At 42.9% G+C, this 72,089-nt stretch overlaps 2 protein-coding genes across 2 annotated transcripts; one reads left to right on the top strand and one right to left on the bottom strand.

Annotated features, from left to right (window-relative positions):
- Positions 1–8,840: 8,840 nt before the first annotated feature.
- On the top strand, positions 8,841–14,690 carry LOC308693812 (olfactory receptor 51M1-like; the record flags this gene model as incomplete). The annotated part of the gene is made up of 2 exons (XM_081370907.1): positions 8,841–9,111; positions 14,047–14,690. The coding sequence occupies 2 exons, from the start codon at positions 8,841–8,843 to the stop codon at positions 14,688–14,690; spliced, it is 915 nt and encodes a 304-aa protein (XP_081227033.1).
- Positions 14,691–50,674: 35,984 nt separating this feature from the next.
- On the bottom strand, positions 50,675–51,592 carry LOC308693813 (olfactory receptor 51I2-like; the record flags this gene model as incomplete). The annotated part of the gene is made up of 1 exon (XM_081370908.1): positions 50,675–51,592. One exon carries the CDS (start codon positions 51,590–51,592, stop codon positions 50,675–50,677), a length of 918 nt encoding a protein of 305 aa, XP_081227034.1.
- Positions 51,593–72,089: the final 20,497 nt, after the last annotated feature.

Raw genomic sequence — 72,089 nt, forward strand, 5'->3', positions numbered from 1 at the left:
GCATTCAAATAAATGTAATCTTATTGTGCTACTTTATTTGTACATGATTAGAATGAACAGAAATCTAAGAATATTTTTCTTCTTTTGTTAAAGCCATTTCAGACTCCAAGTAAGCATTATATTACTAATCATCTATTTTAAAGGTGCCATACAATTGAAAACTGTATTTATCTTGGCATAGTTGAATGATAAGAGTTCTGGACATGGAACTGACATACCGTGAGCCTCAAACACCATTGTTTCCTCCTTCATGTGTAAATCTCTTGTTTGCAAAAGACCGCTGAAAAATGAGTGAATCCCACCATAACACCGACTGTGACGTTGGAGTCAGGATCATTAATATTTATACCCCCCAAATTTGCATTTTCCAGTCCATGTTCTAGGCCAGGCAGTGTTAATGTGGACCTGCACAGCCGAATCATCAGAAGATCTGCAGGTATTGTGAAGAAGCAAGCAAGGACAATAGTGAAAATGGCAGATCATGGATATAAATGTTATGTCTGAGGCTGTGCTGCGGATTTGAGAACTTTTCATTCCCTTCCCACAAAAGAGAACTGTCAACAGGCATGGTTGATGTTTACAACAGGATACCTCACCATTTTAATTCAAAGCTGTTAGTTTACTCTTAACGGAGGCCGATCAGAACGAAACTCGGTGGGCATGTTCGATTCGTGGCCCTAGAGGTCTGTAAGAATTTTGAAAAATCAGCCACTAGTTGACGCTAACAGGTTTTACGGCTATGTAATCACGTGATGCATATCATTTGATAGATCTCCTCATACTGAACAACTTTGCCTCAAGAACTACTACTGTCAATCAATTTGTTCATTAAATACTTGCGATTATGTTAAAAACCTACTTTTGCAAACTAGTCCTAGGTTTTCGCCCGATCGGAAATATACCAGTGCAGTACAATTCTCTGGAAGCTCTAGATTATTAATTATATAAAAAACTTTAACTTTACCCATTGGGTAGCCATAACAGGATCATTTAGAAAATGGGTATGGCAAAAAACACTCAAAAGCCTGTAAATCCTAAACAAAAACTCAGACAACTCACTAAACTGCCTTATGTGCTTAAAGACCCTAAATGCTTGAACCCCGCTAAATGCTGCTTGCAGCTTTAATTATTATTTGTATTATTATTATTATTATTTAAAAGAAGAAGAATGCCATTTTTATTATTTTGTCAGTCTGAATAATTTTTTTGGTCATTGAAAGCCTTTCATTTCTAAACCCAGTCCGTGCACATCTGCCGGGCCTAACCCTGGCCTAACCATCCTTTCAAAGAATAGTACAACGGCGAGCGCGTCGAGTATAAACGCCTCGTCCGTTTGGGGAGGTGCGCACGCAGTCTACGGAGACTCGCGCTGCGGAGCCAGGCGAAAGTATAAACAAGGCTTGAAACGTCAAGTAAAGCGCACATGCTCGCAACTTAAGGAATACATATGCCTACAAATCAAATGCTTTGGTAAAATCACACAAATTAAACATTGAAGTCCATGTTGCACAAAAATAAACACTGAAGTTTATAATTACTATGTTGTTGTTTTTTTACAGTGGGTCATAATACATCATATCTTTTAGTTTGTCAGTGTGTTTTGTGGTGTTAGAAATTGTTTTTCTGCGCATTCCCGCACTCAAAACGTGCGTACACCACCTCCTGAGCTGGCATAGGATTTGAGCGTGCCGTACGCCAACGTCATTATTGATAAATCTCAAAGTCACCGTGGTTTTGGGTGTACGCCAGGTGTACGCTGGAAATTTGGTGTACGCACTTTTGATAAATGAGGGCCATTGTCTCTAGTGGCAATGTCCAGATGAATCCTGGCAAGATTCAGGCAGTTCTGAACTGGCAAAGAGGTCCAAAGTTTTCTGGGATTTGCCCATTTTTATAGGAAGTTCATTAGGAACTTCAGTGCTATTGCAGTACTCCTGACTGCTCTTACCAAGAAGGTATCAAGCTCATTTAAGTGGACTGGAAGGGCTTATCACGCATTTGACCGACTCAAGCAGCTCTTCACTACCGCACCCATTCTGACTTTTCCAGATCCCAAGTTGCCCTTTTTAGTGGAGGTGGATGCTTCAGACGAGGTAGGAACGCTCTTGTCGCAGAGAGCAAGGAATGATCACAAACTTCATCACTCACGTCGACTTTCCCCAGCTGAGAGGAATTATGACATTGGTAACCGGGAGCTGTTGGCGGTGAAGTTGGCACTTGAAGAGTGGAGACAGTGGCTGGAGGGTGCCAAACACCCATTCCCTCTCTGGACGGATCACAGGAACCTCACCTACATCCGGTGGTTCACTTCCTGGAGGAGGGGCTCCTGTAAGGCTGCAGCTTGTAATGACTCTCCCAGCCTCTAGTTGACGCTGACCTGTAATGATTCTCCCAGCCACTAGGTGGCCCCAGCTTCTGTAGAATTAATTGTGTTGCTACTCATTAGTATTCGATTTCTCCCAGCTGTGGGGCTCATTAGCTTATTTGTGTTGGCCAATATAAGCATGTCTCTTTCTTTCAGTTGTGTTTAGTCTTGAGCCCTACTATGCTTGTATTTTTCTTGCCAAGAAAGCCAAGTCTGTTGCATTTTTGGATTTAACCCTCTGGGCGCCACGGTCGAGTTTACTCGACAAGATGCGGCACTGAATAAAACGGCCGATTTTGTCAAATAGGGTGTCAAATTTCGTTCAAACTCCCCTCCACTAGTTGGCAGACATGTCATACTTTATCCCCGACTCAAAAAAAAGTCATGCTTCTATACAAAATCTTCGAGCTAAAGCGCATTGAATCAGTGCGAACAAAAGCGGAGCTAGTATGCGAGTGAGCCATTTTATCAGAGCAATATTGTCAACATCAGCGAGTATTTGCATTAGAATATTATTATTATTATTATCTAATGGCATCAATAAAGCTTACCCGGAATAAAGTGTTGTGTCTTCTATTCGCGGACCCTGATTCTGAAGGGGAATAACGTTATCTACCTTCAGAAAATGACGGTGATTCTGAAAGTGAAAGTATAGCCCTACATCAAGCACAAACGGTGAATCCTTTGCCCAATATAACGGTAGATGGTCCTTTGCCCAGTGTCAGTGGTGGGAACAATGTTTCCCGGGGTCGGAGTGTTCATCGCGAAGTTAGCAGGCGTGTTAGTGTTGTGGGGAACGAGGCGGCCGCGGGAGATTTTTACCGCGCTAGCCGTGCCCGTGACCGTGTGCCCCTCCGCAATCGCGGCGACAGTATTGTGGCGGAGACTTTGTCTAATGCCACTGGGTATGTTAGACGAGGTTGAAGTATTCATAGGGCAGTTAGGGGTCAACGTGGAGGCAGGGTGGGGAGTCGCAATGACAGTAGTCCGAGCTGTGCACATTCGGCGCGCGCGCGAGACAGATCTGGCCTCGCCCGCGCGCGCTGCTGCTCGTAGCAGGAGAAGAGGCGATGTGACACGGGGCAGAGGGGCTATTATGCATAGTCTATCGCAAGACCACACCATGAAACACTACAAGAAATATCACCTGGATGAATAGGGAGTCATTATCTCTACAGCAAAAGCCCTGCAACAATTGTTTTTGTCTGCCATTTATTACACTGTTGATTTACTATCTATTTCCCTGGCCATTTAGTAGTGTACAATATGTGTTCTTTTTTTGTGTGTTCATGTCCTTGTGATGTGTGCGTCTTTGTTAGTTAAAAAAAAAAAATAATAAAAAAATAAACATCAACAAAAAACATAGAAATTCTATAATCCGAGATGGCCGCCACCATATGACGTCATAATATGCAAATTAGATGGGAAAATGTAATCCCTACATAAACTTTGGGTCATCCTTAATATTTCTCTAATTTACAGAAAGTCTCTATCTTTTATCACTTTTAAGATATAGCCTTTTGAAATTAAGATGTCAAAATCGAACATTTTAGGAAAAAACCTCTGGCGCCTAAAGGGTTAACTTTTGCTCATCTTTTGTTTCTTGTATTTACCTTTTGCTCATCTTTTGTTTCTTGTATCTTTTCTGTGGAAACTCGGTTTCCCTTTCGTGGTCACTCCGAGTTACGTCGGATGACGACGATTGGGGTTTAGCTTAGAAGCCTATCACCTTCGAGTATATAAAACGAGCCAATGGCAATGAAATGCCATGGGTCTGCAGAATTTGCATAGCGTATCTCCGCCCACCGCAGGGGGTATAAAGGAAGTACGCTGGCAGCATGCAGATATGTTTTCGCTTCGGAGCCAAGAGTTTTCTTCACTCCTACAAGCCATTTTATATCATCTTAACTCTACGAGACGAGCGGCTCTTCAGTGTGTTTGTGTGACGGCGTGTCCAAGCGAGATCGCATTGCCTGCTGCTGATCTGTGCAGTGATCTGCCGACAGTGAGTGTGTTTCTCCCTGGACGCTTCAGCACATTGATCAGCTTTTCCTCTCTCTAAAAGAGCTGCACGCGGCGCGTCTTTTTCAAGACGGGTCGCCCGTGCATTTACTGGACGCTCCCTTCACAGGCTGCCGTTCAAGATGCTAACGGCCAAACACATCCTCCAGGGTGTGCGGCCGCAGGATTGGTTTGCAGCGATCGACCTGAAGGACGCCTACTTCCATGTCTTCATTTTACCTCGACACAGACCGTTTCTACGGTTTGCGAACACAGGGACCTAGTTCTCCGGCACCTAGCTCGTCTAGGCCTTCGGGTCAACTGGGAGAAGAGCAAACTCTGCCCCATGCAGAGGATCTCTTTCCTCGGTATGGAGATCGACTCGGTCGCCATGTGCGCGCAGCTTACGAGCGAGCGGGCGCAGTCACTGCTGACTTGTCTTTGTCAGTTCGAGGGCAAGAGTCCGGTTCCACTGAAACCTTTTCAGAGGCTCCTGGGACATATGGCATCCGCAGCCGCAGTAACGCCGCTGGGATTGCTTCATATGAGACCGCTTCAGCTTTGGCTTCGCGATCGAGTCCCGAGGTTGGCATGGCAACACGGCACGCTCCAAGTCCCAGTGACTCCAGCCTGCCGTCAGACCTTCACCCCGTGGACAAACCTCAATTTTCTACGGGCCGTAGTGCCCTTAGAACGAGTTTCCCGGCATGTTGTTGTATCAACAGATGCCTCCACCTCGGGCTGGGGCGCCATGTGCAATGGTCATGCTGCCGCGGGCTCCTGGACAGGACCCTAGCGCCTTTGGCATGTCAATTGCCTCGAGTTGCTGGCTGTACGTCTCGCCCTGCACCGCTTCCATGCGCTGCTCAGGGGTCAGCACGTACTAGTCCGATCAGACAATACCGCAACAGTAGCGTACATCAACCATCAGGGTGGTCTACGCTCCCGCCGTATGTCGCAACTCGCTCGCCACCTCCTCATATGGAGTCAGAAGCATCTGAGGTCGCTTCGAGCCATTTATATCCCGGGACACCTGAACCAGGCGGCCGACGAGCTGTCTCGAGTTCGGCCTCTCGCTGGAGAATGGCGAACTCCATCCACAGACGGTCCAGCTGATTTGGGATCAGTTCGGCGACGCACAGGTAGATCTGTTTGCCTCCCACGACTCGTCCCACTGCGACCTGTATTATTCCCTGACCGAGGGCACGCTCGGCACGGATGCACTGGCGCACAGCTGGCCGCGGGGCCTACGCAAGTATGCGTTTCCCCCAGTGAGCCTTCTTGCACAGACCTTGCACAAGATCAGGGAGGATGAGGAGCAGGTCATTTTGGTTGCCCCGTATTGGCACAACCGGACCTGGCTCTCCGAACTAGTAGTCCTCGCGACAGCACCTCCCTGGCCAATTCCTCTGAGGAAGGACCTCCTTTCTCAGGGACGGGGCACCCTTTGGCACCCTCGTCCCGATCTTTGGAACCTCCACGTGTGGCTCCTGGACGGGACCAGGCAGGTTTGAGTACCCTACCACCTTCCGCTAGGGCATCGTCCACGAGACATGCCTACACGTTGAAGTGGAACCTCTTCGTCAACTGGTGTTCTTCTAAACATCAAGAACCCACGAATTGCCCCATCAGAGTCGTGCTTTCCTTCCTGCAAGAAGGGTTGGAGCGAAGGCTGTCTCCCCCCACCCTGAAAGTGTATGTTACCGCCATTGCCGCACATCACGAAGCAGTTGATGGTAAGTCTCTGGGGAAGCACGACCTGATCGTCAGGTTCCTGAGGGGAGCGAGAAGACTGAATCCTCCTCGTCCTCCCCTCGTACCCTCTTGGGACCTCTCAGTGGTTTTAACTGCCCTGCAGAGTGCTCCCTTTGAGCCTCTGCAATCAGTGGAGCTTAAGTTCCTGTCAATGAAGACAGCGCTCCTGGTTGCATTGGCCTCCATGTAGCGAGAGGGTAGGGGACCTGCAGGCATTTTCGGTTGACGAAGCGTACCTGGAATTCGGGCCGGCTAACTCTCACGTGATCCTGAGACCCTGGCCTGGATATGTGCCCAAGGTTCCTACCACACCCTTTCGAGACCAGGTAGTGAACCTGCAAGCGCTGCCCTTGGAGGAGGCAGACCCAGCCTTGGCACTGCTCTGCCCAGTACGCGCCCTTCGTGCTTACGTAGACAGAACGCGGTGTTTCAGGACCTCAGACCAGCTCTTTGTCTGTTATGGTGGGAAGCTGAAGGGAAAGGCTCTCTCAAAGCAAAGGTTATCCCACTGGATAGTGGATACCATTGCTTTGGCTTACCAGCAGCAAGGTCGTCAATGCCCCCTTGGTGTGAAAGCCCACTCCACTCGTAGTGTGGCTTCCTCTTGGGCTCTAGCGCATGGCGCCTCGCTAACAGACATTTGTAGAGCTGCAGGCTGGGCGACACCCAACACATTCGCGAGATTCTATAATCTCCGAGTAGAGCCAGTTTCTTCCCATGTACTCGCTTCAACCAGCCGGTACTAGATTCTGCTCAGGTGTCTTCGCTTGCTCGCCATTCCTCTCCACGGACGGGATACGTGCGATTATCTTCTCAGGTGAGTCTGATAAGCTCTGAGTTTCCTCCAGCACTGGTTATGTCAACGCCTGAGTTATGCCAATCTGCCATAACACAGCTTTTGCGCTTGACTAGGTGCCTCCATGTGCATGGTCCCCCCTCTGGGCGACCCCCACATGTGTATTCCACTGTAAGTCTCTTTTGAGCGTGTGTCTTTCCCTTGGCAAGCCACCTTGCCACCCCTGGGGTTTAAATATTCCACCTGCGGCTGGACACCTCAGTGATAATCCATATGCATCCCTCTGGATCATATATGTCTCTCAAGTCCCCCCCTTAGTGGCTGGGCATAATTGCATATTTCTCCTGAGATATGCTTCCCAGTGTACCTTGGTATTCCTGTGTTAGGTAGGACTCGTTCGTTCGTGCTAGTCTCACAACGGGGAGCTCAGACTTACGCAGGGCACTGGATGACAGCCGAGGTGGCGTGATTAGACTGGAACCCCAATCGTCGTCATTCGACGTAACTCGGAGTGACCACGAAAGGGAACGTCTCGGTTACGGATGTAACCCTCGTTCCCTGAGTAGGGAACGGAGACGTTACGTCTTCCTGCCACTTCCGCTGTACCGCTGGGAACGCCTGAGTTCAGTCTCGACTCCTCAGCGAAGACATATCTGCATGCTGCCTGTGTACTTCCTTTATACCCCCTGCGGTGGGCGGAAATACGCTATGCAAATTCCGCAGACCCATGGCATTTCATTGCCATTGGCTCGTTTTATATACTCGAAGGTGATAGGCTTCTAAGCGAAACCCCAATCGTCGTCATCCGACGTAACGTCTCCGTTCCCTACTCAGGGAACGAGGGTTACATCCGTAACCGAGACGTTCCCTTTGTTGTACTTTTAAACTTGGACTTTTCAGTAAAAGCACCTTTTGTTCAGACATCTAAGCCTGCAAGTTATTCTTCTGCCCTTGGGTTCATCTGCTGTTTGTCATCCACAAGAGATAGAAAGATAAAATAAGGTGAACATCAAACATTAAACAGTGTATAAGTCAAAATTGCCTAACGTTACCGAATGAAATGTTGACCTTAGAAGGGTTATAGGACTGTGAAGCTTTAGGGGTGTTTATGGACTCGATCTACTCCATCTATGTTTTGATAATCGTTCTGAATCCAATATGTCATGAAGCTCCATCTCATTTTTTTTTAAGCAGAAGCTCTGTTCTTTCTTTTGATATATTGCATGTTCAAACATTCATACCACAAAATAATCTGGGGGCCATGAATGTTTTTTTATAATGATAAAAAAAAAAAAGATAGAGAGGAAAGAGTTAATGATTATTGCAGAAAAATTATTAAAAAATATTTGCAGTGGAACATTTGGAAAGCAGAATTATGCTAAATGTATATACCCTATTTATTTAGAGTTTTACATATATGCTATGAATTTATGTTTTTAGTGAAATAAAACTTCAGAGTACTTGAGAGGCCACAACAGGCCCCTGAGATGTGTTAGATACTATAAAAACAGTAGCATACACTGATGACTCCACAGTCCAACTAAATCAGAACACAAATAGAGTTCCTTACCTGCAATTTTAATGGAGATGCAATGATGGGCATTTCAGAGTATATAAAAGAAGGTATTTCTAATAATGTTTGTAGTGTTTAAAAACAACAACAACAGTTTTTCTTAGATGGTGTTGAATTATTGCTGTGCTAACCATTAATTTAATTGAAAGATTATTATATTACTAATCAAACTTAAGACGTTAGGGTCACAGTACATGGTATAAGACACTGTGGCAACATTCTAAGTTGAATGTTTGTGTGTGTGTTTATTAATTAATTAATTAATTAATTTATTATTTATTATCTAAAAACATATGAACTTTGTTTGCTCTCTTCCTCAGGTCAATGAAAGTTTTCCTTGTGTAAGGAAAATGGAAAATGGAACATATTTTTACTTCATGTTGTTTGAAAATCTTGGGTGCATTAGATATGCTTTCTTCGCTTTGGGGTTTATTTTTTACTGTGCTGTCATATTCTTTAATTTTCTTATTATTCTTGTAATAATTCTGGAGAAGACATTGCACAAGCCCATGTACATTTTGATGTCATGCTTGTCCATCAACTCTGCATATGGTACAGCTGGCTTTTTCCCAAGGTTATTGACAGACCTGCTCTATGATGCACATAAAATCTCCTTTAAAGGTCCCGTATTATGCCCCTTTTCACAAGATGTAAAATAAGTCTCTGATGTCCCCAGAGTGTGTATGTGAAGTTTGAGCTCAAAATACCCAACAGATCATTTTTTACAGCATGTTTAAATTGACATTTTTTGGGGCTCAGAAAAACGAGCTGTTCCAGTGAGTGCCCTTTAAATGCAAATGAGGTGCTGCTGGACGACACAGGGGGCGGAGCTTCACGAGCTCGCGCTCAGTCTGTCAGGAAAAATTCATCTCACGGAATGATGATAATATCAGAAACTCTCAGTAACGGCGTTCATTTCGAGTCGGACAATAATGCCTACAGAGTCAGAGTGCTGTATAGAGATGAAACAGGTATGGTTAAGTAGTTTAATTACGGTTATTATAACGTATTTGTCATCTGCTTGTAGGCTATGTATCCATTATTTATTAATAGCCTACAAGTCTGCTGTCTGAATGATGATCAAACATGTACTGATGAGTTTAATAAAGTTTATTGTACATCACACAAAAGATGAAGCGTCAGTTTTACTTCAGAAAATCACCGTAAGAGCTGAGTAAACACAGTAAGTTATAAGAAGTGTGCAAGTAGCCAGTAGAGTTGAGGGAGCATTCCTGTGGGCCAGGGATTAAAGTTCTCCGTCGCTACGACGGATTTCCGTTAATTGCAGCAAGTCCATGACGGATTTCCGTCATTGCGGGTTCCAGTCTGTCCTTAAAGTCTTAAATTCACTTTTCATAATTTTAAGGCCGTAAATAGGCTTTCATTTCTCAAATAGTGTAATAAATATCTTAATTTTAGTTTGAATAGGTCTTAAATTAAGGAAAGACGAGGTGTATTCACCCTGCTGAGGGGGATGTGATCAAAGCCTGGAGTGGAGCAAAAGCACGTTCCTCTCTCCACTCTAAGCACTCTGTAATCACTTCGCTTATAGTCCACTCCGGGTTTTCAATTACCGCTCACGGAAAGTGCATGTCAGGCTACAGCTGAGCGCTGAGGTAGAACTATATTTCAGTGACACACTTATAATGCAGGTAGGGCTGGGCGATATCGATATAAAAAATATATCGATATATTTTTTAAATGCGATATGGAATTAGACCATATCACATCGATATAGTTCAAATTTGCGCTGTGATCCTTGCTCCCCGCGCCTCCGCTCCTCCTTTTCCACACTGCGTGCGTGTTTAGAGCATGTTATGTTATGAGAGGCGAATCATGACTACTTCAGAAAACCCAGCACAATAGGAACTACCAGGCAGGCAGTGACATAAGTGTACGCTGAAATAAAGTTTTTCACCTCAGAAAAACGGACTTTCTTGTCCTGTCAGTCGTTATCCTGTTCTCGTAGCGCACACTCAATTGCACGCGCAAATTCAGCGGCGCGCGCTGTATTGCTTCACTGATCAAGTGCAAAAGAAACTACGAGCATGCAACGCCGTTACGTTGTAAATTACACGAAATAAAAGTAATGCAGGTATGATTCTCATTCTATTCACCAGTTTCCATGTTTCATTAACAGTTATTGTTAATATTGTGTATTCACCATGGCAACTGTCGTTTCCATATAACCCCAAAATGCCACTATTTTTCTTTGTGTTATTTTTTATATTTTTAAATGACTGTAGTGGCTCATACCAACATTGTATCAACAAAAACTAGTTTGGGACTGCTATTTAATAGCTTTAGCCTAGGCCTAATGTTTACAGTGCTATGCATAAGTTTAGACACCCATACTAAAGTTGACTAAAAAGAGGAATAAAAAAATCATCTTTTGGAAACTGAACTTAATGCCTTAATTTGAAAAATTAGGAAAAATCCAACCTTAAAGGACACCAATTTTCTTTGTGAATAAATAATGTATCGTAAATAAATAAATGTTCTTCCTTAAAATACAGGGTGCATAAGTTTGGACACACCTATGTTAAATTCCCATAGAGGCAGGCAGATTTTTATTTTTAAAGGCCAGTTACTTCATGGATCCAGGATACTATGCATCCTGATAAAGTTCCCTTGGCCTTTGGAATTAAAATAGCCCCACATCATCACATAGCCTTCACCATACCTAGACATTGGCATGGTTGTATTTCAGTTAGCCTAATAGCTGGTTTGATTTGCATTGAGAGATGATCTTATGGAAAGTATCTCTAGGTATGGTGAAGGCTATGTGATGATGTGGGGCTATTTTAATTCCAAAGGCCAAGGGAACTTTATCAGGATGCATAGTATCCTAAAAAATAAATTAAAAAAACTACTTAAAAATAAAAATCTGCCTGCCTCTATGGGAATTTAACATAGGGGTGTCCAAACTTATGCACCCTGTATTTTAAGGAAGAACATTTATTTATTTACGATACATTATTCATTCACAAAGAAAATTGGTGTCCTTAAAGGTTGGATTTTTCCTAATTTTTTAAATTAAGGCATTAAAGGTATAGCGGAGGATCTTTTTACTTCCGGGTGGATACCCTATACTATTGGTCCTCCTAATTGTCAATCATTCTGGTGAATCAATCAAACTTTTCAAAAAGTGGAGAGGGCGGGACTTATCTAAAATTCGGAAAGATCCTCCGCTATACCTTTAAGTTCAATTTCCAAAAGATGATTTTTTATTCCTCTTTTTAGTCAACTTTAGCATGGGTGTCTAAACTTATGCATAGCACTGTATTTATTAGTACTAGTCTTTACTATTAGTCATATTCTTACAATTTATGTAAAGTAAAGGGGAAAAGTAACTTACTTGTGTGTTAACAAATTTTGTGTAAACGTGTTATAATTTGCATATATATATATATATATATATGCAAATTATTAATTATATTAGTATGTTCCATGCCTGGTTTTCATAGATTAAAATATAGCTTTTAAAATACGCCTACTGGCAATATTAAAGCGGTTTAAAACGTCTCCCCTTAAAACGCTATTGGTCTCGACTATTTAAAAAGTTAAAGGAATATGACTTGGCCTAAAAAAAAAATTTCAGTCAGAAGAATTTTTTTCACTTTAATCCCTGTGTGGGCGGAGGTTAGTCAAGAAACGGTTCTAGTGACATCACTAAAGCAGGATGTAGAGGGGTGTAGTCCAATCGAGCCGTTTTTTGTAGTCAACTTCTGTTAAATAAAATATCTCGCTTGGCATTGAACTTTGAGCTTTATAATTAGTGGTGCTTGCTGAAAGCAAGGCATCACTATTGTTATTGCTCATACTTATTATTCTTATTATTATTCTGGACAAAGTTTGGCGCGTAACTCGTCCCGCACCGTTTGTCTCAGACCCATGAATGAGGTGTCAAATCGACCGGCTCATTGAGGAGAGGTGTGCTATGACTTTTATAAGCGATCGGGGGTGCGGTGTTCGCCCCAGGGGCGAAAAAGCGGCCAAAAAAGTCCCATTGACTTAACATTGAGACAAATTTTGACCACACGTAGCTCTAAGCGAGGATTTCGCAGAAACGTGTGATTTGCCACATTTGAAGAGGCTGACAGGCTCTGTAAGAACATACCTCACAATGGGGTAAAAGTTGCACCCATGGGGGGCAGGAGCGTCCCAAAGTTGCCCCATTGACTTACTATGGGGAAGGAACGTCCCGTGAAACACACATGCTTTTCCTACTATGGTAAATTGCATAGAGATTTTGTATTGAACGTAGCTCTGGATCAAAGTGTCATAGAGACAAGGGGGAGGGCTCATTTTACTCAGACGACCAATCAGTCTCTCAGGATCATTGTGAAGCTATCAAACCACGCCCTAGCAACCATTTAGAGCCCCTTAGCAACAAGTTCCATAGACTTCCATTGAAAGAGTTCAAAGAGATATCTCCAGACTAAATTGTCATAGAAACATGGGGGTGGTCTCATTTGACTCGGGGCAGCAAACAGCCAATCATGAATCACCTCAACACTTCCAAGCCACTCCCTAGCAACCATTGTCGAGCACCTTAGCAACCAAAATCCAAAGAGGGATATCTTCCATTCTGAATGTCCCAGAGGCATGGGAGTTGGTTTATATCATTCATAGTGACAAGAAGCCTTTGCAGTTTCATCATTGGCATCTGCCAAGCCACTCCATAGCAACCAAACAGAGTACCCTAGCAACCAAAATCCAAAGAGGGATATCTGCCATTCTGAATGTCACAGAGAAATGAGAGTTGGTTTATATCATTCATACTGACACGAAGCCTTTGCAGTTTCATCATTGGCAGCAGCCAAGCCACTCCCTAGCAACCAAACAGAGTACCCTAGCAACCGTTTAGCAAGACCTATATCTCTGCATCAGAACATCGTATAGAGATGGGAGTTGGTTTATATCATTCATACTGACAAGAAGCCTTTGCAGTTTCATCATTAGCAGCTGCCAAGCAACTCCCTAGCAACCAAACAGAGTACCCTAGCAACCAAAATCCAAAGAGGGATATCTTCCAGTCTGAATGTCACAGAGGCATGGGAGTTGGTTTATATCATTCATAGTGACAAGAAGCCTTTGCAGTTTCACCATTGGCAGCTGACAAGCAACTCCATAGCAACCAAACAGAGTACCCTAGCAACCGTTTATCAAGACCCATGTCTCTGCATCAGAACATCGTATAGAGATGGGGGTTGGCTCTTTTGTTTCGGTTGGGAAACAGTCTGTAAATATCACCATGGTAACTGTGTATTCACACCCTAGCAACCATTTAGAACCACCTAGCAACCATATTGCAACATATAGAAGCCATATTTCAGCTCCACAACATCGTACAGACATGGTTGTTGGCTCGAATGCAATCATGTACAACACCCTAGCAACCGAGTGGAGAGTTTTGCCACTGCAAGCACCACTTCACATTTTCTTCAGGAAATGTACATTCTAGTTTTACAGATATTATTTATGCTCTAACAGCAACATTACACACTAACTAAAGTTTGACACATGGGATCACGCAGAACGGGACCTTTAAAGCATGTATCATACAGAGTTTTGTCATTTACTCATATGCATCTTTTGAACTTACAATATTGATGCTGATGGCATTTGATAGGTTTGTTGCAATCAGTAAACCTTTGCATTACAACATAATTACCACACGGTTTCTAACTTTTCTAATAGTTATAGCATGGGTTTATCCAATTACTTTTGTTGGTATTAGTGCTCTTTTGACTGCAAGGTTGACAATCTGTGGTAACAGATTACTAAAGGTGTACTGCCACAACTATGAAATTGTCAAACTTTCATGTGTGAACATTACTATTAATAATATGTATGGCCTGATTGTAACAATCACAACAATTTTTATCCCTTTGAGTTTTATATTGTATACCTATGTCAGAATTATTATAATTTGTCAAAGAAGCACACGAGAGTTCAGGAGCAAAGCATATCAAACTTGTATTCCACACATGATGATCCTTTTAAATTTCTCAGTTGCTATTTTTTGTGGGCTCACTTTGAGTCGATTTATTAATGGGGAACTTCCTATAGCGCTGAGTGTTGTCATTTCACTTGAATTTATTGTCATACCACCCTTTGTAAACCCTATTGTTTATGGTCTAAACTTTCCTGATATTCGTAAAAAAATTTGGCATCTTATAAAAGCCTCCAAATAGCCTGCTTTGTTTCTGTTGTAATACTGTAACACAGAAAACCAAATTTGAAGAAGTTTAAAGATAATTGTTCAATCAAGCAGTCACTCACCTTCTAGTTGTGAGTGATTGCTAAATGTGATAGTTTTCACCTTTCTGAATTCTATACAGATTTCCTTTAAATTACCTCCTAAGTAAGTACTTTTTTTTGAAAAATTGTATAAGGGTTTTAGAAACACAATCAGAGAGTATCTTCCTTAATTGACTGAATAAAGGGGCCATCCATATCATATGAGCTCAGATTAATAACTTTATATATAGAATATAAGCTTCCATGAAATATTGTAAAACTGATAGACTATTAGTGTCAGTAATTCTTTATAAGTGTATTGTTTAAAAATAATAAAAATAAAATAATTGTCTTTTTTTAAACTGGTGTAAAAATTTTACATTTTGTTATTCTGCATGCAAAGCATTACATTGTCAGACTGAACCTGGCTTATTTTTATAAATAATGATTTAGTTTTGAGAGGTTCAAACAATAGCTGTCAAGATACAGTTGAAACTCGAAAAATTAGAATATCATGCAAAAGTTCATTTATTTCAGTAATTCAACTTAAAAGGTGAAACTAATATATTATATAAACTCATTTCATGCAAAGTGAGATATTTCAAGCCTTTATTTGTTATAATTTTGATGATTATGGCTTACAGCTATATATAAAGGTGACTTGACTTGATTACAATTGCAACTTTCTTGTACTCATGTTACACTATGTAACATTTTTTACCTTAAAATAATGTTTCCAAAATTATGCCAGTGGTTCATCAAGTCGTAACAAAGTGAAAGGCACTTTAATGCCTCCACTCTGCATCATACTCTACCTTGTCTGTGGACATCGTTCATTCCGTTGCAATATTTTTTAGGATTTTCTATGTAATTTCTATGTAATAATAATAAAAAAAAAACATTTACAAAATCTTTTGCTTAGGCACACACAATAATTATCTTCAATAAGTGGTCAATCATCACTCAATTGATCACGTAATTATCTCTTTAACTTTAACACTGCTTCAGTGTTCATTTAACACTCATATTTTAACACCTTAACACTCTTGAGTGTGGAGCCAAATAAACTCCCAGAAGAGTTTATTTAAAGGAGTCATGACCTAGCCTGGCTCCGCCCTCCTACGTACTTCCGCTCAATTTCATTTTCCTTCAGTACTACGTCTGGGACTGCTGTATATTCTTAGGTTTCCAGAACCAAATTTTTTGTAGGACCAATCAGCGAACAGAGGGAGTGGCTGAGAACGATGACGTTGATGTAGTGCGTCAGTTTGAGTTGGAGTAATGGCAGCGGAGAAAGACGTGAGAAAAGCTATTCGGTCCTTTGTTGCAAAACGGCCGATTATACAGAAGTTAAAGCCGGAGCAAGAATAACGTTTGCTAAGTGTTGTTGGTGGCAATGATGTTGTGGCCCTCGTCCCCACCGGGTTCGGGAAAAGTTTGATTTCCAGCTCACTCCGTTAGCACTAGAATTCGTGCCATAATTCCATAACTACTAAACTGCCGCAAGCAGTCATTTTGATCGCTATTCAAAGCTCTGGGCTATCTTTAATGATAAATCCCCAATTGAGAGATTAATACATTTATTGTACTAGGATGTCTTTTAAAAACAAAACAACACCATACTGTACATTTAAACAAGTTTAATTATAATTTATAAATAAATAATATTCGTAGATGCCCTGAACAAAATAGCCTATAGCCTATGTTTTCATGTTTCCACTGTTTGATCGCGCCCGCCGACACACACACACCATATTCCAGCATTGCAGCCTGTTCATTATAGCCATAATAAAATATAATAATAAAATAGTCAACCTAACATATAAATTCAACTGCTTCTCAGTACTAGTAGGCTACAATTCGTACCATTTTATGCGTGTGATGATTTTTTCCGTCGATATTGGACCGTGAGTGAAGTTCAAAATCCTATGATAAAGAATAGTTTAGCGTTTAAATACATCGCAAATGTTGAAACATTTTGATTCTAATTAGAGAGTTACGTGAGCCCAACGCCGCTTACTTTCACTTTCGCTCATAAAGCATTTCATTTTGGCTTTAAATGTAATGATATTCAGAACAGAACAAGAATGAAAAAATAATTAAAGGCTTTAGTTATTTTTACATTCTTGTTCTGTTCTGAATATCATTACATTTAAATGATTTGTGTTGAATATGTTTAGTGTATTTTTTACCACATTTTATTGTTGCGTATATTGGTATAATAATACCGCGAAATTCAGTGCGGTCAATATGACCGTTTATGACCGAAATAGGTAAATAATAGGCTATGTTCATTTGTTTGTTTTTTTGCCTTATGTGTAATTTATATGAAAAACATTTTAAATGAAAATACAGACGCTTTTAGGGAAAGTCAGGTACCAGAAGGATTGTATTTATTTTTTCAACAAAGTTATTGCAGATATAAAATTCAAAACGGTAAAAATGACTGGCAGTTCTAGTGGTGAATGAGTTAGCTAAGGCGAACGATAGGGACGCAAAGCCGATAGTTGTTGTCTTCTCCCCTCTTGTTGCACTAATGGAGGACCAAGTGAAGGAGGCAGAAAAGTTGTTTCCATATCGCGCAGTAGCCGGTGATCACTGTACAGCATTTGCGGCAGATCCGAAACGACCGCAGCGGCGTATTGTTAATGATTAGACCCAGCTTCGACAGTTGACATCACTGTCCTTAGTGTCAAATATACATTTAGAATTTACAATTGTTCCTTGAACTCTTAAATTCGATTAACAAAACCAGCAGCTCTCGTTGACAGACATCTTATTCTAAACATAATCCTCTGATCATTTGGACTTCTTGTTTCCGCCGGCCGGTGTCGGCGCATGATGACATACGTCACAGTCAACCACACGTTAGCGATTGGCTATGGCAGATCCTGAGTGACTCTGGGCAGATCCAATAGTTTTGAACTTTAACAGAGAACCCGCCTACAAGGAAGTAAACGTTTCTCAATGGAGCGAGGCCAGACTCTCTGTACAAATGAAATGTACGAGAGTCTGGTAGAACCAGGCTAGTCATGACCTGCAATTTTCACTTTTCCACGAGAATCAATGTATGTTATGATTACCTAACGATTATATACTGGCCGGGAAGCCGATATTTAAAAGTGAAGCGTTTGTTTACCCCAGGATTCGTAAACCAGCGCGCGTGCACGCGCACTCAAATACAAGATTTTGATTTCAGCCCCGACTTGACGTCATGACGGGGCAGGATATACCATATATGGACACCGCAGACCTGCCGCAGGAAGCCCGCCCCTCTCCCCCTCATATTCAATCGAGAAAGAAGCAGAAACGTAGTGCACACTGAGTTGCTCTGTTGTTGACTGCCAGAATCAACATGTAAATGTGTTTTCTCTCCCAAGAACGGACCAAGCTATCAGGGACCAGTGGATTAAATTCATTTTTAATGACGCGGTTCCTACAACCCTTCCCACTGGCTTAACGTTATGTGTCTGTGCTAACTATACATTTTACACCGGAATCCTTCACAAATTTGAGGCAATATCAGGCGAAGTTGGCATCGAAGCCCGGGAAAAAGGGGCCATTTTCAAAAATCAGACTTGCCTGCAATTGAAACAGAATGTGTTTTTATTGCTCTACTGTGTTAAACAAACAGCAGCTAACTGCTAATGCGGCTATTGTATGCTAGCGGGAGTATTAGCTTCGAGGTAAACATGGGGAATGGCTGCTAATGTTACTTTGCAAACAACAAATGACTGAGATCATCATGAATTCGGCTATTGTTTATTGATTGCCTAACGCTTATGAGGCGCCGTCTAGTTTGTGTGTGTGCTCGCGTCTTATATGAGTATGTGCGCGAGTTTGTGTGTGTGTGCTCTATGAAGGTAAAATGATGCCATAAAGTATTGCATGCGCAGGGTAAGATTTTTGAAAGTGTACATAAGATTGCAAGCGTAAATTAAATTTGCATGCGCAAGAGAAGATTTGTAAAGGTGTAAATCACCTTTCAAGTGTAAGAAAAAAATATTTGCAGCATTTAACTGTTATTCATAAGTGTAATTCATATATTGTGAAGCTGCAGCTTCATGCTAACGCAAAATAAATAGGATTCCTGTATTCCTCTGACTTCAATTTTTCCGCGCTTACACTTTTGGCACGGTTTTTGCGCTCAAATACGGCCAAAAGTATTGCAGGCCCGTGAACAGCAATTTGCGACCGAAAACAACAGAGTTAGGAACTGCAAAACAGATTCACTGCATAAAATCAAACTTTGTGTAAAAAATAAACTGTTGCAAATGTCTAAATGTGTGCATAGGGCAACAAAGTTACCGAAATAACCTGATTTGTACAGTTACGTCTTTCTTTTACCTGCGCTTCCAGTTTTGGCTCGATTCTCGCACTCATTGAGTTTTGCAAGCGCGAAGAGGAGGGCCGGGCCACCTTCTTCATGTAGCCAATCAGATGAGCTTCTCGCTGACTCTAGGTTTACTCTTTTCTGATTGGTTCAATAAACACGCCAGTCACCAGAACACATCTTTATCTTCATTTGGCTCAGAAACCTTCTGGTTGCCGAAATGGTACTTATACGTGACGAGAGGGATTGTGATTGACCTACATGATTAATGTTATTAATTTCATTGGATTAGCGATGAAAATCATGAACGCAAATAAATGAGTCGTGTTGTTCTCTTACGAGAGTTCTCTCGTACTGCGTTTGAATAAACGCTGCGGGAAAAGTCTCTTTTCACGAAATACTGAAGCAAAATTATCCTTAATTTTCATATTTGTAAAACGCATTGCAGCAGTGCACAGCCATGGCGAGACGGCTCGCTCACTCATTGGCTGTTCTGCGGCAACTGCATGAGCCTATCGAGCGAGGGCTGATGCAACATCAGACCAATGAGAGCGCTTCGCGCGCTCCTCGTCACATCCCGCCGAAACGGGTGTGGCCATCCCCTATAAAAGGAGCTCGAGTAGGCTGATTCAACTGATTTTCATCTCTTCAGCGAAGCTCACGCATCGCTGGATCACGGAGAAGCAAGCGTCGTCGAGGCAAGCTTTTCAGCGGGACGAGCCCTTGAAGCCGCTGGCCTTCGCCGCCTCTACTGCCGTACCTGCTGCGCTTTCCGGCGCTTCATATCCTTTACCTGCTCTGTTCTGTGTGTGTGTGTGCAGTGTTCCTCGAACACTCACCCCTAAAAGAGCCGCGTCTTTATCAAGATGCCATCCTGTGGCTCGTGCCGAGCCCCGCTCACCGAGGGAGACCGCCACGTTATTTGCGTCTCCTGCCTGGGCGAAGATCACGCAGCGCTCGCGCTCGCTGACGGCGGCTGCCCTCACTGCGAGCTTTTGCCGATGGTGACTCTGCGGACTCGCCTGGCACATTTCTCCGAGCCTGCGCCCCCCGCCGCGGTGCCGCGCCGCAAGAAGCGCCGCTCGCAGCGGGCCCCGGAACCCACCTCTTCCCGACAAAGCTCGCCGGCTCGCCCGCCAGCTTCGCCGGCTTCCCCCGAAGCACTTCCCGATGCTCAGCGCCCGCAGTCTGCCGCCGCTTCATCTGAGGAAGTTGTTTCTGAAGCCGAGTCGGTCGATAAGGATTCCTGCTCTCTGCTAGCTTCAGGCAGTGAGGACTGGGCGAGCTCTGCGGATCTCACGCCTCCTGCCCGAAAGCCGTCGGCTAGAGCTAGCATCGAGAGGGAGCTCATGCGAGTACTCGCGTTGGCCGCGGCGAGCCTCGGCCTCGAGTGGTCTGCACCGGAACTCCCCTCGCGCACCCGGCTTGATGGTAGCTTCCTCCCTGGTGAGCGTTCTTCTCCTGTGTCTAAGCCCGCTCCGTTTCTTCCTGAGCTTCATGAAGAAGTGGCGAAGGCCTGGAACGCTCCCTTTTCTGCACGAACACGTTCGTCTGTATCCCCAGCATTTTCCTCCCTGGATAATGCTCAGGATCGAGGCTACCTCACTCTGCCGCCGGTGGAACAGGCGATAGCAGCCCACCTTTGCCCGCCCTCTGCTGGACGGCGGACTAAGCCAGTGCTGCCGTCGAAAGCCTGCCGCATGACGTCGTCGCTGCTCGCGCGGATCTTCTCCGCCGCTGGGCAGGCGGCATCGGCCCTGCACACCATGGCCACGCTTCAGGTGTTCCAAGGCGATCTCCTCCGCAAACTGGACGAGATAGGACCTGAAGCTATCTGCATCACGGACCTGAGAAGCGCGTCGGATCTTTCCCTCCGCGCTACCAAGGCTGCAGCACAAGCCATGGGACGCTGTATGGCTTCCGCTACCGTAGCCGAGAGGCATTTGTGGCTGACGCTCACGGAGATGGCTGATGCAGAGCGCAACGCGTTCCTCGACGCCCCGCTATCCTCCGCTGGCCTCTTTGGATCTTCTCTCTCCGAGTTCGTGGAGAGATTTTCCGAAGCCCAGAAAGCGTCACAGGCATTCAAGCACTTCCTGCCGAAGCGCTCCAGTTCCGCAGCGGGCCGTGAGAAACAGGCCCCTCGGAGCTCACAGCCTCAGCCTCCGGCCGCCCCCTCTCAGCGACAGCAGCGCAGCTCACGCCCTCGCTCTCGCTCTACCAGCCGCCGCCCCACTCACCGCGGGCCGCGACCAAGGGTTGTGTTGAAGCCGGAAGCCCCAAAGAAGTCCTAGCACGCCTAGGAAAGCGCAGGTGTGTAAGCCCCGTTGCGACCGGGCCCTCACCAAAGCGCACCGCTGTCTCAGTCCAAGGAATTGCGACTGCTTCAGCGTTCTCAGCAGAGCACAAGCCCGCACAGCTGCCCGCTTGCCTGCACACAAAAGCCGTTTTTACGGCTACCCAGATAAATCCCGAAAAGAGTGTATTTTCTGGTGTCCCGGCCAAGGCCGATGGTGCTATAAATGTAGTGTTGATGCCCACTTCCCTGTGCCCATCCCTACACACAAGCACAGCCCCACACAGGGCCCGTACTCATAAGATCGACGCAGTTCGATCGCGCCACAAACATAGTCAAAGTGCCCACTTCCCAGTGCCCACAAACGCTATGTCTGGCAAGCCACAGGCTCCCTGTAAAAACGGGACCTGTGCGCGCCCGCTCTGTTCAAGCAGACAGCGCGGCCAAAGCAGTAAACGTGCCCGGTCCCCGCCCACGTTCACTTGTAGGCTGCATGAGTCCCATGAGACCTTCTCAGACCTCCCTCGTTCAGATAAACACTGTAGCGGGGTCGAGGATGAGCGTTTTGCCCGCTGTATTACGCGCGCTCCCCGCCTCAAATGTCACAGGCGTAACGCCTATGCTAGCGCGCCCCGAAGCGCCGCCGTCGCACAGCGAACAGAGCGCGCTTCGCATCCAACCCCTAGCCGGCCATGCAGACGCATGGGCCGCGCTTCCAGGGGTTTCGGACTGGGTGCTAGACATTATAAAGAAAGGCTTCTCGCTACAGTTTTGTCGGCGCCCTCCACGCTTCACAGCGCGCGTCGAAACTACGGTGAATTCAGAAGTAGCACACCTACTTCGCGCCGAAATATCAAAACTGTTGAGCAAAGGGGCGATACAACATGTATCCCAAGCTCAAAGCGAAGGGGGGCTATACAGCAGATACTTCCTAGTCCCCAAAAAGGACGGTGGTATCAGACCCATACTAGATCTAAGACGACTAAACAGAGCTTTAGTGAAACGCAGTTTCAAAATGCTCACGACCAGCAAAATCCTCGCGCACATTCGCCGAGAAGACTGGTTTATGTCGATAGATCTAAAGGACGCGTATTTCCAAATACAGATAGCGTCACGCCACAGGCGATTCTTGAGATTCGCCTTCGAGGGTCGGGCATACCAGTATACAGTCCTGCCATTCGGCTTGTCCCTGGCACCCCGTACATTTACGAAGTGCATGGACGCAGCGCTCGCCCCCCTCAGACTCAGGGGCATGCGAGTGCTGAACTATTTGGACGACTGGCTGATCATAGCTCAATCACGATCTCAGCTCGTGGAGCACAGAACCATGTTACTCGATCACCTCGAGAATCTTGGTATCACGATCAATTGGACGAAGAGCTCCCTGAACCCCAGTCAAACTATATCGTTTCTGGGCATCGTTCTGGACTCTCGTTCTATGACGGCGCGGCTGTCGCAACAGCGCGCGCTGCGCATACAGCACGCAGCGAGATCCTTCCGCTGCGGTGCGATTATCCCGCTCAAACGGTTTCAGAGGATGCTGGGCCTCATGGCCTCAGCATCATCAGTTCTCCAGCTGGGCCTGCTTCGCATGCGCCCTCTGCAGTTCTGGTTGAAAGCGCGAGTGCCACGCGGAGCGTGGGCACTCAGCCGATTGCGCCTCAAAGTCGATCAAGACTGCGCAGCAGCCCTGAGACCGTGGGCGGCGGGCGATTGGTACCGTTCAGGTGTAAGCCTGGGGACTTCCTCGAGAGTGAAAGTGGTGTCTACGGACGCATCCACCTCGGGATGGGGAGCGCTGCTCGAGGGCAGGCCGTTCTTTGGCCTTTGGTCAGAACGAGAAAAGCTCCATCATATCAACTGCCTGGAAATGCTAGCAGTTCACAACGCGCTGACGCGCTTTTGTCCCCACATCAAGGACCAACACGTCGTAGTCCGCTCGGACAACACGGCCGTGGTGTCCTACATAAATCGCCAGGGCGGTCTCGGATCCAGTTCCCTTTACAGGCTGGCCGAGCGCCTCCTAATATGGGCTCAGCGCAACCTGAGCTCGCTGAGAGCGGTGCATGTGCCCGGGACACTCAACCTGGGTCCAGACAGGCTGTCCAGGAACAATGTTCCCACGGGCGAATGGTCTCTACACCCACAAACAGTCCGGCTGTTGTGGCAGAGATTCGGCAGGGCGGAGGTGGACCTATTCGCGTCCCCAGAAAACGCTCATTGCCCCGTGTTCTTTTCAAAGAACGACAGCGCGTTGTCCCACAAGTGGCCGCACTGCCCGCTATACGCGTTTCCCCCAGTCTCCCTCCTACCTCAGGTGCTGGAGCGAGTCAGGGAAGTGAAATGCCCAGTACTGCTTATAGCACCGTTCTGGGACAACCAAGCCTGGTTTCCAGTCCTGATGCAGTTAGCAGACTCCGCTCCATGGCCAGTGCCATTGAGGAGAGATCTCCTCTCGCAGGCCAGGGGCTCGATTTGGCACCCACACCCAGAGCTGTGGTCCCTTCATGCGTGGACGCTCAACGGTTACCCGTTGGCCTCACGGATGGAGTGCTGAACACCATCACTCAGGCTAGAGCGCCTTCCACCAGGCGGCTTTATGCCTCGAAGTGGTCGGTTTTCTCCAGCTGGTGTACAGCTCGGGGCCTGTCACCCCTCGATTGTGAGGTGACGGAGGTTCTCTCCTTCCTACAAGAGCTGTTGGACAAGGGCAGATCCCCTTCCACGCTCAAAGTCTATGTGGCGGCTATCGCAGCGTGCTCGACAGCAACGCCAGGCCAGTCACTGGGAAGGAACGATTTAGTCATCCGCTTCCTCAGGGGAGCTAGGAGGCTGAATCCCCCCAGACCTCCCTCAGTCCCGGTGTGGGACCTTTCTACGGTCTTGGCAGCCATGAAAGGTCCCCCCTTTGAGCCTATCCAATCTGTTAGCCTCAAATATCTGTCTTTCAAAACGGTGTTTTTGATGGCCCTCGCTTCGGTGAAGCGCATAGGCGATCTGCACGCGCTCTCTGTGAGTCCAACGTGCTTGGAGTTTGGGCCCAATGACTCCAAAGTCATACTCAAACCTAAGCACGGCTACGTGCCGAAATCCCTCAACACTCCGTTTAGGGCTCAGGTTATTTCCCTGTCTGCCCTGCCGGGATCAAACGAGGAAGGGGACTCGAGCTGTCTTTGCCCCGTTAGGGCTTTAAGAGCTTATGTGTCCCGCTCCGCTGCCTTCAGACAGACGGAGCAGCTCTTTGTCTCGTTCAGTGGACGTTCCAAGGGAACGGCTGTTTCGAAACAGAGCCTGTCCAGGTGGGTGGTTGAAGCCATAACAATGGCTTATACTACCAAGGGCCTTCAGTGCCCGATGGGCATTAGAGCGCATTCCACAAGAGGCGTTGCCTCATCGTGGGCCTGGTCTAGCGGGATTTCCTTACAGGAAATATGTACGGCGGCGGGCTGGGCCTCGCCGTCTACATTCATAAGGTTCTACAACCTAGAAGTTCCCGCCTTGCAGGCCAGGTTGTTTTCGGTTTAGCCGTATCAGCTGTCTACCACAACACTGATTTCGCAGGCGCACAACGCCACCGAAGACTTCACCGCACTTGCAAGCCAAGTATTTTCGGTGTATTCGAGTCAGCTGTCTAAACACGGCACTGATATCGCAGACGCACAGCGCCGCCGAAGTTTTCGGGCAGAATTGTGTAAGACCCATGTTCTTCCCACATTAGCCAGGCTCCCTCCTGCCTATGTGATGTTATATCGCGTCTAGAACGCACCTATTTGGGCGAAAGAGTGTAAGTCCCACATTTCCCACATCAGCCAGGCTCTCCCTGCCTATGTGACGTTGTATCGCGCTTAAGGGCGCATCCATTTGGGCGAAATTACGTAAGACCCACATCTCCCACATCAGCCAGGTTTTTCCCCTGCCTATGTGGCGCTGTTTTGCGCCTAAGGGCGCATATATCTGGGCAAATTTGCGTAAGACCCACATTTCCCACATTAGCCAGGCCTTCCCCTGCCTATGTGATGGTATATCGCGTCTTAGGACGCAGCTATCTGAGGGTGGTTGTCCCCCCCCCCCCTCCAGACTCTCCGAGTCTACCGGGTGATTATGCACTGTATACCTGGACTAGCTTCCAGTGGTCGGTGTTTTCTCATCCCAGCACGCACGGCGTCTTACAAGTGGTTCCCGCAGCGTTTATTCAAACGCAGTACGAGAGAACTCTCGTAAGAGAACGTACTCGGTTACTAACGTAACCTCGGTTCTCTCTAGAAGAGGGAACGAGTACTGCGTTCCCTGCCGTGCGCGCGGTTCGCTCTGGTTCGCTTCGGCGATGAAAACCAGTTGAATCAGCCTACTCGAGCTCCTTTTATAGGGGATGGCCACACCCGTTTCGGCGGGATGTGACGAGGAGCGCGCGAAGCGCTCTCATTGGTCTGATGTTGCATCAGCCCTCGCTCGATAGGCTCATGCAGTTGCCGCAGAACAGCCAATGAGTGAGCGAGCCGTCTCGCCATGGCTGTGCACTGCTGCAATGCGTTTTACAAATATGAAAATTAAGGATAATTTTGCTTCAGTATTTCGTGAAAAGAGACTTTTCCCGCAGCGTTTATTCAAACGCAGTACTCGTTCCCTCTTCTAGAGAGAACCGAGGTTACGTTAGTAACCGAGTACGTTATTGACTTATATTAAACATGGCACAAATTCTGGTTGTTTTCATTGCTTTCTTGTTAACAGAAGTTGAAATTGTATTTAAATACATCTTCAATTCTTCTTTGAAAAAGCTAAAGTGGGGTTTACTTTTCATATATTTACATTTATGGATATGAAACTTTCCAATATATAAAAGAAGGTAAATACAAAAACTTGGATTAATTAGATTCTTGTCTTTGACATAAAACCCAAAAAGAATGTGTCTAAGAAAAATGACAAAAAACCTTTTGGACAATCAGAGCATCAATATTATTCCAGAAAGACCGAGCAAAAGGACATTCCCAAAACAAATGATCAACAGTTTCAGAAGAAGCTTCACAAAAAGAGCAGGAAGTATCAATATCACTTCTAAATTTCTTTAAAAAGTATTTAACTGGATAAAATCTTTGAATAATTTTATAGGATATTTCTTTAACTTTATTTGTTAGAAAGAATTTCTGAGGAAGTGACCAAACATATGACCATTTAATATCATCAAAAAGGTTATTCCAATAAGAAATGGAGGAAGTAATTGAAGTAACAGGGTCCAAAAATAATGACCTTTCAATAGAAAAGTTTTTTTTTTTTTTTTTTCTTGTTTAAATTTGACAAACTTGACAAACAGACCACTTGCAGTTACTGTTAGTTTACTAGTACTGGAATTGTTTATTAGCCAACTGGCAGATGATACAGCATTGTTTTTAAGAGATATCTCTCAGATCCCAATTGCTTTAACCTCTCTTCAGTCTTTCTCTAATGCATCTGGCCTTTTGCTTAATATTAATAAATGCGAATTACTCCCGATAAAAAAATGTGACCTTAATTAGAAAGGTTTCTGCTGATGATAATTGAAAAGCTTGACAGGAAGTTTATTAACTGAATAATTGCACATTAAAAGAAAATGTATACCTCCTAATTGATAAAAGATATATCTTGGGATTATACTCCAAATAGAAGATTGATTGTGAAGGAAACGTTTAAGCCAATTAATTTTTAAGGTATTGTTAAGAGAATCAAACTCAATGAAATTTAAGCCACCTTTATTATAAGAATTCAAAATAACTGATTTTCTAATATGAGTTTTATTTTTCCAAAGAAATTTGAGCAACATTACATCAATCAACTTGCAAGTAGATTTATCCACAAATAAAACTGAGCAGCATAGGATAAGCGGGAAATCCCTTCTGCTTTAGTAAGCAGAGTTCTGCCTTTCAAAGATAGATCTCTTAACAACCATAGGTTACATTTTTTGTGTGTTTTCTCCACAACTGATCTAAAATTCATCTGACATCTCAGTTTAGTATCTTTTATTATTTTTATTCCTAAATAGGTGACACTTTCTTTGATGGGAATGTTAAAGTTGCAGCACATTTTTTTATCGGGAGTAATTCGCATTTATTAATATTAAGCAAAAGGCCAGATGCATTAGAGAAAGACTGAAGAGAGGTTAAAGCAATTGGGATCTGAGAGATATCTCTTAGAAACAATGCTGTATCATCTGCCAGTTGGCTAATAAACAATTCCAGTAAACTAACAGTAACTGCAAGTAATCTGTTTGTCAAGTTTGTCAAATTTAAACAAGAAAAAAAAAAGAAAAGAAAAAAAAATAACTTTTCTATTTACTATGTTTTTTGGCAAGTGCAACACAGTCAGTGACACACTGCGATAGTCTATGTGGTGCCTGCCTTTTCGGAAGTGAATTGCCCCTTGCCCTTCCGTAGCTGTGCTCTCGTCTCGAGCTTTTTGTTGGTCGCCCAGTAATGAGGGCACGTCTGCCTCCAAGTGGCGTTTTCCGACGAGCCACTGCTGTCGGCTGCACTCCAATTTTTGTGCTCATTTGCATGCCCCTTCTTGCCATCTTCCAAGCACCTGATCCGGCAGATGCACTTTGCCGGCCAAATGTGGCCAGTGCAGAGATTAGCTGGCTGTCGGTAGTCAGTCTGTCATAAGATGCCAGCATCTTCTCCATGGGAGCCTTGTACAAGTCAGGCTCAGCCTGTAATTTTCGAACAAGGCCCTCCATCATCCCCCTGACCCGAATTTCCAGCCTGCTGACAATGGGCACAACAAAATACATCAACAAGTATTGGTTAATGGTTACTAGTAACAAGTAAATTTTTTGTGATGGTGTGTGTGTAAATGGTAGTAACTTCTGGTGTGTGTGTGTCTGTGTGTGTAGTAACTTCTTAAAGGATTAGTTCACCTCCAAACAATGTTTTGCTGATAATTTACTCACCCCAGTGTCTTTTTTTCTTCAGTAGAAAAAAAATTAAGGCTTTTGAGGAAAACATTCCAGAATTTTTCTACACAGAATTGACTTCAATTGCATCCAGCTATTCGAATGTTCAGAGAAGGTTCAAATGTCGGTCACAATACAGCTTCAAAGTCTCTACACGATCCCGGTCGAGAAATAAGGGTATTATCCAGCGAAATGATTGGTTATTTTCACAAAAAAAATATATATATATATACTTTTAAACCACAAATGCCCACAAAAAAAAAATCTTTTACCATCTCTGAGATGCGCCATGTATTCCGTCATCATGTTGGAAAGGTCACAATTTTTTTAAATGAAATAAATAAAACAAAAGATGTCGGACAATTTTGAAGTTGGAGGAGAAAATGAGATGGAGTTTTTCACCCTTTCCTACTTTTTTGAACCAGAGTACACACACAAATAACTTGATGGCGTGACTCGTGACCTTTCCAACGTGATGACGCAATGCGTGGCACATCTCAGAGATGGTACAAGACAGGCATTTGTGGTTAAAGTATATAATTGATTTTTTTTTTATGAAAATAAGTGATCGTTTCACTGGATAAGACCCTTATTTCTTGACTGGGATTGTGTCGAGCATTTGAAGCTGCATTGAGACAGACGTTTGAACCTTCTTTGAACATTTGTATAGCTGGTTGCCAATGAAGACCATTATAAATCCTGGAATGTTTTCCTCAAAAACCTTAATTTCTTTTCAGTTGAAGAAAGAAAGCCATGGATATCTTGGATGAGTCAATTATCAGCAAAACATTTTTGAGGATGAACTAATCCTTTAAGGTAGTAACTTCTGGTGTGAGTGTGTGTGTGTGTGTGTGTGTGTGAGTGAGTGTGTGTGTGTGTGTGTGTGTGTGTGTGTGTGTGTGTCTGTGTGTGTGTGTGCAAGTGTGTGAGAGAGTGTGCGAGTGAGTGTGTGAGAATCACCACTGCCCCTCAAACAGACATAATTTCTGTCACCGCAAACAAACACACACACACACACACACACACACACACACATTAACGCATACCTTTTATGCCCCCAAACAGGGAATGCAACAACACCCACATCCCCCCGTCTCTCTCTCTTGCCTACACTAGCCAGTAAACTCACCTGACCTGAACTACATCTATGCGATAATGTCGTGAGGTGAGGGAGATGAGTTACAGCTCACCCAACAATAAAGATGACCTGAAAGTCACTATCAGAGCAAGCCTAGCCCATCCATCTCTCTCCCACTTATTTTTATTATTTCTCTGATGTTCTGTTTAGGTAAAAAACCACATAACATTAAAAACACTTTTAATTTGATTTCTGCCCACCTCTGCCTGTTGGATTGTTCGGATGAGCCCTCACCAGCTGAGCAGTCATCACTATCGCCAGCCTCGTCCACTCCTGGGCTTTCTGGGCTCTCCGCTGCAGCTGCACAAAGGGGATCTAAATAAAAAATTAAATTTCAAATTTAAAAGAATTATTATTATTTTTTTATGAAACTATGGCTGATTGTCAAATGAACCGCATTTTCATTCCAAGTTATTTACCTGTGACAGACTGGTCTGCAGTTAGATCTTCAGTCATTCCCATGTACCACTGGCCTGGTATGTTGTTCTTTCCTTTGTAGGGCAGAGGAAGAGGTTATTACTTGCTATTAGGGATGCAACGGTACACGGTAAAATCCCGGACTGTTCGGTCAGCCCTGCACGGTACAATCTACCCTCGTGTCCCGCGGGACTTCGGTTTTGCCATTGAGTTCGCGCTGATCCTTTTAGTTTTTGCTTTAGGCGCCGTTCACATATCGCGCCTAAAAACGCGTAGAAAACGCTAGGCAAAAGTGGTAAAAGTGCACTTTTTCTTTCACATTGATCACTTCATATACCAGTTACCAAGGTTTGGAATTGGGATCCACTTGAATATTTTGAAGTGTGTTTGTTTACATTTTGTATTTCATATAAGTGATAGTTGAAGAGGTTGTATTACTTAGTGTTGTTCAGTACAGACTAGAGTGTTAATTTATTCCATACATTGATGTTCTTCCTACTGTGACATTCTGTTTATGCTCATGAGAAAAATAAAACATATTTTTGGGATGAAATAGCAGTCTCTTTCTGCACAAAACATGTACCGAAACCGAACCGAGACCGTGGCCCAAAAACCGAGGTACGGACCGTACCGTGGGCTATCTGTACCGTTGCACCCCTACTTGCTATACTGTATCTAAACCCATAAAGCATTTGATGGAGGGCAAATCTGGTGTAAACTGACCCATAGCCCTGTCTTAGAGATGTGCCTCACCATAGAACAAGGGACAACAAAATTTGCCACAACACAGGCAAAGTTATGGACCAGATACATGTGGAAATTTCATAAAATGTCTTCCTGGCAGCTGGTGTGAGTTTGCGGTCTTTGTCCTGCAGCTGTTGGGTATCAACCATGAAGTTCACCTCATCCTCCTACAGTTTCACATCAAAGGGGACATAACATTTTTTTTTTTAAATCATAGCATACATCATATGAGAATTAAATGGCAATAATAGACCATGTAACAATTTCATACATTGGTTCTTCTTGTGTCCCCTTTCGACTTCAACTTTATTCTATTATTTGCTGCGTCGATGAGCCTCCGGCAATAGTAGGCCTCTAGCCTGGTGGTTATGAAATCCATCAGCTGTGTTATGTTGTAGGCCTTCAGCCTATAGAGGACCTGGGGCCTCATTTATAAAAGTTTGCGTAGGATTTGCGTCAGAAGTGGCATACGGATGAAACATAGGACGTGCGTACGCACAGAAATATTCGGATTTATAAAACCGTGCGCACGGCGCACGCACATCCTAAGCAGTTTTCCCTTAATAAATCACAATCAATTCTAAATATAGCGCAGCTTTTGCGGCTTTATGTCACGCCCATAGTTGCCCATAAATAGTCCGTGAAACGCCCAAAAGTTAATATTAATCGACGATGAATATTAACTTTTGGGCGTTTCACGGACTATTTATGGGCAACTATGGGCGTGATCGATTGCGAAATCATGGCAAACACAGAGAGGAAAACCAAGAAACGTAACTTCACTCAATGTGAAGTAGAAATTATCGTTGGCGAGGTGGAAAAGAGAAGTAAAATGTTGTTTGGAGGGCACAGTGTGGGCATTACTAATGCCAAAAAAGCACTTGAGTGGCAAAAGGTTGCAGACGCCGATAATGCTGCAGCCTCACAACCTCGGACCGTGGCCAAAATAAAAAAGAAATGGTCGGACATCAAAGTCGTCGGACAAAAAAAGAAAAAGAGTCTAGCGCTCCATCGCCAGAGTGTGTCTGCCACGGGTGGAGGAAAAGGGATACGGGAGCATTTTATTACCATCCATTTGATTGCGTCTGACAAGCTACGAGGATGAAATGCATAACATGCCAATATTATTGCAGAACATATTTCACTTTTCTTTTTGCAAATATGTGTTAATTTGCATTTCTGCTGTAATTTTCGTTTGATTTTGTTTGTTTTAGACTGCAGATCGATCAAACGGGTGTTCGTGGCTGTTAATTGTAGCCTAAGACTTGCTTTGTGAAGTCTTCGTGTTATTTATGAGAGGCAGTATTGACATTTCTTTTACACAACGGTCTACAGTTTCACACACTTTCACGTGTTTCTTCCATCTGCCAACGGTGTCGCCATTTCTCATTTCACCCGTTTTTGTGCGTACGCCTGGGTCAGAGTATGCGAGAAGGACCGCACATTTTCCCGTCAAGTTTGCTTTTTATAAATACCAATTATTACGTAGAGAGCTGCGTACGCCTTCTTTTGTGCGTACGCAACGTTTATAAATGAGGCCCCAGAGGTTTCAATGTTGCAAGCAACTAATTTATAGCTTCATGACAGAAATGTGTGTTCAAATGATTTGTTCAACATAAACAACATAAATAGAGAGAGAGAGAGAGAGAGAGAGAGAGAGAGAGAGAGAGAGAGAGAGAGAGAGAGAGAGAGAGAGAGAGAGAGAGAGAGAGAGAGAGAGAGAGTGTGTGTGTGTGTGTGTGTGTGTGTGACAGTGTATGCGCACGCTGTATGGTTGCTGCCACTGAGCTATACGCTGATTTCACGCAGCTGCCATTTTGAAATCGAAAGTGAGGCTCCGGTGGGAAGAACCCCGGAAGTAAAGATAAACAACAATGCCTTGAACTACCAACCTCAAGCTGCTGCCGCGATTTACACTATTGGATGTTAATATCCAATATAGGATATGTATATAGTTCATTCCTCTTTTTTTACTTTCTGAATTATATATAAAAAATTATTTTATTTATAAATGAATTTCACTGTATATAGTCTAAAGTATGAAAGAAATGTATGTAGAGTTTTAGAATTGACACAACATCATTAAACACAACAATACGCCATCGCATTCACGACTCTCCTGTGATTAAAGGCGACACTTCCGGTTTTCTTCCCACCGGAGCCTCGCTTTCAATTTCAAAATAACGGCTGCATGAAATCAGCGTATAGCCCCATCGATCTAGCCTGTGACGTTGTTGTGTATGATTTGGCAATAGGGGACAGCCTATACGCTGGTGAAAATCGGGCTGACTCCCCGAATTTTTTAATCATGTTTAAAAATTATCGGGAGGTGCTCTTAACGTGCTCGGCTCGGCTCGTAACTCCTCTCACACGCTGCGAGCCGCGGCCATACGAGCATCACAGATTTAAACGCGATCATCTGCGAGCTTGTAAAACAGCAAAAATCGCACCGTGTACGCCCGCCTTTAGGGGAGTTGTTTGACTCTGGCAGTTGAGTCATTATGTTTCTGCTTATTGTGGTAGTGCTTCAAAACAGCTGATGTGGCAGTCACTCCCTCAGCATTTGTTCCACATAGCATCTTCAAGATGCAGTGCAAGTTCCCATTTGAAAGGGATCTTGTCCTTTTCGTTCCCTGAGAAGGAGAACAATACACTGTGTTTAGTTGCCATGCCTCAGGTATGCCTGCCCACGTCTCCTTCACACAAAAAAGTTGATGACGTGTACTACAGGTGCCATCTTATACTCAGTCACATCGGCAATGACGTCATGGGCCATTGAGATTGTCATGTTTAGACACATGGTTCAGACATCGGGCACGATGATAGCGTCTTCCAGGCACAGTGTCTCGTTCCCCTACTCAGGGAACCATAGTTATATTTGTAACCCGAGACAATTCCTTTCAAATGGGAACTTGGGAATTATCTCAATTAGTCTAGGTCCTGGGTAAGATTTGTATGTGCTTCATTTAGCAGAGAATATCTCAACTGTTATAGACTAATATGACCCCATTGAACAATGTGGGATGTGTGCCAAAATCTCTACCCGGGACGAAAGTCCTGAAAATGACCACAACCGGTGACACTATTATCACACTACAGGTGAATGGGACTTTTTTAATCTTCATATTAAGAGAAATACTTTTTGTATTACACTTTGTCTTAAAAATAAAATAAAATGCAAATTAGGCAATAGGCTATCTCATTAAATATGTGTACATATACATTTTTGAAGCTACAGATTTCCTGAGGTAATCACAATGTTCACAATGACCATGTTGTGTAAAGCCCTATTCGGACGGGACTAGTTTCACAGGGGGTCGTTAGAGAAATTTCTGTTTCACAGACGTACTTTGAGATTTTAATCCTGTCAGAATCTGCCATGTCTGTCTTTTTCTCACACGACCTCTGTAAAAATTCCAGAGCAAATTACCTACTGTTTTTCGTCAAACTCGGCGGTCCTCAGAGAAATCTAATCCCGTCCGAATGCGAATGTCTGTGATTGCTGAAAATGTTTTTTTTTCCAAAACGCTTTTTCTTGTGTGTTTTGGTCAACGTGAACTACCGTACAATCTCTCGCTATCGCGCCGGTATGCAAGTTTCTGCTTTTTGCGCAGCGATAATGGATGTAGATGTGTTCGGTACACTGCGAAGAAATAAAAAAATGAAATCAGCAAGAAAGTGGGGAATTTCCTGTTTTGTGCTGTATTGAATGGAAAATTATAAATACAATTGTATACAAACAAGGGACTTTTTTAAAAGAAAGAAAACAAGCATTTGATTAATATACAGACATTTTATATCCAACCTTGCTATTATTAGGGGCCAAGCCCCGAAGGGGCTAAGGCACCTATTGTATCTGTTAGTTTTCTTATTATTAGGGGCCAAGCCCCGAAGGGGCTAAGGCACCTATTGTATCTGTTAGTTTTCTTCTTATTATTATTATTATTCTTCTTCTTCTTCTTCTTCCGCCAATGGAAGTCTATGGTAGCCCTATGAACCATACATAGGAAAATGATGAAATTTGGCACACTTGTAGTGATGGCCATGAATAGTAAATGTAGCAATTTTTGAGTCTCTAGGACCAACTCTATAGCGCCACCAGCAGTTAAAAAAATCAACATTGAAATGGTTAGTACTTTTGAACCCTTTGATCTAGAAAAATGAAACTAAGTACACCTGATTCATCTCATCATGCTGATCAGAACCAATATCTTACATTAAGACTCCGCCCATTACAGTAGTGGCCATTTTGAAAAGTACAGTATGCAGTTTTTTTGCTACTCCCCCTTCAAAATTGGTCTAATTTTGTCCAAACATGTGCTCAAATGATCTTTGGACTGAGCCGCATAAAAGTACTGTCCCCGATTTTTTTGCTATACTGGAAAAAAAAAGTTATGATGTCGCAAACTTAATGAGGTCGACCCAAAATTGGTTCAGAAGCTATAGTTCGGCCAAACTTTGATCAATCGAAACGAAAATTGGTACACTTCATCGGAAGCATGATCTGAGGTTCCATGGCAAAGTTGGGAACAGCGCCACCTACGGGTCATGAGATATGGAAAATGCATATTTTGGCCAATAACTTGTGAACAGTTTGTCAGAAAATTATAAACTTGGTGTCTATCGATTCCTTGGGTCATAACGAATCCGTGGATATCGATTTTGCCATGATGGGAAGTACCACGTGTCCGCCATTTTAAATTTTGTCATAATTTGCAATATCTTTTAAACTATTTGAAATTTCTTCACCAAATTTGGTATGGATTGTCATTAGCATGGCCCAAAGGTACCTGATAAGTTTGATCACAGCGCCACCTAGTGTTCCATAGATATCATTGTTTTTTTTAAAAACGCTTATAACTTTTGCTAACATTGCTTGAAATTTGATTTCTTTTTGTCAATATATTCCTTGGCTTATGCTGATTTCAACGATATCTCATATGTTATTTTTCAACAATGTGACTGGCCGCCATATTTGAGCGAATGTAAAACAGTTTTTTCGCTTCTCCTCCTTCAAAATTGGTCTAATCTTGTCCAAACATGTACTCAAATGATCTTCGGACTGAGCCGCATAAAAGTACTGTCCCCGATTTTTTTGCTATACTGAAAAAAAAAAGTTATGATGTCGCAAACTTAATGAGGTCGACCCATAATTGGTTCAGAGGCTGTAACTTGTGAACAGTTTGTCACAAAATCATAAAATTGGTGTCTATCGATTCCTTGCATCATGTCGAATCTGAGGATATCTATTTTGCCAGGATTGGATGTACCACATCATAAGCTACATTAGCATTAAGTTAGCTTAGCATGCTAATCTGGTTAACTTGCTTTTGTGTGCTCATTCTTACACTTAAGCCTCTCCTCTGCAGTCTGTGATTGTACATCCTCTGAGTGGCGCAATGTGCTAAACCATGTGTCATGAATCCTTAACCAATATGGTTGTGGGTTCGAGTCCTGTGTAGGGCAACTTTAAAATTTTGTATAAAGTTGTCATTTCAATTCCTTCTGGCTCAGCACTGCTGTTGGTGCGTAAATGCTCGCTGCACTGCTGTGCTTGGTGTACATTTACATGTATATTCAATTTCTGCTCTTTTTGTTCTTCTGGCTCCGCACTGCTGTTGTTGCTTAAATGCTTGCTGCGCTGCTGTGCTTACAGTACTTGTAGATTGCTGTATTTTGTCTGCTTGCTGTGCCTTGCAGGGCTTGGCCCCGTATTGCTGCTTGCAGCTATATTTATAATTGGAATGTTAACTTAAAGTGATAAATACAAAACAACAGGTTTATTCGCTGTGTTGCAAGGTAAAACTGTCACAACAGATTCCAGGTATGAGGATGATGATGAGAGCTCATTCAGTTTTAGGATTTTTACAACTATTGCCTATTGTAAAACTATTGTACTTGCAACAACGGATACCAACTACCCGACAGGGACACCCATTCTTGTGTGCACACTTGCCACACGAGCAGGGATCTGGCAAACCTTCAGGTTTTGACATTGCAATCTCAGGGACTAAACTGCCCTTTCTTACAAAACCAGAAGCATCTGCACTTAAGATCGAGGTGGCGTCTGTAAATGGTGCTTGGACCCAAAGCTGCTGTTGATAATAGGCCTTTTGTATGTTTTCTTGCATAAAAAGTCCATCTTAAAGGGCATTACTTTACGCAGCAATGCGCAGTTGGTCAAATGTCTCCATGTCTGTTGATGGTTTGAGACATTTGACCAAGAATGTTTCCGCCATTTGTATTGCACTCTCTGTAAGACGGAGACAAAAGTTGCAAACAAAAGTTACCTTAAAGGGATACTTCACCTCTGGAAAGATGAATGTGTATTTAAAATGGGTCATTTATGTAGAAGAAATGTGACATTATTTTTGAATTTGGAGCTTTCTAGACTGAGAATAGCCAGTAGTGCCCGACCGATAAAGGATTTTTAAGGCCGATACCGATACAAATATTTGGTGATTTAAAAATCCGATATTCCGATATATCGGCCGATATATATTTTTTTTAAAAATCCAGAAACGCGTAACAAAACATGAACAGTTCTGATAAATATAATATATAAAAATACAAACTTAAGATATGAAAACAACCTTTGAACAAAAAAAAAAAAAAAACTATTATTATTAATATTGGCAGTAATAATTAAAAAAAAATCAATGATGATGATATTATTATCATCATCATTTGTATTATTATTAAACAAGACAAAGGTCATTCCGTGTGTGTGTGTGTGTGTGTGTGTGTGTGTGTGTGTGTGTGGTCATGGGTTCAAAGCAAGAACTGATAAGATTTTAAATGTGTACCTTGAAATGCAATGTAAGTCGCTTTTGATAAAAGCATCTGTCAAATGTCCGTTTGCATTTTGATTACTTCGAGAACCGTTCATCCAATCGACTTCACAAGGGAGTGTAGTGTCGCATTTGGTGCAATAGCCTATAGATGGACACGCGAGACGCCACAGAAGCGGTGCACCTCACGCGGGCAGGGCTTATGCTCCGAGAACGGACACTGCAGTGATATAAAACGCACACGTCTTATAAATTAAGCAATACTTTTAAGGTAGTCTAATATTTTTCTGACTAAGAAATTACTGACACAGTAAAGGGTAGATTTAAATAAAGAGAAACGAGATTTAAATAAAGAAAAACGAAATTTAAATAAAGGAAAACGAAATTTAAATAAAGAAAAAACGAAATTTAAATAAAGAAAAAACGAAATTTAAATAAAGAAAAACGAATTTTAAATAAAGAAAAACGAAATTAAGTTAAATTAAAAACGAGATTAATTTAGATTGATAATAAGGGGTAAAAAGGCTAATACATTTTGTTTCTACTATTATTCTATTTTCCACAATGTCAAAGCAACGCAGCTTAACCCAAAACACAAGCTCAGGCATGCACTTCGGTCCATACAAACTCCGCTGTTCTGCGCTCTAGCAAGAGAACAGTCCAGTTGCTGGAACACCGCGTCGGTTCTATTTCTAGCATGCACACGTTTTCCGCGTGGCTCGAGCCGCATTTGAGACGCGTGTCTCACACAGGCAGTGTGCAAACTCCAACCTGTTAACATGGGAGCCGAAATAAAAACGGACACGCCATGCAGCTGAGACGCCACGCAGCCAGTGTGTCGCCGGCCTTATTCAAGGCGAATGAGAACCGTTTCGCGGGGGATCCCAGGTGTGCAAAAAAAAAAAAAAAAAAAAGAATATTCAAATGTCAAATTTTCTAATCTAATACCAACCCACCGAACGAATATTCGAATATTCGGGTCCAGCCCTAGCTGCTTTTATTTTATTTTTTAAATATTAATTTATCTGCCATTATAAATAATATCGGCCCGCCGATATATCGGTCGGGCTCTAATAGCCAGAAAATGTATTTTTGGCTTATGTGGATGAAAGACAACAACTCCCAGAATGCACTTGCTTCGCTGCCCTAGGAGGCCACTCCCAAGCCACGCCTAAGCGCTAGGCTACTAGTGAGTTTCCATGACGAGTCTGACCGGGATTTTGAGATCGCCCAAAATGTCCGGGATTCAGCTTTTGCGTTCTACAGTCGCCATTCCTCATGTTTACTGTGGCGAGCAGGACGAGGCTGAGGGCCGCGGGAGAATGACGCGAGGCCGGTGGCGTGATTACTGATGAGCGCCTGTGAGACTCACCGGTCTCGTATCTCTCACGGAGGAGCGGGAATTTTCTTAGCAATGTTAAAACGCACATCAACCGATCACTTGTTTAGTATTCATGTAAACACTACATTCAGATTCACCAATTGGAATGAATTCAGTTAGATTGAAATAAAAGGTGTGGATGTAAACAATGAATGGCGACCACAGAAAGCAAAAGCTGAATCCCAGACATTTTGGACGATCTCGACGGCCGGACATGTCTGGGAAAAAGAGGATGGTAACCGCTACTACTCAGCTTTCTCCACAGAACAAGAACCTGCTAGCTTAGATTCCAAAGAAAGATGGCTGACACTATGTGTACATTCTGTGAGTGAGATCCCACCCTCTATGGGCGGGTTGAAAACATGTGGGACAGCCCCTACTACTGGCTGTAGTCTTTAGCCTCTGGCCAAAAAATCCTCAGATGACGCAAAATGACGATTTTTGCGTCATCTGAGGATTTTTTCCAGACAAAAAAATATAATATATAATATAAATATAATATATATATAATATTATAAATAATATAATTCGAAAATACTACAGGTTTTCTACTAATACAAAGCTTAATGCTAAATTCCAAGTATCCCTTTAACCCCCATAATCCACAAATAAATTGAAATGAATTAATTAAAGCTTATCTCACCATGTTTCCCGCTGTAGCCCAGTTCAGTGAAGTATCATCTATGTGACACTGGATGGATAAGTTGTTCTCTCACTCTCTCCACATCTTTTGGAATTTTGTAAAATAAGGTTTCAAATACGAGTAATTGGTATGTACCAACTTATCTGTTCTTTGTGAGGAATAACTTCATGACATGAAGACACTGTAACTTCATAAACTTGTCTGAGACTATGTGATCACAATTTGTGATCTACTGGTGATGACATTTTCCCCATTAGCAAACAAACTGTAGTTAGCTAGGTACAATACACACCAAATTAAATATAAATTACAAATTAATTATAATTATTTAAATGCACAAAATTACAACTCATATGATAATGACACGAAAGTGTACTGGCCAACACAAAGAATAAACAGTAGATTTCCTTACTTTTCTTGATCTCACAAGTCATCTTGCTTGACAGCCATGTGCTCTGCTATGACCTCAGGTCGCTATGGCTACCAAGTAAACTTTTGTTGAAAAAAAAGTTGGAGGTGATGACGTGATGACAGCAATATTTAGAACATGTAGGAAGTGTAAGCTTTTAAAGTTTAGGTTAATAAATAACTGGCAATTCCTTACACTCTTCTATGACCTTAAAAAAACAGAGATTCTAATTATTGGACAAAAAACTTCCTCACATAATAACCTAGAATACCGTCTAACACTTGATGGCTGCTCTGTCAAGTCTTCGTCGTCGGTTAGGAACCTGGGTGTGCTCTTTTATACCAATCTTTCATTTGAAAGTCACGTGTCTAGTATCTGTAAAACCGCATTTTTCCATCTTAAAAATTTATCTTAATTACGTCCTATGCTCTCATTGACAAATGCGGAACAATTAGTTCATGCTTTCATGACATCAAGGCTAGATTATTGTAATGCTCTACTGGGTGGTTGCCCTGCACGCTTAATAAACAAACTACAGCTAGTTCAAAACACAGCAGCTCGAGTTCTTACCAGAACCAAGAAGTATGACCATATTAGCCCAGTTCTGTTAAAACTGCACTGGCTCCCTATTAAACATCGCATCAATTTTAAAATATTGCTGATTACTTACAAAGCACTAAATGGTTTAGCTCCGCAGAACTTGAGCGAGCTCTTAATGCATTATAGTCCTTCACGTCTATTGCGATCTCAGAATTCCGGCCAGTTGATAATACCTAGAATATCAAAATCGACTGCTGGCGGTAGATCCTTTTCCTATTTAGCACCAAAACTTTGGAACAATCTTCCTAACATTGTCCGGGAAGCAGACACACTCTGTCAGTTCAAAGCTAGATTAAAGACACATCTCTTTGACCTAGCATTCACATAATACATTATAGACTTCTATAATTCAATGTTAGGCTGCATAGATTAGGTCAGATGGAACCGGGAACACTTCCCATAAATCCTGATGTACTTGTTACATCATGAGAAGAATGGCATCTAGGCTAATTTTAGTGTCTTTTGTTTATCCCGAGGTCTTCCTGCAGCCTGCCGGATCCAGGCCGTATCCAGATCTGACGAAGGCCCTTCGCCTGGACCCGATGACAACGCAGTGCTGAAGTGCCAACTAGTCTCTCCCTATGGAGGATCTCTTTTCCACTCTACAGATAAAGCGTCGTCGGGAAAACGTACTCGGTTACTAACGTAACCTCTGTTCTCTCTAGAAGAGGGAACGAGTACTGCGTTTTTTGTAAAAACGCTACGGGAAAACTCTCTTTTCACGAAATACTGAAGCAAAAAATTATCCTTAATTTTCATACATGTAAAGCGCGTTGCAGCAGTACACAGCTATGGCGAGACGGCTTGCTCGCTCATTGGCTGCTCTGCGGCAACTGCATAAGCCTATCGAGCGAGGCCTAGAGTGACGTCAGGCCAATGAGGGCGCTTCGCCCCCTCCTCGCCATTTCCCGCCGAGACGGGTGTGGCTAACCTCTATAAAAGGAGCTCGAAAAGGCTGATTCACTTGATTTTGATCGCCGAAGCGAACCAGAGTGAACCGTACGCACGGCAGAGAACGCAGTACTCGTTCCCTCTTCTAGAGAGAACCGAGGTTACGTTAGTAACCGAGTACGTTCTCTTACGAGAGTCCTCTCGTACTGCGTTTTTTGTAAAAACGCTATGGGAACCCCTTGTAAAACGCCGTGCGTGCTGGGATAAAAACACCGATCACTGGAAGCTAATCCAGGTGTACAGTGCAGAATCACCAGATAGACTCACACAGAGTCAGGGAATAAGGGAGGGGAAACCTTAATTCCCTATACTGTAGCGTCCGCAGACTTAATATGACCTCACAGAGAGAGTCTAGAGACAAGAAGGGATTCCCTCTGTCCTTATATGGCCACGTCCGCAGACGCGAATATGACATCACATAGACAGGGTAGGGAGCCTGAACTAAATGTGGGAAATGTGGGTCTTACACAATTCTGCCCAAAAGATAGTCGGTAGCGCGTTGCGCCTGCGATTTCAGAGATCTAGTTAGACAGCTGAATCGACTACACCGATAAAAGCTTAGCCTGTAAGGCGGGAACCTCTAGGTTATAAAACCTGATAAATGTAGACGGTGAGGCCCAGCCTGCCGCCATACATATATCCTGTAGGGAAATCCCGCTAGACCAAGCCCACGAGGAGGCAACGCCTCTCGTGGAGTGCGCTCTAACTCCCAACGGGCACTGGATGCCCTTGACAGTATAAGCCAGCGCTATGGCGTCAACTATCCATCTGGATAGACTCTGTTTCGAAACAGCCATTCCCTTGGAACGTCCACTGAACGAGACAAAGAGCTGCTCTGTCTGTCTGAAGACAGCAGAGCGGGACACATAAGCTCTTAAAGCCCTAATGGGGCAAAGAAAACTCGAGTACCCTTCCTCACTTGATCCTGGTAGGGCAGACAGGGAAATAACCTGAGCCCGAAACGGCGTGTTGAGGGATTTTGGCACATAGCCATGCTTAGGTTTGAGTATGACTTTAGAGTCATTAGGGCCAAACTCTAAGCACGCTGGGCTCACGGAGAGCGCGTGCAGATCGCCTATGCGCTTCACTGAAGCGAGAGCCATCAAAAACACTGTTTTGAAAGACAAATGTTTGAGGCTAATAGACTGGATAGGCTCGAAAGGGGCACCTTTCATGGCCGCCAAAACCGTAGAAAGGTCCCACATAGGGACTGAAGGAGGTCTGGGTGGATTCAGCCTCCTAGCTCCCCTGAGGAAGCGGATGACTAAATCGTTCCTTCCTAGTGACTGACCCAGCGTTGATCCAGAGAACGCTGAAATAGCCGCCACATAAACTTTGAGCGTGGAAGGGGATCTGCCCTTATCCAACAGCTCCTGTAGGAAGGAGAGAACCTCCGTTACCTCACAATCGAGGGGTGATAGGCTCCGAGCTGTACACCAGCCGGAGAAAACTGACCACTTTGAGGCATAAAGCCTCAATGAGCGCAATGAGGCAATGAGCGTTTTCGTGGGACGCGAATAGGTCCACCTCCGCTCTGCAGAATCTCTCCCACAACAGCTGGACTGTTTGTGGGTGTAGAGACCATTCGCCCGGGGGAATGTTGTTCCTGGACAGTCTGTCTGGGCCCACATTCTGAAGCCCAGGCACGTGCACTGCTCTCAGCGAGCGTAAGTTGTGCTGAGCCCATATTAGGAGGCGTTTCGCCAGCCTGTACAGGGATGTGGATTTCAGACCGCCCTGGCGATTTATGTAGGACACCACGGCCATGTTGTCCGAACGGACTACGACGTGTTGGTCCTTGATATGGGGACAAAAACGCGTCAGCGCGTTGTGCACTGCCAGCATTTCTAGGCAGTTGATGTGTTGGAGCTTTTCTCGTTCCGACCACAGGCCGAAGAACGGTCTGCCCTCGAGCAGCGCTCCCCATCCCGAGGTGGATGCGTCTGTCGACACCATCCTCACTCCCGAGGAAGTCCCCAGGCTTACACCTGATCGGTACCAGTCGTCCGCCAGCCAAGGTATCAGGGCTGTCACACAGTTCTGATTGATCTTGAGGCGTAACCGACCGGACACCCACGCTCCGCGCGGTACTGGCGCTTTCAACCAGAACTGCAGCGGGCGCATGCGGAGCAAGCCCAGCTGGAGAACTGGTGATGCTGAGGCCATGAGACCTAGCATCCTTTGAAACTTCCTGAGCGGGGTGGTCGCGCCGCAGCGGAATGATCTCGCCGCGCGCTGAATGTGCAGCACGCGCTGTGGCGACAGCCGCGCTGTCATAGACTGTGAGTCCAGAACGGTACCCAGAAACGAAATCGTTTGACGGGTTCAGTGAGCTCTTTGTCCAATTGACCGTGATACCAAGATTCTCGAGGTGATCGAGTAAAATGGTTCTGTGCTCCACGAGCTGTGATCGTGATTGAGCTAGGATCAGCCAGTCGTCCAAATAGTTCAGCACTCGCATGCCTCTGAGTCTGAGAGGAGCGAGCGCTGCGTCCATGCATTTCGTAAATGTACGAGGTGCCAGGGACAAGCCGAAGGGCAGGACTGTATACTGGTATGTCTGACCCTCGAAGGCAAATCTCAAGTATCGCCTGTGATGTGACGCTATCTGTATTTGAAAATACGCGTCCTTCAGATCTATCGACATGAACCAGTCTTCTCGGCGAACATGGGCGAGGATTTTCCTGGTCGTGAGCATTTTGAAACTGCGTTTCACTAATACTCTGTTCAGCCGCCTTAGATCCAGTATGGGTCTGATACCGCCGTCCTTTTTGGAGACCAAAAAGTATCTGCTGTATAGCCCCCCTTCGCTTTGAGCTCGGGGTACACGCTCTATCGCCCCTTTGCTTATCAGTTTTGATATTTCGGCGCGAAGTAGGTGTGCTACTTCCAAAGACACCGACGCGCACCGATATTTCGACGCGCACTGTGAAGCGGGGAGGGCGTCGACAAAACTGTAGCGAGAAGCCTCTCTTTATAATGCCTAGCACCCAGTCCGAAACCCCTGGAAGCACTGCCCATGCTTCTGCATGGTTGGCTAAGGGCCGGATACGGGGCGTGCTCTGTTCGCCGTGCGACAGAGGCGCTTCGGGGCTCAATAACATAGGCGTTATGCCTGTGGCATTTGAGGCAGGGAGCGCGCATAATACAGCGGGCGGAACGCTCGTCCTCGACCTTACTACAGTGCTTAACTGAGTGAGGGAGGACTGAGAAAGTCTCGTGGGACTCATGTGTGCGAGTAAATGTGGGCGGGGAGCGGGCACATTCACTGCTTTGGGTGCGCTGTCTGCCTGAGCATTTTATGCGCGCGAGCCCTAAGTGTAGGGCTGTGCTTGTGTGTAGGGATGGGCACTGAGGAGTGGGCATCGACACTACATTTATAGCACCATCGGCCGTGGCCGGGACACCAGAAAATACACTCTTCTCGGGATATATCTGGGTAGCCGTGAGAACGGCTTTTGTGTGCAGGCAAGCGGGCAACTGTGCGGGCTTGCGCCTTGCAGAAAACGCTGGAACAGCCACAAATCTTGGGACTGAAACAGCGGCGCGCTTGGGTGAGAGGCCGGCCGCAACGGGACTCACACACCTGCGCTTTCCTAGGCGTGCTAGGACTTCTTCGGGGCTTCCGGTTTCACCACAATCCTCGGCCGCGGCCCGCGCAGAGTGGGGCGTCGGGCGCTTGAGCGAGAGCGGGGCCTCGAGCTGCGCTGCTGTCGCTGCTGTGAAGAGGCGGCCGGAGGCGGGGGCTGAGGCTGAGAGCTCCGCGGGGTCCGTTTATCACGACTCGCTGCAGAACCGGAGCGCTTCGGTAGTAAGTGCTTGAAGGCTTGAGACGCTTTCTGGACTTCGGTAAATCTCTCCACGAACTCGGAGAGAGAGGAACCAAAAAGGCCAGCGGAAGACAGCGGGGCGTCGAGAAACACCGGTTTAGTCCGCCGTCCAGCAGAGGGCGGGCAAAGGTGGGTCGCTATCGCCTGTTCCACCGGCGGAAGTGAAAGGTAGCCTCGGCCTTTGGCATTATCCAGCGAGGAAAATGCAGGCGACAGATGAGCGCGTTCGCGCAGAGTAGGGCGCGTTCCAGGCCTTCGCAACTTCTTCATGTAACTCAGAAAGAAAAGGAGCGGGCTTTGATTCCGGAGAAGTGCGCTCACCAGGGAGGAAGCTACCATCCAGCCGGGTGCGAGAGGGGGGCTCCGGTGCAGACCACTCGAGGCCGAGGCTCGCCGCGGCCAGCGCGAGTACTCGCATGAGCTCCGTCTCAATGTTGGCTCTCGTCGTGGGCTTGCTTCTTTAAAAAGACGCAGCTCTTTTAGGGGGTGAGTGTTACAAGCGAACACACACACACACACACAAAACAGAGCAATATGCAATAAAGGATATGGGCGTCGGAAAGCGCAGCAGGTACGGCTGTAGAAGGCGGCGTTGGCCAGCGGCTTTGAGGGCTCGTCCCGCTGAAGTGCTTGCTTCAAACGACGCTTGCTTCCGTGATCCAGCGATGCGTGCGCTTCGCTGAAGAGATTAAAATCAAGTGAATCAGCCTTTTCGAGCTCCTTTTATAGAGGTTAGCCACACCCGTCTCGGCGGGAAATGGTGAGGAGGGCGCGAAGCGCCCTCATTGGCCTGACGTCACTTTAGGCCTCGCTCGATAGGCTTATGCAGTTGCCGCAGAGCAGCCAATGAGCGAGCAAGCCGTCTCGCCATAGCTGTGTACTGCTGCAACGCGCTTTACATGTATGAAAATTTAGGATAATTTTTTGCTTCAGTATTTCGTGAAAAGAGAGTTTTCCCGTAGCGTTTTTACAAAAAACGCAGTACGAGAGGACTCTCGTAAGAGAACTCAATTTGCGTATCTACCCCGAATTGATAAAATAAAATAAAATACAATTCTTAATCAAAACTATAAGGAAACACCAGTAATTTGTTTAGGCTTGGTTTGTAGGGAATTACATACCTGCACACATATATTCAAACGCACATAACTATAGAACCAATTCTTAATGCGCATATAACGCCATCAGCATTTCTCACAGGATCGCGTTTAAAGTTTGTGTAGAGAGAATGGTGTCTTCTTGGCGGCCCCTAATTTAATAACAAATGATCGTTGCGACGGAAGCGAATCAATCAAAACTAACTTTAGCTGGAAAATAACTTTATTAAAGAACCGCTATAAAGCCAAAACAATCTTACCTTAAATTATACGTTTACAGTATCTCTGTAAAGCTGCTTTGAAACAATCTACATTGTTAAAGGCGCTATATAAATGAAGATGACTTGACTTGACCTTATAATCATGGTCATTGTGAGCATTGTGATCACCTCAGAAAATCTGTAGCTTCAAGGGTTTATATGTACGCACATTTAATGAGATATTGCCTCATTTGCATATTTTTTTTTATACAAAAAAATACAAAAAGTATTTCTCTGAAGATTAATCTGGTAGAAATTTATGAGGATATCTATAAAGAGGAGAAAAAGTCCCATTTACCTGTAGTGTGATAATAGTATCACCGGTTGTGGTCATTTTCAGGACTTTCGTCCCGGGTAGAGATTTTGGCACACATCCCACGTTGTTCAATGGGGTCATATTAGTCTATAACAGTTGAGATAGTCTCTGCTAAATGAAGCGCATACAAATCTTACCCAGGACCTCTACTAAATATAAAATCTTAAGAAAGATCTTAATAAATATTTAACAGTAATAAATATCCACATATTTTAGTATAACTATTATACACATTTAGCACAGAGAGTGAGAAGAATTTTTTTTTATTTGATTCATACATGACCAAATTATTGCATCCCACTTGCTTTTATGGAACAATGAAACAAATAAAACTGAACTATAAGATTATTTGTGGAAATCAAAACACTCACCACGCTCTGCCAGCTAATTAGGTGCTGAGACCTATATCACTACAAAAATGAAAAAAAGGTCTACACTCTAAGAATACTTATTTGTTATAAACAGGAGATAAAGAATATACAAAGGGCTCTTTGTCTTCGTCAAAGCCACGGATGAAGGCAAAGATCTGAAATGTTTGAAAAAAAAAAAACGCTAATCCACTGATGAGAAGGCAACTCGGGCAACTACCCGGCAACTACCCGACAGAGAATGAGAACTAAAGAGGAACTTAAATATACATTGATAACGAATGATGAGATTTTTTTACACACACTGAGATCATTAACTTAACACAAGCCACCTGCTTAACTTAATGATTATGGAGACAAATTAATTGAAGAACTGAGGCACACAGAAACACTAAAACTGAATAGAAACAGAACATACATGTTACACTGGTTTCATCTTTGCAAACTGGTTATAAACAGAATAGTGTAAGTATTCTGGCATTGAATCACTTTTATTGTTATTATTATTTCTATTAACAATAGATATAACCACACCAAATATCACGATTTGTAATTAGTCGATATAAAGTATGTTGACAACTATTGTTTGAACCTCTCAAAACTGATTCCTGAATCGTTATTTATAAAAATAAGCCCAGTGGCGTACCGGACACCCCCGCAGCCCCCGCGGTGCGTGGGGGCCCCGCCTCTTTGGAGGGCCCCGCCCAGGCCCTTCTAAAAGGCGTTCACACACCAGATCACCCGCAGTTACGAGTCATCCAAAAATATTTGTAATGATATTCGGGTCGCGGTCGGTCGAGTCGTTTGAAATAAAGATGCCAATTAAACCTTTGTAATTTATATATTACAAGACACTATTTTCAATGAAATACGTAGGTCTACACTTTATTGGCTGAATAACTGGCAAGAAGTACGATGACGCACGAGCTCAGTCTGCAGGTAGAGATGGAGGCGGCAAGAGAAAAGGTGAAGACTGGGGAGTGGAAGCTGTGGGAGTGTGGGAGACATTTGCCGAAATAATGAAAGATGATAACCAAAGTGCTGGTTTTGTCATGTGTACTTCTTGCGATGCTATTTACACATTTGATAGCCACAAAACTGGCACGACCAACCAGGCACGGCGCCAGGATTTCAGTTTTGGATAAGCCAGACCAATTGTGGGTGGGCCTTAAATTAAAAACGTTAAATAAATAAATAAAAAAACGTTATCCAATCACTGCTTAACTTAATAAAAAAAAATTGACTAATATAGCTGTTATTATCTGTGCGTGCGTATAAGCTACATAATATAGATTTTAATAGCTTGATGCTCTTTAAATATTTTGTTGCATTGTTAAAAGTTTCGGTGCATAGGATGGACCTATCCGCGATCGCTCTCCATGGTTCTGACCAAAGAAGAGCGCTTTGGAATCTCCATGACGCATCATACCTGGGCTGCATTTTCCGAAAATATTGTCTATTAGCGCGCTACGAAGACTCTTAAGGTATAACTTAACTAAAGGTATACTACCACTAATGTAGGCCTATAGGCTATCATTGCTAGGCGTCTTCAAGGCTATCATCATCCACTCGCGAGGCAGAGCTGCTGAGAGGCAGAGGCGCTGGCGCCCTCCTAGCAACGGCGCTGTTTTTGGTAAAACATGATTTTGACGACGTTTTGTTTTATTGAAAACTCTTTTTAAAAGATTTTCGTTTTGTATAAATTGTATCTTAATTTTGATCAATGTTTTATCAATCAATTTTCTACTTTTAAACGAAAATATTCAAACCACAATAAATAGGCTACTCTCCGATTATGTAGGCCTAATCCAAATGAAATGTGCATTTCTCTCTGGCGTTCATGGCGAGTCCGAATTGTCAACTTCATCTTTGCAGCGACACAGAAAACACCAGTTTATTACTAAACAATTAAATGTCTCCTTGCTAATTTAGACACATTCATAATCATTACTTAGTTTAACCGGTTCTTTGTGGTAAGCTTTATGTGTGCGGTCATAACGCTTATTATCCATAGGCTATAGCCTATTTAAGTAGGCTAATTAAATTAATATAAAGGGGCGATTTGTCCACGAATGGCTTAAATGAACAACTACTAGTCGACTAGAAAAAAAAAAATAATAATTAGTCGGAGGTAGCCCTTATTCCCAACACATTCTCACATCCAAGGCGTCACTTTTTGTCACTTTCAACCATGCTTCAATATCTGACGCTCAAAGCGCCCCCTAGCGTCCATATGTGACGCTTCGGTTATGGGTAGCTTTAGGCGTCATGTAACTGACGCTTTCGGAAGCGTCAATATTCGACGCACAAAGCGCCCCCTAGCGTCCATATGTGACGCTTCGGTTGGGTAGGTTTAGGTCTGTGGTAGGGTTATGCATCTCAAATGGACGCTAAAGGCTGCTTTGAGCGTCAGATATTGAAGCATGGTTGAAAGTGTTAAAAAGTGACGCCTTGGGTATGAGAACGGTCTGTTATTCCACATATTTTCGAACCAGCAGGCCATTCTGGGTTGAGCGAGCGACCCTGCGGAATGAGTGAGCGGAGCGGAATAGGTTCAGCTCTCCGCTCACGAGCTCGGAACAAACCCGGACCTCACTGTCTGCTGAACTTGCACAGAAACATCCAAATAGACAGCCAGCTTTTTAAAATTGTTGTTAAAACTAAACATTTAGACAAATTATGAGCTTATTGACGATTTTTTATAATTCTTGACAAAATTAGAATAGCCTAGGCTTATTCCCAACGACGCAACGAAGAGCATTTACTACTTTTAAAAAATGCGGGTCAGGAAGCGGGTCGGGTACAATATTTTCTTTTTCTTTTTTTTGCGGTCCGAGTTGCGGGCGGGTTAGTTTAAAACGTCGGTCGGGTGCGGGCTGTTTATTGACCCGCGCATCACTGATAGGCATAGCATCACTGCTGGTGGGAGGGGCCCCGTCGCCTTCTTTGCGGGGGGGCCTCAGAGATGTGCGGTACGCCACTGAATAAGCCAGGTTCAGTCTGGCAATGTAATGCTTTGGATGCAGAATAACAAAATGTAAACATTTTACACCAGTTTAAAAAAGACAGTTATTTTTATTTTTGAACAACATAATTATAAAGAATTACTGACACTAATAGTCTATCATTTTTAAAAGATTTCATGGAATCTTATATTCTATATATAAAGTTATTAATCTGAGCTCATATGATATGGATGGCCCCTTTATTCAGTAGATTAAGAAAGATACTCTCTGATTGTGTTTCTAAAACCCTTATACAATTTTTCACAAAAATGCATTTACTGAGGAGGTCAAAGGAAATCTGTATAGAATTCAGAAAGGTGAAATTCTGAAATTCATTCACAACTAGAAGGTGAGTGACTACTTGATTGAACAATTATCTTTAAATTTCTTCAAACTTGATTTTCTGTGTTACAGTATTACAACAGAAACAAAGCAGGCTATTTGGAGGCTTTTATAAGATGCCTAATTTTTTTGCGGATACCAGGAAAGTTGAGTCCATAAACAATAGGGTTTACAAAGGGTGGTATAACAATAAATTCAAGTGAAATGACAACACTCAGCGCTATAGGAAGTTCCCCATTCACAAATCGACTCAAGGTAAGCTCACAAAAAAGTGCAACTGAGAAATTTAAAAGGATCATCATGTGTGGAATACAAGTTTTATATGCTTTGCTCCTGAACTCTCGTGTGCTTCTTTGACAAATTATAATAATTCTGACATAGGTATACAGTATAAAACTCAAAGGGATAAAAATTGTTGTGATAGTTACAATCAGGCCATAAATATTAATTATAGTAATGTTCACACATGAGAGTTTGACAATTTCATAGTTGTGGCAGTACACCTTTAGCAATTTGTTACCACAGATTGTCAACCTTGCAGTCAAAAGAGCACCAGTACCAACAAAAGTAAATGGATAAACCCATGCTATAATTATTAGAAACGTTAGAAACCGTGTGGTAATTATGTTGTTGTAATGCAAAGGTTTACTGATTGCAACAAACCTATCAAATGCCATTAACATCAATATTGTAAGTTCAAAAGCTGCATATGAGTAAATGACAAAACTCTGTATGAAACATGCTTCAAAGGAGATTCTATGTGCATCATAGAGCAGGTCTGTCAATAACCTTGGGAAAAAGCCAGCTGTGCCATATACAGAGTTGATGGACAAGCATGAAATCAAAATGTACATGGGCTTGTGCAATGTCTTCTCCAGAATTATAACAAGAATAATAAGAACATTAAAGAATATGACAGCACAGTAAAAAATAAACCCCAAAGTGAAGAAAGTATATTTTATGCACCCAAGATTTTCAAACAACATGAAGTAAAAATATGTTCCATTTTCCATTTTCCTTACAAGAGGAAAACTTTCATTGACCTGAGGAAGAGAGCAAACAAAGTTTATATGTTTTTAGACCATAAATAAATAAATAAATAAATAAATAAATAAACATTCAGCTCAGAATGTTTAGCCACAGTGTTTTATACATGTAATGTGACCCTAACTGTAAAGTCTTAAGTCTGATCACTAATATAATAATCATTCAATTGAATTAATGGTTAGCACAGTAATAATTAAACACAGTCTAAGAAAAACTGTTGTTGTTGTTGTTGTTTTTAACTTTACAAACATTATTAGAAATACCTTATGTTAAATACTCTAAAATGACCATCACTGCACCTTCATTAAAATTGCAGGTAATGAACTCTATTTAGAATGAAATGAATGCTGATTTAGTTGGACTGTGGAGTCACCAGTGCATGCTAGTGTTTTTATAGTATCTTGCACATCTCAGGAGGCCTGTTGTGGCCTCTCAAGTCCTCTCAAGTTTGATTTCACTGGAAACATAAATTAATAGCATGTATGTAAAACATAAAAAATAGAGCATATAAATTTAGCATAATTCTGCCTCCAGTGCTTTCCAAACTTTCCACTGCAAATAATAATTATTAACTCTTTCCTCATCAGGCTTTTTTTTTTTTTTATCAATATCACAAAATATTCTTGGGCCCCAAATTATTTTGGTTTGAATATCTGAACATGCAATATATCAAAAGAAAGAAAATGCTTCTGTTAACCCCCCCCCCCCCACCCACGAAAAATAAAATCAACACAACTCAAACATGCAATGTAAAAAGAACAACATAGAAACAAATGAGATTGTTAAATTTTTATTCAAAAATCTGTCTCAGTTGATGATTTCCTTTTATAGGTGCACTTTTTCACCCAGTACTGCTATTGAGCAATTGTTTGGGGCAGAAACCACATTAAGTCTACAGAAGCGTGAAAACGCTGGACTGTGAGCTCTAGGTTGCCGCTGTGAAAATGTCTGCAAGTTGAACTCAATTAATGCCACCCATGATGTTGCTACTGAGCACGTAGAGTAGTAGATTTCACTGGATTAGGCAGGATTCTGTGGGCAGAGACATAAGAGCTTGTGATAAACTCTGCGATCCAAAGTCTGTTAGCAAGTCTGTTACCCTTATTACCGTCTGCAAAACAAACAAATAACTGGTAAGTAGTTCTCCAGGAAGTGTCCTATCCACATAAAGACGGAGATCTCACAGGATAAAGCTGCTGACACATCGCTGAGTGATCGGCCGATAATATCATCGACAATACCTTGGGGAAAAAAGACAAGTTTGGCCACAACGTCACTTTAGAATCTTCTGGACCCCACTTTAAACATTCCGGGGCCCCAGAGAGCGGATGCAATTCATTAACGTGTTTTGCAGAAGAAATGGTCAAAAAGCAGTTTCAAAGAAAGCCATTTAATATCTGCTGATGACAATGGTTCAGATGGAAAGACGCAAAGATTGTTAAGAACAATATTAAGATTGTGATTCTACAAGGAGGATTTAAGCGGTTAGCGCCTTTAAAAAAAAAAAAAAAACAGCCACCAAATTATGCTTCCCAATAGAGCAACCATCTATGAGTCCTCTGTTAGCTTATAACGTGGCCACATAAACCCTTATTGTAGAGGACAATCGGCCCAACGACAGCCCAACAATTCCAGAATATCCCTTATAGAGTACATTTAGGGATTTATTTGTCGTTACACCAACTTGAAAAAAAAGTTTCCACCTCCGATTCAGCGCCCTAGTTGATGGAGCACGAGCATTTAGAACAATGTCCCTGACCCTGTGCGAACAGACCAAAAGGCTAGTGTCGCTCCCAATGACCAGAAGAACAATTTCTGAGGATGATCGTGCCAGAGTTTGCCGTTCAATTGCGTCAGGAGATCTGGTCTGACTGGTAACTGGGCTGGTGGACACGTTAAAAGATGGTGAAGAAGACGAAACCATGGTCTGTTCGGCCAACATGGGGCTATTAATAAAACGGCTGGTTCGTTACCCGAATATGACTGAGAACGAACCAAATCATGGGAAATGGAGGGAACGCATATAGGAGACCTGCATCGCATCCTGCCCCAGTGAGCCTGTTTCTTTGCTCAGCGAGAACCATTTCGGACATTGCGCTGAATGATTTTTCGCGATTAAATCCACGTCTGCTGCCCCAAACGTGTTCCAAATCAATTGAGTTACCTCCGGATCGAGTTGTCACTCTCCTGATAGAGGTACACTGCGAGACAACACATCTGCCACCTGATTCATGCACCCCGGTAAGTCTATTGCTCTTAGAGACAATAGATGGGCGTTTGTCCATAACCAAAGTTTGTGCGCAGCCCGAAGGAGCTTCAATAACCTTGTGCCGCCCTGGGGCCTGTACCATGAAGGTAGCTGAACAAACTCGGGGTTACAGGAATAGTTTTGAGTTGACAAAACCAAACCGATGCAATCAGGCTTTATTGGTACCATGATGCAGCTCATCAACTTTCTCTGTCAACTCAGGCTTTGACCCTTAAGCTATGATTACTCCACGAGCATGTGCACATTTGGTACAAATGTATGACGTTGGCACCGAACAACCAATCACGTTCGGTATGGATAGAGCAAGAGTGATATATTTTTCCGCGGAGGAGCAAGAGATAATCATTCAGAATTGTGATGAATTTAAATATGTATTTCAAGCTCAAAGCAATACGTTCTCTGCTGCCAAAGCAAGAGAAGACTTTTTGAGAAATATTGCTGATTGCGTTAATGCGTAAGTTAAACAAATATGTTCTATATTCATGTAAAATTATGTATATATGTATGTGTATATGTGTGTGTATAATCTAGCCTATATTTTTATAATATATAAAAAATGTGCATGTATATACTAAGAAAGATTAATATTCATTGATTTTTAGATGCAACCCCAACTCCAAACATTCTTGGCAGCAGATAAAGACAAAATATAAAAATATAATTCAAAGTGGTGAGTATTTGCCACAACTTTTTTTTTTTTCACAACACTTGTTTGCAGCAAAAAAATTCAGAAAACCGGTGGAGGGCAGCAAACCGGTGAAGAAAAGGCCAGCAGTCGTACAGTCACACAGAGTGGCTGCAGAGTGTGACAGTGAAGGGAGGGCATCATTTCTCCTTTATAGTCTTGACTCCCAGAATGTTATCTTTCTCGGCAAATTATGGTATTTCAACCATATGTGGAACATTCTTAGACGTGTTCATCATATTGTCTCCTTGAGTGGAGGCCCTCCCTTCACCTACTAACACTCTTTACCATTCCAATACAATTCCATATTAGAATATGGTTTGTGTGTGCTCTTTTACTGTCATATGATGGTCACACACATCTTACTGTAAGTAAATAAAAAAAAATAGAGGAGTATTTTTTTTTTTGTGTGTGTGTGTGTCTGTGTTGTACTGTGTAGTACATGAATGAATAAAAATGTGCCAGTGTATCCATTGGTTGTGTCTTTTGTGTTCATCATGTGAAAAGGTTTGTGAGGGGGGGAACCACAAGCAACATAACTTACCAGTTTTGGAAATGTTGTTTTGAATTTATATTTAATTTCCGCCTGTGTGTTCTGAGACAGTTGCTGATGTGAATGCACTGGGATTTTTATTAAGGCAAACATTTTAATGTGTGGCATAAAAAAGGGACTGGCACATCTCTTTTATTGTAGGATTTTTCACAACCTGCCCCAGAAACTGAGGCCTTTACCTCAATGGGCTTCAGAAGAAATGTGAACAAGGTAAGGATTTAAAACCCTTGACATAAATTACATTCAGTCCTGTGTTTGTAGGAAGTCAATGACATTTTTGTGATTTGATTAGCCTCCAGAAAACTTGTAATGATCATGTTTGTGGTGGAATTATGTTTCAGGTGGAAACAGATTCAGTCAGGGCCCTGTACAAAAGGAGTCTCGAACTAGACTACACACTAAAGGAGCTGGACTGTGAGCTGAGGAGGCTCCAAAAATAAAATATATAAATAAATAATTTGAGATGAAACAGCTGGATAAAACTGATCTCAGTATGTGAACTTATTTAACCAACAAATTAGTATGAATATTTATTAATGCAACTTTCTCTTGCTCTCTTTCTCCCTTTCATCCCACAAAACCAATAAAACAGTTTGAGACCTATCTGCAGTTTCACTGTGCTTTTATTAAGTGTAATATTGTTTCACGAGTTCACACTTACAAATAAGTCAGATAGAATAAATGCGTATTTGGCGTGCTGTCCGAGGAGAGGGCTCCGGGCTCGGTATTCGGCCCGAACCCAGAGTACTCCCCCCGTATTCCTGGCTGTGAAAGAACAAGCCAAGAGTGAGGAGTCGGGGTGGTGGAGGGATGCTGAAAACTGTCAAGGAAGTTAGATGAGTTGACAGAGTGAATATATATATGCTTCCTCTCATGCTGATAGGGTAGACATGGTAATTGTTTGATGAGTTGATTGATTACTTGATTATTTGAACGTGCTCCTCCCGAACTTTGTTAATAAAACATCATATGGTGATTGCATCTACATCTGCCACCAGCTGGGTGGTCAAGTGTGATCGGGTCAATTTCATCAGGGAGAAGCTGGTTTTGTGGTGGTTCTCGCTCCTTTCTAATGGTGGCTATATTGTGTCTGCCGATCCAGAGACTGTTCACGCCACGTCTGCAGATCCAGATTGTTCACGTCACGTCTGCCGAGTCAGTGTCTCCGGACAAGATGGCCGCCGCCGAGCCTGTGTCTCCGGACAAGATGGCCACCGCCGAGTCTGTGTCTGTTCCTGAGCTGGTGTCTGTTCCTGTTCATGAGCCAGTGTCTCCGGACAAGATGGCTGCCGCCGAGCCTGTGTCTGTTACTGAGCCTGTGTCTGTTCCTGAGCCGGTGTCTGAAAAGCTGTATGGTGATGTGATCCAAAGGTGATGTTCATAATAATAAATTCTAGATAGAATAGCAACTGGCATTTTACAGCACCCTAGTGGCAATTTTGGGGACATGCCATAATAGCTTGCAGCAACCTTTTTTTGTAAAATCATACTCAAAATAAAAAATACTGCAGGAGTTGGGACTTTCAGACCACTGAAGATATATTATATTTTTATGAAATAAAGATATTTTATGATATTTACAATATTTCAGTTACACTACACTTAACTTACAATAACTTTTATCTTCTTAACAGTTGGACAAAAAAAAGTGTTCAATGAGTATACAGATTACATCTACAGTAATTTTATACAACAGACATTTTATAAAAAATATATCAATAAAACCTACATCAATGTATTTACAAGGTTTTAATATTATTTTGGTCACCCGATGTCGCAACCGAAATTTAATAATAGGCGGAAATTAGCCTAATCTGCACGCAAATTTACCTTCGTGGCTCACAGGCTTCCTGCACCATAGTATTACAGCTATCGATTTTTAACAAAAGAGGCCTCCTCAAATGTATCTAACCTAACTATTTTCACTCCTTATTTTCTAAAAAAGACAGTTATCCAAAGATAGGCTTACTTGGTGCCAGTAGACAGACCTTTTTTGACCCATAAATAAAAAAACTTGCTACTTGGAGTATTTTACATGCACAGTGCCAAGAGGTGCATAGTCTAGAAGTAGGACTAAGAGCTGAAATTTCGAGTCAGTAAAATAATAATAAAAACAATAATTTAATGGTGGTATCCAAACCATTCAATTCAAGTATTTTATTAGATACATTTTAAAACTTCAATACACATGAGTTATAAACTGCCTAGTAATAATAAGCCTACACTGCAAAAACTACTGTTACCAACCTCGGTGTTAAGCTGGACCCACAACTGACCTTTGCAAATCATATCAAAAATCTTTGCAAAACCTGCTTTTTTCATATCAAAAACATTTCTAAACTCCGCCCCTTCCTCACTTTTTCTGACGCAGAAAAACTGGTCCACGCCTTAATTTCATCCAGGCTGGATTACTGTAACAGCCTGCTTATCGGTATACCAAATAAACATCTTCAGAAACTTCAATTCATTCAGAACTGTGCTGCCCGAACTCTTATGAAAACCCGCAAATATGAACACATCACCCCCATTCTTCAGAATCTTCACTGGCTTCCCATAACCTCAAGAATTCAATACAAGATTGCCCTCATCACCCACCTCTGCATCTATAACAACGCCCCACAATACCTCAAAGATCTCCTTACCCCTCACTCTTCCACCCGTAACCTCCGGTCTCAAAACACAAACCGCCTCCATCAGCCACGCTCAAAACTTCGCACCATGGGAGACCGAGCCTTTTGCACTGCTGCCCCTCGCATCTGGAACTCCCTCCCTGAACATCTGCGAGAACCCCAGTCTGTGGACTCTTTCAAAAAAGAGCTTAAAACTTTCTTGTTCAGGCAGGCGTTTTTAAGCTGTCCTTAGGCTTTACTAATTTTGCCCTGCTATATTTGAGTTGTTTTCAGCCTTTATATTTTTGCTCTAGTTATTTTATTTTGTTTTTGATTTTAATTAGTTTAATATGGTCTCTGTAGCACTTTGAGATTCTTTTATGAAAAGTGCTTTATAAATAAAATGTATTATTATTATTATTATTATGTGTCAAAAAACAACACATGTGACTGTGTAGATAGCATTTTGACACATGTTGTGTAGATTTTAGCACACAATGTGTGTTAAAATGTAACTCTGGACAGAATAGCACTGGGTGGAGGGCAGTTTGTGTTTATGAAAAAAATTATAGGTATATTTTATATGGTTTCCCATAAAATACTATAAAATAAATAAAGCAATACATTCAAATAAATAAATAAAATCTTAATTCGTGAAAATTTAAAGATTATTGGGTGTTTTTTTTTTTTTTTTTTTTTTTGCAGCCAGTCACATCATGCCTCTTTTTTCAATGTCTTTTTCAAATGCTACTTTCACTTGTTACTAATAACCAGATTAACTTTATTTCTGTCAGAAGTCTACAGAAGCTCTTATTGAGAATTAACAGGTTGACGATTCATTGAATGTTTCATTTAGGGGCTGTTTACACCTGGCCACTTCATGCGTTTTCTCAGATCGGATAGATATCCGATCGTGAAAAGACCTGGGGCCTGTACCATGATGGTAGTTGAACAAACTCGGGGTTACAGGATTGGTTTTGAGTCAACAAAACCAAACCGATGCTATCAGGCTTTATTGGTACCATGATGCAGCTCATCAACTTTCTCTGTCAACTCAGGCTTTGACCCTTAAGCTATGATTACTCCACGCGTGAGTGCACATAAAAGAGTGACGTCGACACTGAACAACCAATCGCGGGTAGAGCGAGAGCGATATATTTTTCCGCGGAGGAGCAAGAGATAATCATTCATAATTACGATTAATCTAAATATATATTTCAAGCTCGAAACAATACGGTCTCTGCTGCCAAAGCAAGAGAAGACTGTTGAAGAAAGATTGCTGATTGTTAATGTGTAAGTTAAACAAATACGTTCTATATTTATGTAAAATTATGTATATACCTGTAGCCTATATGTGTAATAGAGTCTATTGGCTATTTTTGTAATATATAAAAAATGTGCATGTATGTACTAAGAAAGATTAATATTCATTGATTTTTAGATGCAACCCCAACTCCAAATGTTCTTGGTAGTAGATAAAGACAAAATATAAAAATATAATTCAAAGTGGTGAGTATTTACCACAACCTTTTATTATTTTTGTGAACATTTTATCACAAACAATTGTTTGCAGCAAACAGAAATAAAGAGTTAAATTCAGAAAACCAGAATACACTGCATGGCGGAGGAGATGGCTCTGAGTAGCAATAAGGGACGGCCGATTATGGATGGGATTACAGGTGCTGTACAATCTGACCCTGGTGCTGGCTCCTCTAAGCAAGTAACACTGGGTATGTGTGCAATACATTACTACTTTTTTTAAGTTTTAAATATGGCTGACTCTATGTTCTGCAGTAGAGGGAAATACAGTGTCCCTGCTGAAGCCAGCACACATACACACAGTCTCCCACACAGAGGTCAGTATGCAGCAGACAGAACACCAAACATAACCTGCTTTACAACAGTTATGCTTTACATTGGCCTACTTTTATTTATTAGGGTGGAGGAAATGAAGACACTCTATCTGTGTTCTGAAACAGTTGCTGATGTGAATGCACTGGGCTTTTTATTATGGCAAACATTTGAATGTGTGGCATAAAAAAGGGACTGGCCCTTACACCTCTCTTTTATTGTAGGATTTTTCACAACCTGCCCCAGAAACTGAGTCCTCTACCATGGGCTTCAGAAGAAATGTGAACATGGTAAGGATTTAAAACCCTTAACATAGATTACAGTCAGTCCTGTGTTTGTAGGAAGTCAAGAAACTTTTTGTGATTTTGATGAGCCTCCAGAAAACTTGTAATGATCATGTTTGTGGTGGAATTATGGTTCAGGTGGAAAGACTCAGTCAGGGCCCTGTACAAAAGAAGTCTCGAACTAACGAACATTGTTATATCTATGATAGGACTTCCTATTAACATAATCTGCCTCATGTTCTCCTAGAGCAGTGGAGATTGGAGCAATAGACTCCATAGCCTATATGTTGCAATGAGTCTAGGGAATCCTATCATAAGATTAACAGAATAATAATAAAAAAAAATTAAAATAATTCTTAACATGTAGCCTTCTGTATTGTATAGTACATTTGTGAAATTTGCTTTTTGAAAAAAAAAAAAAAAAAGTGTTCATGTGATGTCACCCTATCAATATATCTTACCGGATTTTAAAAAAAAAAATGGGCCCTATCTTGCACCCAGCGCAATTGACTTTGTACACCGACGCATGTATCATTCCTATTTTGCACCCGCGCAAAGCGCGCTTTTCCCTCCACAGAAGCACGTCGCTAAACTAGGGAATGAACTTGCGCTCCCTGGGCGGTTCAGCGCAAAAGAGGAGGCGTGTTCCGGCGCAAACGTTCCTTCATGCTATTTTGCAGGTTTAGAAAACAATTGCGCCACTAACCAGGAAAAAATAGTTTAAAGTCAGTGGCGCGTTGCGCATGTTATTCATTATGCTATTTTAAGGGCGCATGCTTGGCCATAATCAATGTAGCGTGTGCACAACGTGCATACACTTTCATTCTCATCTACACAGAAGCAGCAGTTTTCATTTTTGCAAATCATACATTATTACGATAGATAGATAGATAGATAGATAGATAGATAGATAGATAAATAGATAGATAGATAGATAGATAGATAGATAGATAGACAATTTGTTATAAAAGCATACATCTAGCTTACACATTTACCCAAATTATCATACGCCTTTTTAACCAAAGTTAATTTGGGTGGGTTTCTCCATCCCAAACGTCCCTGACGAGAATGTCGGCCTCTTCGGCTGTGAACTGCTCCTGGCGCGCGCCTGGCAAATCCGCCATTATAATAGGAATCCGCTTTAGAACAAGCGCGCCTGCTCTTAAAGGGAATGTGAGATGACGCTCTGATTGTTTTATTTCACGTTACGCCCAAACCACACCTATGAATAATGAAGCTTTCAGACCAACCCATTTTAGATTTGCGCCTGGCGCAAGAGTCATTTATAACGCCGGGAAAATAGCAACAGCGCCAAGACCCGCCCACAAAGTTACTTGCGCTTTGACACTTGCGTTTCAGATCGTTAAAATAGGGCCCTATGAAACCGACTGCTTTAAATTGACCAAATGTCATTTTAAATGTATTAACTAAAATTTATAATGCACTAATAATGTGAGCAAGTGAGCATAATGTGAAGTATTACCTTGAACTTTCTTTCGAGACCACAAAAAAAAAAAAAGTAAATAAAGAGATTTCCACTGGGCAAGCAACTACACAGTCACCGCATGTTAAATAAAACAACATGCTGCATATCATCAATGTTTTTCTATCTTCTCCTGGACTGAAGCACAGGCTCTACTCTTCAGTACAATGGTGACCAAAACAACTAAATTTTACAGTAAACTACTGGCATACCTGTTTTATAACTAATATACATACCGTGGGTGTGTCTTTTTATCTTACAATTTTAACCCCACAGGTAAATCCACACTACAAAGAGTAAAAAGTAACATTGACACAGTGTTGCTGTGAGATAATTAAGGGAATATGTAAGTGATTGTTGAGCATTAGTGATTAACAAGCAGAATCACTGAAGGAAAGAGGAACACTAGAAAAGAAAATCGAGAAACACAAGAACTACAACTAAATTCCAGCCATTACACATTATTACACTTATTATTAACCAGTGTAACGACTGAGACAAATCAGACAGAATTATTTGTTATAGTTTACAAATATAGTTAAAACTCACTCTGGGACCTGTGGTCCCATCCCCCCCAACAAGGGCAAGAAGGGTCTTTGGTTACCATGGCGAAGATCAGATAAGATGTCTTTATTGCTGTGAAAAATGTCATGTTGTCAGGGAAAGACCTACAGACATTAGAACAGACTTTCCTGCATTCATTTATTAATGAACTGATCTATAAATGAGCATGCATCCCAGAACATTCTGTGAATGATGTACTGTCTTGTGTAATGTATTTTAATATCTTTTGTCTTTTTAATTATTTTGTTGATGCTGTGTAGGCTATTTTACAATATATGAATCAATGGTCACCTAAACCATGTTTGCTCTCTATAAATTGGTACTTTGAAGATCGAAATGATCGTGTATATATGTTGATAGCTGCGCAACATATTAGTATCACAATAATCATTCTTAGTCTCTTCATCAGAAACCAATCCTCGATTGCCGAGTTCATGCGCATGATCATAGGTAACTAAACCTATGCGCGTGAACTCGACAATCGACTACTAAGACTTCAACCGAAAACAGGATGTAAATACAGGTATTTGCGCTGGCTTAAATAACATAATTTTTATCCTTTTTTTTCACATCTACTGCAGTCAGATTCACTCGTGTTCACTCTGAAGGAATCACTCACATTAGCTGTGCACTTGTAATGATACATCAAGGATGTTAAGAGGCTAAAAGCAGGTTTAAATATTGCCCCATTGAAGTCAACAGGGTGAAAATTTTAAAAAGAGGATAACACGGTGTAGGCAACACCGATTTTTGTCGTTGTTCTCTGTATTGACAGCACTCCAAATTGACAAAAAAATGAGCTCAATGTTAAAATTGACCAGAGTTCTCCTTTAAGTGCAGGGTCCAAAAGTTGGTCGTTTTGTCGTTATGGTTACACACACACACACACACACACACACACACCGTTGGCGGTGCGCTCAAAGTCATCTGTCAGTTGTTGTGCAGTTACCCAAAATCTCCTGAATGAAGTTAAATCATGTCACTGGATGAAATAAAATCGATTAGCAAAAATACAGGAGGCCGCCTTACAAAAGAGTGTGTGGAGGATATTGTCATTTCACTGTAAGGTTTTGATGGCGTCATTTATTTATAAGGAGGGCAACACTCCAGTCCAGGAGGTGGCACACTGGAACCACACTCCTCGAGAGAGGATGAACTCTTCACCACTCTGGAGTTGCCCATGGTGAGAGGCGGCTGGCTGGTGTGGGTTTGCTTATAGCCCCCCAGCTCAGCCGCCATGTGTTGGAGTTCACCCCGGTGAACGAGAGGGTCGTTTCCCTGCGCCTACGGGTTGGGGATAGGTCTATCACTGTCGTGTGTGCCTACGGACCAAACGGCAGTGTAGAGTACCCGGCCAATCACACCTGGAGGGGGCGTGATTGGGAGGAACGGCCCCCCTGATCTGAACCCGAGCGGTGTTCAGTTATTGGACTTCTGTGCTAGTTACAGTTTGTCCATAACGAACACCATGTTCAAGCATAAAGGTGTCCATCAGTGCACGTGGCACCAGGACACCCTAGGCCGTAGGTCGATGATCGACTTTGTGGTCATTTCATCTGACCTGCGGCCGTATGTCTTGGACATTTGGGTAAAGAGAGGGTGGTGAGTTGGATCCGATGGCGGGGGAGGAAGCTGGACAGACTCGGCAGACCCAAACGTACTGTGAGGGTCTGCTGGGAACACTTGGCCGAGTCTCCTGTCAGAGAGATCTTCAACCCCCACCTCCGGCAGAGCTTCGACCGGATCCCGAGGGAGGCTGGAGATATTGAGTCCGAGTGGACCATGTTCTCCACCTCCATTGTCGAAGCGGCCGCTCGGAGCTGTGGTCGTAAGGTCTCCGGTGCCTGTCGAGGCGGCAATCCCCGAACCCGATGGTGGACACCGGAAGTAAGGGATGCTGTCAAGCTGAAGAAGGAGTCCTATCGGGCCTGGTTGGCTTGCGGGACTCCTGAGGCAGCTGACGGGTACCAGCAGGCCAAGCGAACTGCAGCTCGGGTGGTTGTGGAGGCAAAAACTCGGGCCTGGGAGGAGTTCGGTGAGGCCATGGAGAAGGACTACGGCTGGCCTCGAAGAGATTCTGGCAAACCGTCCAGCGCCTCAGGAGAGGGAAGCAGTGCCCTACCAACGCTGTCTACAGTGGAGGTGGGCAGCTGTTGACCTCAACTGGGGATGTCGTTGGACGGTGGAAGGAATACTTCGAGGATCTCCTCAATCCCGCCGTCACATCTTCCATTGAGGAAGCAGAGGCTGAGGGCTCAGAGGTGGACTTGGGTACATCACCCAAGCTGAAGTCACTGAGGTAGTCAAGAAACTCCTTGGTGGCAAGGCACCGGGGGTGGATGAGATCCGCCCTGAGTACCTCAAGTCTCTGGATGTTGTGGGGCTGTCTTGGCTGACACGCCTCTGCAGCATTGCGTGGTGATCGGGGACAGTGCTTCTGGGATGGCAGACTGGGGTGGTGGTCCCTCTTTTTAAGAAGGGGGACCGGAGGGTGTGTTCCAACTACAGGGGGATCACACTTCTCAGCCTCCCTGGGAAAGTCTATGCCAGGGTACTGGAGAGGAGAATACGGCCGATAATAGAACCTCGGATTCAGGAGGAACAGTGCGGTTTTCGTCCAGGCTGTAGAGCACTGGACCAGCTCTATACCCTCTACAGTGTGCTGGAGGGTTCATGGGAGTTTGCCCAACCAGTCCACATGTGCTTTGTGGATTTGGAGAAGGCATTCGACTGTGTCCCTCACAGCGGCCTGTGGAGGGTGCTCCGGGAGTATGGGGTCCGGGGTCCTTTGCTAAGGGCTGTCCGGTCCCTGTACGACCAAAGCAAGAGATTGGTCCGCATTGCCGGCAGTAAGTCAGATTTCTTCCAGGTGCATGTTGGACTCTGGCAGGGCTGCCCTTTGTCGCCGGTTCTGTTCATAATTTTTATGGACAGAATTTTTAGGCGCAGCCAGGGGCCATAGGGTGTCAGGTTTGGGGGCAACACGATTTCATCTCTGCTCTTTGCGGATGATGTTGTCGTTTTGGCCCCTTCAGACCAAGACCTTCAGCATGCACTGGGACGGTTTGCAGCCGAGTGTGAAGCGGCTGGGATGAGAATCAGCACCTCCGAATCCAAGGCCATGGTCCTCAGTCGGAAAAGGGTGGCTTGCCCACTTCAGGTTGGTGGAGAGTTCCTGCCCCAAGTGGAGGAGTTTAAGTATCTTGGGGTTTTGTTCACGAGTGAGGGAAGGATGGAACGGGAGATAGACAGACGGATTGGTGCAGCTTCTGCAGTAATGTGGTTGATGTACCGGTCTGTCGTGGTGAAGAAAGAGCTGAGACGCAAGGCGAAGCTCTCAATTTACAGATAAATCTACGTTCCTACTCTCACCTATGGTCATGAGCTTTGGGTCATGACCGAAAGGACAAGATCCCGGATACAGGCGGCCAAAATGAGCTTTCTCCGCAGGGTGGCTGGGCGATCCCTTAGAGATAGGGTGAGAAGCTCGGTCACTCGGGAGGAGCTCAGAGTAGAGCAGCTGCTCCTCCACATCGAGAGGGGTCAGCTGAGGTGGCTCGGGCATCTGTTCCGGATGCCTCCTGGACTCCTTCCCGGGAAGGTGTTCCGGGCGCGTCCCACTGGGAGGAGACCCCGGGGAAGACCTAGGACATGCTGGAGAGACTATGTCTCCCGGCTGGCCTGGGAACGCCTCGGTGTCCCCCCGGAAGAGCTGGAGGAAGTGTCTAGGGACAGGGAAGTCTGGGCATTTCTGCTTAGACTGCTACCCCCGCGACCTGGCCCTGGATAAGCAGAAGACATATTTTGGGCGGTTTTGTGTGCATTTTGGCGGTTTTTGAACAGTTTTTGGGCTGGAATTCATCAGCTGGATCTGGCAACACTGGTGGACGGTTGACGTTACAACAGAATAACGACAGCATTCAGAGACTCACTTTGTATTTGAGGCAACGTTAGGAGTAGGCTAACGTTAATTCAGCCGTCATTTGGTTGTAGTTATATTAGATTGCTTCTCTCTGTTTTTATAATCTACCCAGTCTGTCACTGCATATATCCTCTGACAACCAAACTAAGTAGTACAGTCTGTTCCCAAAAGTCATTAGAAATGAGCATTTAAGTGCTTTATATATATATATATATTAGTGGTGGGCCGTTATCGGCGTTAACGCGCTGCGTTAACGTGAGACTCTTATCGTGCGATAAAAAAAATATCGCCGTTAATCTATTCCCCAAGTTGGGTTGGGAGATGGCTCTACTACACAAGCTATGATGACGCAATCTACCCGCGGCCGAGAGGTAAACCCGGCTGCAACGCATATTCGTCGTCATCTTAAGTAAACACGGCTGAAAGTGAAAACTGCAACATCCATAATTTGGACTTGGTTCGGATTTAAGCCGTCCGACAAACAGCAGCAAACTATCCGAGTGTGTGGGGTAACGGTTCGGTAAGTTAACACACGACTAATCCGTTCTACCACCTCAAATTCAAAAAGAAACATGACATCACTGAATACCAGCGTGCGCGTATTATTCTCATTCCAATATATCTAGTGGTGTAACGTTAACACATAATCTCTGTCTACGCCCGATTTTAAGAATCGTTGTTGTGTTTCTTTTTAACTGAAAAGACATCAGTTAGACAATATTATAACTTTAAATTTGGGGTTTCATAAGCTCAAAGCTATGATAAACATTAGACCTACTTAAGATCTCTGCAGCTAGTGTACTTAAATTGTATTTATCTGCATAATTATGTTGTATACTTACAGTTTTGCACAATATATGTTCTCAAAACTACATATACCCTTTAAAAAAATGAATTTAGCAGTTGTTTAGCAGGGTCTGTGTAACCTGTTCTGAAATGGTTTTATTATAATATACTGTATATCGTTATCGCAAGAGGCTGCAATGTATATTACAATATAGATTTTAGGCCATATCGCCCATCCCTTATTTATAGCCTATAGTAGTTGATAATAACATAGGCCTACCTAATGTTGCCTACGGACGGTAACAGTACAGAAGTAACCTTTTACAGTCTATGAGTAGAACAGCTTTCTCAAGCAGTTTGTGATGCATTTTGGAAACAGGAGATGAGCCCCTGGTCTAATGCGCCACCTGGCTTGAGAAACCCGTTCTCAAAGACTTAGCCTACTTTTATAGTCATTATTTGGGTAGCACACATATTCTGAATGCCTTCTGCAGAATTCAAATGAGCCATTTTAATCTAGATTAATCTAGATTAATTTCAAAATTAATCTAGATTAATCTAGATTAAAAAAATTAATCTATGCCCACCTCTAATATATATATATATATATATATATATGGGAGAGTGGGGTGAGTTGTGCCAGTTTTTACTCAAAGTGACTTTAAAGTGAGGCCATGGCAGTAATGCCTTCAACTTAAGGATGTACATATATTTCAGGATGTGGTCCATCCCTGAGAACAATAACTTTGGATCTGAAATAAATTGTTTCAGAAATATAGCTCTTGGAAAAAAAGTGGTCTCATGGCACAACTTGCCCCTGGTGCGGGGGAAGTTGTGCCTTTGGGGGAATACATTGGGGGTAAATTGTGCCAGTGATTTCTGAAGTAAAACAGAACATTTTAATGTTATGAACCATACTGCTATATGAAACAAGATACATTCAATACAAAATTACTAATTTAAGGTTTATTTAGATATTGTCACCCTGGAATACCATAGCATGGGTTTTTCCTACTATGGTCAATTGCATAGGGATTTTGTATTGAACATAACTCTGGATCACAGTGTCATAGAGACAAGGGGGCGGGCTCATTTTACTCAGACGACCAATCAGTCTCTCAGGATCATTGTGAAGCTATCAAGCTACACCCTAGCAACCATTTAGAGCACCATAGCAACACAATATATGATATTTGTGAATCATTTCAGACAAAAAGGCTTTGGCAATAGATGCCTGTTGGCATAGCGCTGTCTGTAAATTATGTAACATATAAGAATAAAGTGACTAGGCTAATTTCTAAACATCCTATTGTGACTTAGGCCACTTAAAAACGGAATAAAACTTCTCTTTAATAACATAGTGCAAACTCAAAACTGAAATCAGTGTTAGCTAAATTAAACAAATAGCAGGCAGGCCTAAGTCAAACAATGATGAGGCATGCCCATCTCCTCACTTCTCAAGATTATCCCCTGTGAGTATGTAGGTCTAGGTGGTCTGGATCTGGCACAACTTAACCCAGGCCCTTTGGCACAAATCACCCCGGACCCACAAGTTTGAAAAAATAGCATGATTCAGCAGTTAAGAGCTAACATCATGCTAACTGTATAGACTCATTGTGTAGCCTACTAAAGCACTAAAACATGTGTGAAATGTTTTCAAACTTGTCTATAATTGTTCAGACACTACAATCAAAAAACCTTAATCATAGAAATTTTACTTTGAAAGGGAAAAAACAGTTTTTTTTGCACTAAAATGTGCTTAACTCTCATGCCATGTGTCTCTCTTCTTTGGAGGACGAGTAAAAGTGATTGTTTTTCAAAATTATGTGGACACATGACCAATTTCTTCTATGGTTTTCCAGAAACAAGGGTGGAACTACTTCCCCCCCTGGCACAAATCACCCCACTCTCCCCTAAATTCAGGGAATTTCCCCTGAACCCCCCTAGCATTTACTGTCCCCCTCATGTTCAAAATTGCTCCTGTGCCCCTGCCTGGATCACAATTGGCTATATAATATTCTCTACTGCATGCTTATGCTTCTCTGTAATGGACAGTCTGTCTGTATTAATATTTGTGGGCATAATTGTCGGTGGTGGTAGTTATGTTTGAGGCATATAATTAAATTTTACCTAGTTGCATGTGTGTATGTGTGTGCATATAGCAGAGACAGCACAGCGCGCGTCAGAGAGAGCTTAAAGTGATATTGATGTTGGTCTCGGGTCGGGTTCGGGCTTAAAAATTGCAGACGTTTTCGGGCTGGGGCCGGGTTAGGGCTTGAACACCACGGACCAGGTCTTGGTTAGGGCTGGATTTTTTGCCCCGTGCAGGGCTCTAAACTGTATGCTAGCTGGAGCCGTTTACCTCCAGTCTTTGGCTAGGCTAGCGATGGGTGCATCAGACAGAGTTACAGCATGCACGGAGATGAAAAGGGTATGTATGGACTTATCTAACTATGGGGGATACGGTGAATAAGCTAAAGTCCCAAAAAGTCAGCATGTTCCTTTAATAGTCACAATCATCATGGACTGATTCACTAATCTCATTCATTGTCTAAAATCTTTATTTGGGTGATGTTTTGTATTATCGATTATGGCATCACTGTGATTCTACAGAATGAGATCTATCAGTATTTCGTCAAGAAAAATGAAAGATTGTTTGTGCTTTAAAAATTGTGATCTTCCAATGTCAGTCAGACACACACAGACATCAATAATCTGTGTATGAATCTCAACAATGGTGACAATCAAAAGAGTCATGCTGCATTGCATGATGGGTACCAGAATAGTACAAAAAAAATTGTCCATGACTCCCACCATGCATTGCGGTGTGAATAAATTATGCAGCTGAATTGTCTGGTTATTTTCTTAAAGGGGTCATATAATGGTACATGCACTTTTACAAGTTTATTGCACTGAAATGTCTGTTGGCAGTGCCTGTACACAACCATCCTATCATGATAAAAATCCATCCAGTGGTTTTGTTTTAATCTCCTTATATGTTTGACCCTCTCTGAAATCAAGCCGTTCGATATTGTGACGTCATAAGATCGTACGCCCCTCCCGCTATTGTGAGTGACAGCCGTGTTTCAACACAAGACCCGCCCTGAGCGAGCTGTGACAGCCGTCATAGTAGTCCGCCATTGTTGTTATGCTGGAGTAGACTGGCGTCTAAGCGATTGTGGTGTTCAGTTCTTAGATGTAATAAGGAACACAGCAGTCATTTGGATGTTCCTAAATCCGAGCCGTTGAAGATGCAGTGGCTGAGTTTTGTTTTTGAAGCGATATGCCCAAAGGATTGACGCGGGGATTCCCTCACGGGGATTCCCCACGATCGTCCATGCTTTCATGTTTGCGCGGTACATTACAGCATGTTTTCTATGTACGACATTCTCAATATATTTCATAATCCCACGTTTATAATGAACAACGCGTGGTTATTGTGTGTAGAAACGGTGTACGCACAGAACAGAGGGGCGGGGTGAGCAAAGCTCATTATCATTTAAAGACACATGCACTGAAACGGCGTGCTGAAAACAGAGCTGTTTTTGACCAGGTAAAATGAGTGTTTTCTTACAATACTAATGAGAATTTTTAATTAAAGTATATTACAAACTTTTAATTTAGACCCTAAAGAATCATATTAGCTTGTACAAAAATGGCATTATATGACCCCTTTAAATTTTACTCTCTGCTAGTTTTGCTGTTGGTTTTGTGTTCACTTTTAGAAGTGTGTTTTGTGATGTTCAGATATGATATCTTTTTTATTGATTGGCACCATTGTTGAGATTCATTCATTGATTCTTGATGTCTGTGTGTGTCTAAATGATGCTGCTGTTCAAAGCTTAATTGAAAAGAATCCTTAATTGATTGCTTGATATGTTACTGTAGTTTCTCAGTGGTGGTAATATAAAATAAGGGATTAGACACGGGACGAGATCGGTGATCCAAACATTATGTGATGATGTCAAAACCAAAACATGACCAGCAACATCTGATCTCATTTTTGTTGGCTTTGCGTTTGCTAGTAATGTTACGTTCTGTGCCGAACTTCGGAGCGTGTGCCGAGAAATCTCGGAGGCTTTCAGTGAAGCATGTATCGAGACTTGTATCGCTTTAGATCAATGACATTATTGATGACTTTCAAAGCCTCACTGGTTCAGAAAGCAGTTTTAATCTTTCCACAACATTTTGACAGTTATATAAACCCATGGTTTAAACCCAGCCACTTTCCAGTTTTAGAACACACAGCTACAGCAGCCCCCAAAAAATTAATGTTAAAAAGTCAAGGGTCAAGAGCACAACTAAAGCAAACACTGATCTCCATAAAGGTAACGTCAAATGAAACAAAACAACATCTAAACCTCTGTTAATTCTCAATAGGAATTGCTGTAGATGTATGAAAAAAAAAATCTGGTTAGTAATAAGTGAAGCTGGTAATGCTATTTTTTGGAGTTGTTTCATCTTGAGAGATTTTATGTATTCTAAGTCAGTTGTAGTTCTTGTGTTTTGCTTTTTTCTGTTCTTGTTGTTACTCTGTCTTTCAGTGATTCTACTTGTTAACATCAGAGGTTCATCACTAATGCTCAATCATCAGTTAATTAATCACTGAATTATATCATTAACTTCTAACTGAAGATTTGTGCTTCAGTCAAAGATGAGCTTCAGTCAAAGATGTGCTTCACACAGTCTCATCTTGAGACAAGATGAGACTGTGCTTCAGTCAAAAACGTACTCGGTTACTAACGTAACCTCGGTTTTCTCTAGAGAGGGAACGAGTACTGCACAAGTCTTACGCTAGGGGGAAAATCTCTTTTTCGCGAGATACTGAATCCAAAAAATTATCCTTAACCCTCAGGGGTCTGGGCTGTTTTTGGGGCCCTTGAGATGTTCTGACATGCCCTGACATTTGTGCTTTTTTCAGTTGCTTATAAACATATTAATGGCAAAGCAAAGGTGTAAATTCACTCTATAAAGCACAAACAGGGCTACCATAATATGTGAGCCACGTGTATGTACATGTTTTCATTTTTGAGAGAATAATGTTTATGCATGGTTATTGAAAAAAAAAACAAAAAAACTAAAATTTCTGAAATAAGGCCACAAAACACATAGTAAATATGTGTCAATAAGACTTTTGAATAATGGATGTCCTCGCCTAGTTTTTCTTCAAAATTATGTGAAAATAGTCTTGCTTTATCGTTCACATAAAACAATACATTGATTTAAATTGATGTAAAACAGGTTTTGCTTGGAAAGCCAATATGCGAGGGGGCGTGAACGAGGAGTGGTTTACAACTTAGAACACCCACTCTGCATAATGACTCTGCATAATTAGCCATTCATTCAGGTGTGAAACTGACTGAGCCACAATGCAAGGACAAAGGATATTTAGAAGAAGACTTATATTGACCATTTAAGATTTTGCTTACATCTGTCTTGTAAATATGTTTTGCCATT

This window comes from Scardinius erythrophthalmus, assembly GCF_964197995.2.
Source record: "Scardinius erythrophthalmus genome assembly, chromosome: 7".
Classification (NCBI taxonomy): Eukaryota; Metazoa; Chordata; class Actinopteri; order Cypriniformes; family Leuciscidae; genus Scardinius; species Scardinius erythrophthalmus.